Genomic DNA, 59,604 nt, shown 5'->3' on the forward strand with positions numbered 1-59,604 from the left:
TGCTTCCCCCACCCCCAGTTTTGTGTGTGTGTGTGTGTGTGTGTGTGTGTGTGTGTGTGTGAATTATTTATTTATTTTTAGCTCCCACCAATAAGTGAGAACATGTGGTATTTCTCTTTCTGTGACTGACTTGTTTCACTTAATATAATTCTCTCAAGGTCCATCCATGTTGTTGCAAATGGCAGTATTTCATTCTTTTTTATAGCTGAGTAGTATTCCATTGTGTAGATGTACCACATTTTCCGTATCCACTCATCCAATGATGGACATTTGGGCTGGTTCCAACTCTTGGCTATTGTAAAGAGTGCTGTGATGAACATTGGGGAACAGGTATACCTTCGACTTGATGATTTCCATTCCTCTGGGTGTATTCCCAGCAGTGGGATAGCTGGGTCATATGGTAGATCTATCTGCAATTGTTTGAGGAACCTCCATACCGTTTTCCATAGAGGCTGCACCATTTTGCAGTCCCACCAACAATGTATGAGAGTTCCTTTTTCTCTGCAACCTCGCCAGCATTTATCATTCAGAGTCTTTTGGATTTTAGCCATTCTAACTGGGGTGAGATGGTATCTCAGTGTGGTTTTGATTTGCATTTCCCGGATGCTGAGTGATGTTGAGCATTTTTTCATATGTCTGTTGGCCATTTGTATATCTTCCTTAGAGAAATGCCTACTAAGCTCTTTTGCCCATTTTTTAATTGGGTTGCTTGTTTTTTTCTTGTAAAGTTGTTTGAATTCCTTGTATATTCTGGATATTAATCCTTTGTCAGATGTATATTTTGCAAATATTTTCTCCCACTCTGTTGGTTGTCTTTTAACTCTGTTAATTGTTTCTTATGCTGTGCAGAAGCTCTTTAGTTTGATATAATCCCATTTGTTTATTTTTCCTTTGGTTGCCCGTGCTTTTGGGGTCATATTCATGAAGTCTGTGTCCAGTCCTATTTCCTGAAGTGTCTCTCCTATGTTTTCTTTAAGAAGTTTTATTGTTTCAGGTTGTATATTTAATTCTTTAATCCATTTTGAGTTGACTTTAGTGTATGGTGAAAGGTATGGGTCTATTTTCATTCTCTTGCATATGGATATCCAGTTATCCCAGCACCATTTGCTAAAGAGGCAGTCTCTTCCTTAGTGTATAGGCTTGGTGCCTTTGTCAAAGATCAGATGGCTGTAGGTGTGTGAGTTGATTTCTGGATTCTCTATTCTATTCCATTGATCAGTGTGTCTGTTTTTATGCCAGTACCATACTGTTTTGGTTATTATAGCTTTATAGTATAGTTTAAAGTCAGGTAGTGTTATGCCTGCAGCTTTATTTATTTATTTTTTTGTCATGATTGCTTTGGCTATGCGTGGTCTTTTGTTATTCCATGTAAATGTCTGGATAGTTCTTTCCATTTCTGAGAAAAATGTCATTGGACTTTTGATAGGGATTGCATTGAATTTGTATATCACTTTGGGTAATATGGACATTTTCACTATGTTGATTCTTCCAATCCAAGAGCATGGGATATCTTTCCATCTTCTTGTATCCTCTCTAATTTCTCTCAGCAGTGGTTTGTAGTTCTCATTATAGAGATTTTTCACATCCTTGGTTAACTCAATTCTTACGTATTTTATTTTTTTGGTGGCTATTGTAAATGGGCAGGGTTTCTTGATTTCTCTTTCTGCATGTTCACTATTGAAGACTAGAAATGCTACTGATTTTTGTGTGTTGATTTTGTATCCTGCTACTGTGCTGAAATCTTTTATCAACTCTAAGAGTTTTTTTGTAGAGGCTTTAGGCTGTTCGATATATAGGATCATGTCATCTGCAAACAGGGACAGTTTGACTTCATCTTTTCCAATCTGGTTGCCCTTTATTTTCTTCTCTTCTCTGATTGCTCTGGCTAGTACTTCCAACACTATGTTGAATAGGAGTGGTGAGAGTGGGCATCCTTGTCTAGTTCCTGTTCTTAAAGGAAAAGCTTTCAGCTTTTCCCCATTCAGGATGATATTGGCAGTGGGTTTATCATATTTGGCTTTAATTATGTTGAGATACTTTCTGATAGCTTGAGATTTCCAAGCATTAGCACAGGACCTGGTGCACATGCTGTTGCCTTAGGCTATTCTGCAGAGAAAGTCAAAGGGCCCTCTCTATTTATGGGGTCAATGATGTTGTTCTGACCAATAAATATCAAGAGAGACCAGCTTTCAGGGACTGGGCTGCCCACCAATCCTGTAAAAATACAGGGCAAAAGTCAATTCCACTCTTACAATTCAAGCATAACATTGGGGCCTAAATTTTAGCTACTATTATTTTTTCCAGTTGCAAGCTTTTTAACTTTATTTTTTAGAAGAGTGTTTATTTATATTTGATAGACAAACATTGTATTATTATATAAACTTATTGTGTACATGATGTTTTGAAATATGTGTATATTGTGGAATATCTAAATTGAGTTAACAATTACCTCACATACCATTTTTTGTGGTGAGAACACTTAAAATCTATTCTCTCGGCAATTTGCAAGAATACAATACATTGTTATTAACTACGGTCACCGTGTTGCGCAATAGATCTCTTGAACTTACTCCACTTACCTAACTGACATTTTGTATCCTTTGACCAATATCTTCCCACCCCCACGCCCACGTACAGCTCCTGATAACCACCATCGTCCTCTCCACTTGTATGAGTTCGACTTTCTTAGATTCCACATATAAGTGAGACCATGTGGTATTTCTCTTTCTCTGCCTGGCTTATTTCACTTAAAGAAAGAAATCTTGTCCTCCATGTTCATCATGTTGTCACAAAGACAGGATTTCTTTCTTTTTTAAGGCTGAATAGTGTGCCGTTGTGTATACATACCATAGTTTCTTTATCTATTTACCTGTTGTTGGACACAGGTTGATTCCATATCTTGGCTATTGTGAACAATGCTGCACTTAACATGGAATGCTGATATCTCTTCAACATACTGATTTCATAACCTTTGAATATATAACCAGGAGTGGGATTGCTAGATCATGTGGTAGTTCTATTTTTAATTTTTTGAAGAACCTTCATACTGTTTTCCATAGTGGCTGTATTAATTTACTTTACTGTAAGTTCCCTTTTTCCTACATCCTCTCCAATGCTTGTTAGTTATCTTTTGCTTTTTGATAATAGCCATTCTAACAGGTGTGAGGTGATATCCCATTGTGGTTTTAATTTGCATTTCTCTGATGATTAGTGATATTGAGGCTTTTTTCTTATACTTGTTGGCCATTTGTATGTCTTCTTTTGAGAAATGTCTATTCAGATCCTTTGCCCATTTTTAAATAGGTCTATTTGTTTTCTTGCTACTGAGTTGTTTGGCTTCCTTATATATTTTGGGTATTAACCTCTTATTGAATATATGGTTTGCAAATATTTTCTCCCATTCCATAGGTTGTTTCTGCATTCTGTTGATTGTTTCCTTTGCTGTGCAGAAGCTTTTTAGTTTGGAGTTATCTCATTTGTCTATTTTTGCTTTTGTTGCCTGTACTTTTGGGTTCATATCCAAAAAATCACTGCCCAGACCAGCATCATGGAGATTTTCCCCTGTTTTCTTCTAGTAGTTTTACAGTTTCAGGTATTATGTTTAAGTTCTTAATCCATTTTGAGTTGATTTATGTATATAGTGTGAAATAAGAGTCTAATTTCATTCTTCTTCAATTGGAAATCCAGTTGTCCCAATATTGAAGAGGCTATTTTTTCCCCATTGTATGTTCTTGGCACCTTTGTTGAAAATCACTTGACAGCAAAGGCATGGGTTTATTTCTGAGTTTTCTATTCTGTCCCATTGATCTATATGTCTGTTTTTATGCCAGTACCATGCTGTTTTGATTACTATATACTTGTAGTATATTTTGAAGGTAGGTAGTGTGATACCTCCAGCTTAGTTCTTTTTGCTCAAGATTCCTTTAGCTATTTGGGGTTTTTTTGTTTGTCTGTTTTTGTGATTCCATGTGAAGTTTAGGATTTTTTTTCTATTTCTGTGAAAAATATCATTGGAATTTTGATAGGGATTGCATTGAATCTGTAGATTGCTTTGAATAATATGGGTATTTTGATGATGTTAATTCTTCTAATCCATGAACAGAGGATATTTTTCCATTTTTTTGTGTCTTATTCAGTTTCTATCGGCAATGTTTTATAGTTTTCATTGTAAAGATTATGTGGTAAGCTGCTATTTACCAAACAGATTTCACCCATGTTTTGTCTCAATAAAGTTTGGAGGATGACTAAAGAAAGCAGGTCAAAGTCTTGTTATAAGATGGCACTCTTAGGGAAGGGGTTAGCTCCCAAAGGAGATTATCCAATGGCTTCTACCAAAACACAGCCATGTCAGAAAAATGAAGTAGTAGAAGACAGAATGAAATAAAGGCTATAAAGAAATATAAGATATGGGGCCGACCCCGTGGCGCACTCGGGAGAGTGTGGCACTGGGAGCACAGTGGCGCTCCCGCCGCGGGTTCGGATCCTATATAGGGATGGCCGGTGCGCCCACTGGCTGAGCGCAGTGCCGGTGACACCACGCCGAGGGTTGCGATCCCCTTACCGGTCACAAAAAAGGCCAAAAAAAAAAAAAAAAAAAAAAAATAAGATATGTGTCTGGATAGCACAGAAAGAGAAATGAGGAAAGTTGATTCTGGAACAATTGGGAGAGGCTTCACAAAGAAGGGAGCATCTTTTGAGCTGGGTCTTGAAGAGTGGGTGGGATATGCACAGGCACGTAATGTAGAAACATGATTCCTGGGCACAGGAATAGCAAGAATTCCAAATAGTAAATGTAATAAAATGATTCCAGGAGGAAGCAATCAGCCAAATCCACAATGTAGGTCACTCTGCAGGACAATTTACCATGTGTCTTTTGCAAGTCAGTGGCATGGAAGGAGGTGGTGGTGGACCAAGGATTAATCTAGGATTAATCTAAATTTAAAAAGACCTACTGTACTTTCTTGTAGCTGGATTTTCTCCCCTCCTTGCCTTTCTTCCTCCCTCCCTTCTTTCTTTCCTTCATCCATGTATTTGACAAGTACTTATTCAGCACTCACTGTGTGACAGACACTGGGACAGTCAGTTAGCCATGTGGATTCTACCCTTATAATGTCTCTCACATTAGTCCTTTCATTCTGATGTCCCAACCCTTGCCACTGCACTGGCTCACACCTTCATTAACTAATGCCCAAATTAGAGCCTTGGTGTCCACAGTAGCACCGCTTCCTCCAAACTCATACCTCTTCTACAGTCCTTAAAGCTAATGTAAAAACTGGTCCGGAATCAACAGATTGCATAAAGCCTGAGCAGAGGCAACCTGGTAACTGCCCAGTGCAGGAGACCTACAAGGTCGAGGGCATGCACAGAATGCCATGGAAAGGGACTCTGTGGAAGACAGCTCACAGACAAAAATGACGAAATACGTGGTGAAGTCACGTGGCAAGGAAGACAAATAGAGGATTACACACCCTGGACTACTGTAAGCTCCTTTTTGAGGAAAATAAGAAAGAAAAAAATTAGTCTCTTTAAGAGAGAAATATGTCTTAATCAGAAGGAACTATAAGGCAAAAATCTCTTGCACCTAAATGTACATTTGTTTAATCAGGCATTATCTATGATGCCCAATTGCATATATGTATATCATATATATGTAAAATATATGTAATATGTTGTTACAAAAATGTAAACAATATCTCTTTGTTGAAAAGAGATGATGCAACTAAGTGCATATTTGTTAAATAATAGGGTTGAGACAAGGCCTCAGGTAAGAGTACGCATGACTACTCTGTCTCCAGTAACAATTCTTTTTGTCTGTGTTTTCCAGGCATTCATTGTAAAGCCATCAAAACTCTCTTGTTAATAAGTGATTTTATGTTAAAAGCCTCTTTTTACTCACATGAACTGTAAACCTTTTTTATTTGTTTGAATGTCAGTAATCATGAAACAGACTTTAGAGAAATTTAAAAAGTCACAAAACACAACTAAGGCGAGAGAGTAATAGATAATAAATGAAACTTGTTAATTCCTGCAAATGTATATAATCTTAAAACAAGTTCCATTTTCTCTCTGCCTTATTAAAAGCTGTTTCTGGTTTTACCAATACTTTAGAAAGTACTTTATAATTTCTGGTATTTGAAAGAGTAGCTTGGCAATGGTAGAAATAACAAGGCTTTTGACAGCCTCAAAACCCAAACACCACAAGAAGCTTTGTTTATATTTCAGCCCCAGTAAATCTAAACAAAGAAATTTGAGTGGCAACTAGTAATGGAATGTTTTCTTTTTCTTTTTCTTTTTAAAGATGACCGGTAAGGGGATCTTAATCCTTGACTTGGTGTTGTCAGCACCACGCTCTCCCAAGTGAGCTAACCGGCCATCCCTGTATTGAGATCCAAACCATTGGCCTTGGTGTTAGCACCACATTCTCCCAAGTGAGCCACAGGCTGGCCCTCCTAATGGAATGTTTTCAAATATGGCTGCCAATCACGGTAATGATAAATCTTATTTATCCAGGAGTTTCATTATGTGTGTCAGTACTAATATTTTTACCTTGGATTTATTCAGTATGGAAAGATGAAACAAGTAGGTTTTTTTAAAAAAAATTTTCAGTTATAAAAATTTTATGGCTTGGCAAATTATGAAAGAAAAAGAGTTAAAGTTAAAGCTTGGAATAGGAACTAAAATTTTTAGTAGGTATGTCATAGGGCAAATCTAAAACTAAACTTAAAAGTATTAATGAGAATGCACATATACAAAAGAGACCTTTTCTAGCTCCACCCCAGCAATAATTACCCAAGCTCAAGCGAATCTATTATGCTTCCCTATGACTAATTTTTATACACTAGTACAGTATATTACTCTATCTTCTGGTCAACTATGTGTAAATAAACCACCCTAAAACTTATTGGCTTAAAACAATTTATTATCTGTCACAGTTCTGAAGGTTGATGGGTTTGGCTGAGTTGTTTTTGCTTTGGGTCTTATAGCATTGCATTCAGGTAGTGGCTGTGACTAAAGTCATCTTCTTTATTCAAATGTCTGGCATCCAGGCTGGATGTCTGCAACAATTGGGAGCCAGTTGGGCATCTCTCTTTCTATGTAGCTTCTCCATGTGGCTAGCTCAGGCTTCTTTAAAGTATGGTGGTCTTAAGGTTTTTGGACTTCTTACATGGTGCTGGTTTCATCCAGAGGAAGCATTCTAAAGCAGAAACTGCAAAGCTTCTTATGACAATCTCAGAAGTCCTGCAGTGTCACTTCCACTGTATTCTATTGGTTAAAACAGTCACAGGTCAGCTCAGATTCAAGAAGGTGGAAGAACAGCCTCTATCTCTCAATGTACCTTGCATGGTCAAGGAGGGAAGAAACTGCTGTTTCACAAAGTGTGCTTCTATAACATGGTTAGTTCATATGCAATTAGAGAATGATGCCCGTCTAACCTAGAAGTCACGTTGGATCATATCAGATTTTTCCTAGGCAAGGAGAGCTGGAAGAGCAGGAGTAGAACCTTCAGCAGGAAAGGAAAACTCCCGCAACTCAGCTGTTGTACTGGGAGCAGGATTCCTTTAGCCACATTTTAAGAAAATTGAAAACGAACTCCTGCGCCAGGCTGTCTGGAGAGGCCCGCAGAGTTGCATCCCAGTCTTGTGCCCCTCTTGACTCCTGTCCTGGGGAGCTCCTGGCTCGGAGCTCCTTCAGTGTGTGTTGTCCCAGCACCCCCAGCTCTGCTCTAACTCAACTGTAGCAGCGTTGCCACTCAATGGTGTATGTGAATTTGTCGTCTACTGTTGTCGCCTCTAGCTACCTGCCCGAGCCATCCAAGCTGATTTCCAAGACACCAATGAATATTTTTCTTAAAGTTCTGGTTATGAGGTTGCCTACATTGGAGTGGTCTCCCCAACTTTATTTACTCCATAAGCCCCATGGCTTTTTGTGTGTGATTTTTCAGAATGAGAGTCTTTTCAGTAGTGTAAATTTCACATTACAGCAGAAAAACCTGAACTATTTATTCTCCAGTAAAAGAAACCAAGGCTCCTTGGAGAGAAGTTGATTCCATGCTTGGGGTGATATTCTAGATTGGCTTAGCACATTTATTGCCAAAAAGCAATGATGCTTTAGAAATTCTGAAGAAGGACACAGAAACCAGCTCAAAGGGGGGTTCTACTGGCCAATTTATAATAATTTGAACATCAAAAATAAAAAAAATATATGGTTAATTAATATACGTTGAGTCATGAAAAACCAGCCAATAATGATATTCAAAGAGAAAAAATCAGAATTTTCTTTTGAAATAAGAAGTGTTATATTTAGGTTGGATTTATTCAAATGAGCAAAGATGTTATTTATGTTTAATCATATCAGTAGCTTCAGGATTGTAGACACACACACATACAAAGGCAGGTGACATACATGTCATCCAAAGACTGAAAAGATTTCATGCCTAGGTTTGGGATGTCCTTGTGCATTATGGCAACTGAGGTAAATTCATTATATGCTAAATTATTAAGACAGTCTGCAAAACCTTAAAATTGAATGATGTTTTCATTGCCCATATCACCTAGAATTTGCAGGTGGTAGTGAATCATGAAAATGGAATTGAGAAAAATAAACTGGCTAAGGTACATGCAGAAACTAGATTCAGATAGCCAGAGGTCTTGTCCTCAAGCTCTCATTAATATGAGATTTTTCAGGTGACAGAAGATGGAACTCTCTCTTACTTGATAGTGGACAGGCTCGTGAGACCTCTTGCTATAGTCTGTGGCTTGTACATTTATTTGATGGCATATTAATCTAGTGTAAAACACTAATGAAATTCACCAGAAGTTCCCGTTCATATGATTTAAGAACCCCTTCTCTCCCTTCCGCCTCCATCTCCCTTGGGGTTTGAAGGTACTTCAAAGAAAACCTGTAGCCTTGAGTAAGATGGATTTTGTCTTTTAACTAGACTAGGAATATGTGGACATCTGCTTGCTTGCATTTATTTGCTATTTGGTGGTTCTAGAAGTTATTCCTGATAACTCTTGGTTACTCCCTTGATTTTTTCCCCTGCCCTATGTGATCAATGAAAAGAACTGGATAAGCCTCCTCAAGGAGAGAGAGAGAGTCACAGGCCTCACACCCTGGACTATTCTAGAAGGTTAGGGGAAAAGTTTTGTCAATCTGATACCAAAATGACTTTATGGAGCCTGAAGGGTTTTTAGGATGCAACACTGAAAAGACAATTCATTTATGGCGCTGTTGCTCTTCTGGGAGAGTAAGATTTTGTTTCATATTTTGAGTTTGCAGCCATTGGTCCAAGACTTATGTAATGGTTTTAGAAATATGTAAAGATAAATTATACCAGAGATTTAAAAAAATGTTTCTTAGGCTAAAAACTGCTGATGTGGAATTGTTAGGCTGGAAAAATTTGAGTTACTCTGTTAAAGAAATGCAAAAAGGATTATCAAGGAAAAGTAAGACATGCTTTAAAGATCATTTATGTAAGAACAGAATTAAAGACATAATTGAAATGAGTGAAACTAAAACAGAGGGAAAAACTGGGATAAAGGGTCTCTATAGAATTTAGATCAAAGTTTAAGGCAATTTGGGGACAAACCCCAAAGGTGAGACACTTCGAAAATCTAGAAGTGGCAGGCCTCAAATCTCACTCACATCAAGCACGTTAGTCAGGCTTACAGCAGGCATATTGAGAGGAGGGGTTTTTAAAATTTGTTTTTATAAGAAACAGGGGGCTTGCTGAGAAATAGAGCTGCTTAACTGCAACACCTGTGGTGGAAGCTGTTTTTGGAAGTCTGAACCAAACCAAACAAACAGAAATAGTCAAAACTGTGTATACTTTTTTCTCTGTGCTGCTGGAATAGAAAGTAATTTTTCACTTATGAAATAACTGCCAGCTCTAAGATGACTTACGTCTTCATAGACCCCATGGGAACTGCATTGCACGCCAGAGTTGGAAGTTGGCCAATAGAAGAGTCTCTAGTAGATCTTAGTCAAGCCACGTGGAGACTTATTTCTTCCACAACACACAAATGGTACAGTGGAGGCCCAAGGGAGGGAAAAAATGGTGGATTCTACTTGGGCGGAATGAGGCGAGAAAAGCTCATGGAGTGGGTAACCCTTAAACAGAGTCTTGAAAGAAGAGTAGATATTTGCCAGGCAGATGAAGCAGGACTCTGTGGAGAGGCCAGATGTGCAACCCAGAAAGCAGACAGCAATGTGGGCCAAGGCACGGTGTAGTGATGTAGGCCAGTGTGTTTGCAACTGCAAGCTGTTTGGTACAGCTGCTTTGAACTTTGGATGTCAGGAACGGGGCAGGGCACAATGAAATACACGCTGGTTGGTAAGCAGGGCCAGATCATGGAGGTCCTCACATACTGTACTAAATAATTTGTTCATTCATTCATTTAATAAATGCATATACTGAGTACCTACTAAATGCCAGGTCTTAGGGAGACAGACACATTTTTTTGTTGCTGTTTGCATGGAGCTTATAGTATAAAAGGGGCAGACAGACATTAAACCCATAATCACACAAATAATTATTTAATTTTATTTGTGATAAGCTCTCGTATGTGAAGGGCGATTCTTTCTAATGAGAGAGTTTATAATTGAGAAATCTAAATTAATCCGGGGCCCAAGAAGTTTTCCCTGAGAAACTGACAAAACAGCTGAGACCTAAGTAGGACCTCGTCTGATACAGGAGGACTTGTTGGGTGCAGTTGGAAAGAGCATTTCAGACAGATGCCATATGGGCAAAGGTCTGGAGACAGGCAATTATGTGGAACTTTAGAGAAGCAGAAAAACCAAAAGCCTATGGATGGACTCTGATCAGGGAAGCCACATGACCATATTTTCATTTTAGAAACCACCCCCTGTCTGTAGTGTAGGAAATAATAAAGGGATGTGGGATGGGAGGTGTGATGGTTAATTTTATGTGTCAATTTGACTGGGCTAAGGAATGCCCATATAGCTGGTAAAACATTATTTTTGAATGTGTCTGTGGGGTTGTTTCCAGGAGAGGTTAGCATTTGAGTCAGTAGACTGAGTAAAGGAAATTACCCTCACCAATGTGGGTGGGCACCATCTAATCCATTGAGAGCCCAAATAGAACAAAAAGGTAGAGGAAGGAAGGATTTGCTTTCTTTTCTTGAGCTGGGACATCCACTTTCTCCTTCCCTCAGAGGATATCGGCTCTCCTGGTTCTCAAGTCTTCGGGCTTGGACTGGAACCACACCACCAGCTTTCCTGGGCTTGCATCTTGCAGACAACAGATTGTGGGACTTCTCAGCCTCCATAATCATTTGGCCCAATTTGTTATAATATATCTTTTTCTGTATATCTCTATGTATCCTATTGGTTCTGTTTCTCTGGAGAACCCTAATACAGGAGGTATAAAAGGCAGTTGGTGTGCTGTTATGATAGATCTGGTTGGAGTGCAAGGTGAAAGCTAAAGCTGTGGCAGTGTGGACAGAGGATGGAACAAATTGACAGATATTTAGGGGCTGGAATTGGCTATACTTAATGACCAATGAGTTAAACATGGGAAGGGAGGAGAGAGACATCAAAAGAATAACTCTTAGGTTTCTGGATGGAGCAACCAGGTGGATAGTGAGAAGAGACTACCAAAGATCAGATTTGGTGGGTGGGGAGGATTAGGGGCAGCTAATGAGTTTCATCTTGGACATACTTGGCTTGAAGTGTCTATGGAGGTGTGCAATAGGCAATAGGATGTGAGTGTGAAGTTCCAGAAAGGTTTCAAAGCTGGAGTTACAGAAATAGGAAATATGAGCAATTAGTTGATGGATGGAGTCATTATGATTGATAGCTTACACAGAGAAAGTGAATTGAGTGAGAAGACAAGAGGGTTGAGGACCAAGCCCTGGGAAACATACATACATATTTAAGAGGCGAACATAGTAAAAGGAGCCAGAAAAGGAGCCTGAGAAAGAATGATCAGAGTAGAAGAATTAGGAGCAAGTATGTGCTGGACATTCTCTTGCTCCTCCAACTCTACTTTTTGTCCTCCATCCTGCTCTAGCCTGGAAGGCTGACTGCTGTGGACCACATCAACTGGCTCTCTACCCTTCTGGCTTCCAGAGGCCAGCCCCTGGGAGGCAGTCAGGAGGGCAAGGGAGAGAGGCTGGGGTGATTATGCCTCTATCTTCCTCCTGCTGGACTGTGGATTGTTAGTGGACATAGTCTACCAAAGAACACAGCTCCTGTTGGGCAACCTCAAAGCTGCAAACCAAACCCCGCCCCCTTGTCTCTTTAGGCCTAATAGTGGTAAAGGCTTTCCCCTGCTGCTAGCCCATAGGTCCTTCACCTTTGCTTGCTAGTTTCCCTTAATCCTGCCTAGATCTTTGCAAATGGTCCCTTCATTAAACTCTCGTCAGTCATCTCTGCTTCTTGCCACCTGTGTCCTTCTGAGATCCTTACCTTTACAGAGTCATATCACAAAGCCACAGAAAGTTTTCAAGGTGGGAGTGATTAACAGTGTCAAATGCTGCAGAGGTTTTCCTTGGCAAAGATTGGAGTCCATTGTATGTGGCAACTGGAGATTGTTGGTGACCTACACTGCACAGGATAAAAGAATAGTGAGCTGAATAGTGCACTCTGACCACAGTGCACCAAGAGTCAAGGGGGAGTCCTTGACCATTGCTTTGAGAAGCCCAGCTATGACGGAAAGAAAAAGGTGGTATTTTGAGAGAGCTGCAGGGTGACATTTTCTCTACTTAATTTTTTTATTTTTTATTTTATTTTATCAATATACAATGTGGTTGGTTTCCGTGTCCCTTCACTGAATCCTCCCTCCCTCCTCCCTCTCCCCTTTCCCTGCCATCAACATCATATCTGTTCTCTTGTCTTAACAAGTTCAAGGAATTGTGACTGTTGTGTCTTCTTCCCTGCATGCCCCCTTTTTTTTGTGCATTTATTTATTTATTTTTAGCTCCCACAAATAGGTGAGAACATGTGGTATTTCTCTTTCTGTGCCTGACTTATTTCACTTATAATTTTTTCTAAGTCCATCCATGTTACTGTGAATGGTAGTATTTTATACTTTTTTATAGCAGAGTAGCGTTCCATTGTGTTGATATACCACATTTTCCATATCCACATATCTGATGATGGACATTTGGGCTGGTTCCTACTCTTGGCTATCGTAAATACTTCTGCAATAAACACTGGGGTACAGGTATCCCTTTGACATGATGATTTCTATTCCTCTGGGTATATTCCCAGCAGTGGGATAGCTGGGTCATATGGTAGATCTATCTGCAATTAATTGAGGAACCTCCAAACCATTTTCCATAAAGGCTGCACCATTTTGCAGTCCCACAAACAGTGTATGAGAGTTCCTTTTTCTCTGCAATCTTGCCAGCATTTATCATTCTCAGTCTTTTGGATATTAGCCATCCTGACTGGAGTGAGATGGTATCTCAGTGTGGTTTTGATTTGCATTTCCCGAATGCTGAGTGATATTGAGCACTTTTTCATGTGTCTGTTGGCTATTCATGTATCTTCCTTTGAGAAATGCCTATTTAGCTCCTTTGTCCATTTTTTAATTGGGTTACTTGTTTTTTTTTGCTGTAAAGTTGTTTGAGTTTCTTGTATATTCTGGATATTAATCCTTTGTCAGATGTATATTTTGCAAATATTTTCTCCCACTCTGTTGGTTGTCTTTTAACTCTGTTAATTGTTTCTTTTGCTGGGCAGAAGCTTTTTAGTTTCATATAATCCCACTTATTTATTTTTCCTTTGGTTGCCCGTGCTTTTGGGGTCATATTCATGAAGTCTTTGCCCAACCTATTTTCAGGAGTGTTTCCCCTATGTTTTCTTTAAGGAATTTTATTGTTTCAGGGTGTATATTTAATTCTTTAATCCATTTAGAGTTGATTTTGGTATATGGAGAGAGGTATGGGTCTAGTTTCATTCTCCTGCATATGGATATACAGTTTTCCCAGCATCATTTGCTGAAGAGGCAGTCTCTTCCCCAGTGTGTAGACTTGGTGCCTTTGTCAAAGTTCAGATGGTGTATGTTTACGGGTTGATTTCCAGATTCTCTATTCTAGTCCATTGATCCATGTGTCTGTTTTTATGCCAGGACCATGCTGTTTTGGTTATTATAGCTTTGTAGTATAGTTTAAAGTCAGGTAGTATTTTGCCTCCAGCTTTATTTTTTTTGCTCAGAATTGCTTTGACTATTTGTGGTCTTTTGTTATTCCATATAAATATTAGGACAGTTTATTTCCAATTCAGAGAAAAATGTCATTGGAATTTTGATGGGGATTGCATTGAATTTGTAGTTCACTTTGGGTGGTATGGACATTTTCACAATGTTAATTCTTCCAATCCAAGAGCATGGGATATCTTTCCATCTTCTTCTGTCTTCTTTAATTTCTCTCAACAGTGGTTTGTGGTTCTCTTTCTAGAGATTTTTCATATCCTTGGTTAACTTTATTCCTAAGTATTATAATTTTTAGTGGCTATTGTAAATGGACTAGTTTTCCTGATTTCTTTTTCTACATGTTCACTGTTGGAGTATAGCAATGCTACTGATTTTTTTGTGTTGATTTTGTATCCTGCAACTTTGCTGAAATCATTTATCAACTCCAAGGGGTTTTTTGTAGAGGCTTTATGCTGTTCAATATATAGGATCATGTCATCTGCAAATAGGGATTTCATCTTTTCCAATCTGGATGCCCTTTATTTCCTTCTCTTCTCTGATTGCTCTGGCTAGTACTTCCAACACTATGTTGAATAGGAGTGGTGAGAGTGGGCATCCTTGTCTAGTTCCTGTTCTTAAAGGAAAAGCTTTCACCTTTTCCCCATTCAAGATGATATTGGCGGTGGGTTTACCATATATGGCTTTAATTGTGTTGAGATACTTTCCATCAATACCTAACTTGTAGAGAGTCTTTATCATGAATGAATATTGAATTTTGTCAAATGCTTTTCAGCCATCTATAGAAATGATCATATGGTATTTGTCTTTGATTTTATTGATGTGGTGTATCACATTTATTGATTTGCATATGTTGAACCAACCTTGCATCCCTGGGATGAATCCCACTTGATCATGGTGTATAATTTTGTGTATGTGTTGCTGTATTCTGTTAGCTACTATTTTATTGAGGATTTTTGCATCTATATATTCATCAAGGATATTCGCCTATAGTTTTCTTTTTTGGTTGTATCTTTGTCTGGTTTTGGTATCAGGGTGATGTTTGCTTCATAGAATGAGTTTGGGAGAATGGCCTCTGTTTCATCTTTTGGAATAGTTTGTAGAGAATTGGTATCAATTCCTCTTTGAAGGTTTGGTAGAATTTTGTAGTGAACCCATCTTGTCCTGGGCTTTTCTTTGTTGGGAGCCTTCTGATAACAGATTCAATCTGTTTTATTGTTATTTGTCTGTTCAGATTTTCAACATCTTCCTGGCTCAGTTTTGGTAGTTTGTATGTGTCCAGAAATTTATCGATTTCCTCCAGATTTTCAAATTTGTTGGCATAGAGTTGCTTATAGTAGTCTCTAAAGTTTCCTTGTATTTCTGAGCTATCAGTTGTAATATCACCTCTTTCATTTCTAATTTTTGTTATTTGGGTCTGCTCTTTTCTTTTTTTAGTTAGCCTTGCTAATGGTTTGTCAACTTTATTTATCTTTTCAAAAAAATAACTTTTTGATTCATTGATCTTTTGTATCATTTTTGGGGTTTCTACTTTTTTAAGTTCTGCTCTGATCTTAATTATTTCTTTCCATATGCTAACTTTGGGTTTGGATTATTCTTGTTTTTCCAGTTCTTTAAGGTGAAGTGTTAGGTTGTTTACTTGCCATCTTTCCATTCTTCTGAAGTAAGCATTTAATGCAATAAATTTCCCCCTTAGTACTCCTTTTGCAGTATCCCACAGGTTTTGGTATGACGTATCATTGTTTTCATTAGTTTCAATAAATTTTTTGATTTCCTTTTTAGTTTCTTCTTGGACCCATATGTCATTAAGTAGAATGCTGTTTAATTTCCATGTGTTTGTATAGTTTCCAGAGTTTTGTTTTTTATTGATTTCTAATTTTAATCCATTGTGACCTGAAAAAATACATGGAATAATTCCAATTTTTTTGAACTTGTTGAGACTTGATTTGTGACCTAACATGGGATATATCTTGGAGAATGTTCCATGTGCTGATGAGAAGAATAAATATTCTGAGGCTGTTGGATGGAATGTTCTGTAGATATCTGCCAAGTCCAATTGGTCTAAAGGGTTGTTTAGATCTTGTGTTTCTCTGCTGATTCTTTGCCTAGATGATCTATCCAATATTGAGAGTGGGGTGTTCAGGTCCCCTGTTATTATGATATTAGTGTCTATCTCATTCTTTAGTTCTAATAGTGTTTGCTTTATAAATCTGACTGCTCCAACATTGGGTGCATATATATTTATGATTGGTATGTCTTCTTGATGTATTATTCCTTTTATCATTATATAGTGGCCTTCTTTATCATTTTATGGTTTTTGGTTTAAAGTCTATTTTATCAGATATAAAAATAGCTATTCCAGCTCATTTTTCATTTCTTTTTGCATGGTATATCTTCTTCCATCCTGTCACCCTTTGTCTATGTGTGCCTTTACAAGTGAGGTGAGTCTCTTGAAGGCAGCATATAGTTGGGTCCGTCTTTTTAGTCCAGTCAGTCTGTCTGTGTGTTTTGAGTGGGGAATTTAATCCTTTTACATTAACAGTTGTTTGAAAAGTGTTGATTTACTCCTAGCATTTTATTGATTTTTGTTTGGATGTCTTAAGTATCTTTTGTTCCTTTCTTTCTGATTTACTGTTTGTCTTCTGTATTTGTTGGTTTCTTGGGGTGGTAAACTTTTTTTTTCTCTTTATTGTTAGCATTTTTATTTTACTAGTGGGTTTTGTTTTTTCTTGAGTATTTATGGCAGTGGTGGTTGTTTTTCAGGTACCAAACCCAGTACTCCCTTGAGAATTTCTTGTAAACCTGGTTGTGTGGTAGTGAACTCCTGCAGTTTTTGTTTGTCTGAGAAATATACTATTTGGCCTTCATTTCAGAAGAATAGCTTTGCTGGGTAAATTATTCTTGGCTGGCAATTTTTGTCCTTTAGTATTTTGAATATATTATCCCATTCTTTTCTGGCTTTTAGGGTTTCTGATGAAAAGTCTAATGTTAGTCTGATTGGGGCTCCCTTATAGGTGACTTGCTGCTTCTCTCTTGCAGCTTTTAAGATTCTCTCTTTGTCTTTGAGTTTTGCCAGTTTCACTATAACATGTCTTGGAGAGGACCTTTTTGGGTTGAATATGTTTGGGGATCTTTGGGCCTCCTGAATCTGAAGATCTGTGACTTTCCCTAGACCTGGGAAGTTTTCTGCTATTATTTCATTGAATATGTTTTCAATGCCATTTCTTTTTTCCTCCCCTTCTGGAATACCCATGATTCTGATATTTGAGTGCTTAAGATTGTCTGTTATTTCTGTTAGATTTTCTTCAATTTTTTAAATTCTTTTTTCTTTGTTCTGGTCTGCCTATGTTAATTCAAACAGCCTGTCTCCAAGGTCAGAAATTCTCTCTTCTGCTTGTTCAGGCCTGCTGGTTAGACTCTCTGTTGTGTTTTTTATTTCTTTGAATGAATCCTTCAGCTCCACAAGCTCTGCTACAGTCTTTTTCAGGGCATTGATTTCTTTGTACATTTCTTCTTTCAGGTCCTGTATATTTTTTCTCATTTCATTGAGTTGTCTGAGTTTTCTTATATCTCATTGTTTCCTTAGAATTATTGCTCAAAATTCCTTGTCAGTCATTTCAAGGACTTCCTGTTCTATAGGATCTAGAGTTTGAGAGTTATTATTACCTTTTGGTGGTGTACATTCTTGATTTTTCACATTTCTGGTATCATTCCTTTGGTGTTTAGTCATTGTGACAGAGGATTTAACGGTTCACTCCTTCGACCCTAATGTCTGGCTAGGATTCTGCCGGGACTGCCAATTTGGCATGGCTGCCTCCATGCCTGTGGGCAGGAGGCTTGGGCCTCTCTGGGCTGTGGGGACTGGCCTGGGCTGGGAGTCCCACAGTGGTGCCTACCTGTTCCAATGTGGGAGGCCTGGGGCCCTGTGGGCCTGGTGGCTTTAGGCCCTCTCTGGGCTGTGCGCACTGGCCTGGGCTGGGGGTCCTGCAGCAGCACCTACCTGCTCTGGCACGGGTGTCTTGGGATGCATGGGCCCGGCAACCCTCTGTGCCTCTCTGGGGGCCTCCTTGGGCAGTGCACACTGGCCTCTTCTGTCTTTAGTTTTGATGTTAAAACTGATAGCCTGCTGATAGCTTGTGAAAAGAATCTAATAGACAGGGAGAGCTTGGAATTATGGGAATAAGAAACGTGAGTGGATCCAGATCCAGGACTGCATCAAGAGTGGACTGGAAGGATTAGCCTTGACCAGAAGATGCTGACTTCTTAGACTGAGGAAAGGAGTGAGAATAAATATAGATATAAAAATGTTTACACTTATTTACTCCCCTATTACGAGGCAGGGGAGTGAGGGAACCTCTTCCTGATAGCCTAAATTTTTTCAGTGCAAGATCAAAATAGCGACTGTGAACAATGGGAGAGAAGCTAATCAGGGACCCAGTAAAGTCCTCAAGAGTTTGCTGAAGGGCGGAGCCCATGGCGCACTCGGTAGCGTGCTGCGCTAGGAGCGCGGCGACGCTCCCGCCGCGGGTTCGGATCCTATAGAGGAATGACCGGTGCACTCACTGGCTGAGTGCCGGTCACGAAAAAAAAAAAAAAAAAAAAAGAGTTTGCTGAACAATTGATGTAAATTGATGTATATGATATAAACCAGAATATAGAGTGTATGCTCAAGTGATAATGTCATGATGGAATTGGAAAGGTAGGATGTGTTTAGATTACGGAATTTAGTCTTTATATAGACAATGGCAGCCATCAAAGGTTTTTGAGCAGTGGAGTGAATTGTGTATAAGATTATCTGGGAGTGACTGGGGGCAAGGAGAAGTACTAAATGTCACAATAATCTAGGTGATAGACAAGGGATGTGCCTTGTTTGGGGATTGAAAGAAGAAAAAAGTTAAGTGCTATTGAGGAGTCAGATCCCATAGGACTAGTGATGATGCCACCAACTGGATTGGGGGGCCCTTAGGGTCCTTCCCCCAAACTACACCACCTTTCCTCTTAGTCTATGCTAAGCAAATATACACTCTAAGTAAAAACCGGGTGCTTTCCATGCCAACACTGGTTTCACACATATTGCCTAGCTCCCATCTGGAATGCCACGCCTAAATGTCTCCCTGTGCAAACACTCGGGAACTTCCTCTGCAGAGTTTAGAGGCTACTCACATGAAAGAAGAGTCAGAAGGAAGTCAAAATTTTAACTGGCTTTACTGGGTGGATGTCATAATACTGTTGACCAAGAAAGGGAGTAAGAGAGATCATATTTGTAAAAGACAATGATGGATTTTAGAGGCCAGAATGATGTATGTGCATTGAGGCAACCAGGGGTGAGAATGGGAGTCTGGAGCTTGGGAGGGAGCCTGGGCCTTGTCATGCAGATCTGGCATCACCTTTGCAGCATTACTTGTTGAGGCAGTGGGGTCCAGGAGGGTGTAAAGGGGTCGTAAAGAAAGACCAGGAACAAATCCTTGAGGAATGCTGTCTTTAAGAGGGCAAGCAGAAGAGGAGTGTCAGGAAGGAAAATGAGAAAAGGTCAGAGAAACAGGAGGATAAACAGAACACAGCTCATGAGAGCCCCGACTGGAGATAATCACTCCAAGGAAGGGCTAGTTAGGGATAATGGCAGAGTACCTTTTTCTTTTACAGAAATCATCACTTCTTCTTTGAAAATTGAGTTTTAATTTACATTTTATTCTAGAAAATGGTCCCTCTTCTCTTTTAATATAACTTATTAAAAAATATTTGGGATTACTCTGAATCTTTCCAATTTTGCAGTTTCATGATCGACCTCCAAAAAGTTGTGCTAGTGTTTGTGCAGAATTCATTAAAATCTGTTCAGCATTTCCGTCTAAGTGCTTCGATATGTACTAAAAATGTCACTTGAATTCCCTTTGATTATCGAGTTGAGTGTCCTTGTCTTTGTCATTGTAGAGCTGCTCCTGCTACTCACGGGGAGAGCTGACTCCCATCAGATGGCTCTGGGTTTGCATGTGGGAATAAAAGTTAGAATAACCTTTTTCTAACTGCAATAGATCCTCCCCTAAATATTTACCCAGTCTCTGTCACTGAAGTGCTCTCATGTTCTTAGTGAACTGTTTTATTTGGAAGCTCTTGTAATAACTGTATATAGTTTTTAAAACTCTCTTCAAAATATTCCCCTCCTCTTCTTTCACACTGAAGAGCATGTTCATCACCACAGGATTGTTAACAACTGTGTTTGGCTTATAACCTTTCTGGAATCATAGTCCTCAAGTGGACATACAAACCCCTCATTTGCATCAATGTCGCTCTGGTTGGAATTCATGTTGTCCCTTTCAGAATCTTGTGAGGGTCTTAAGTTTTCCCTCGTAGTGATCTTGACAGGAACACCTTTTTGAGCTGTGTCTGTTCCCTGAATGAAAGGCTCACAAATATCTGAGTCTCTTTCATGTCAGGGACTGTTATCAGGATCTAAGGGGACTTCAGCAGGACATGTAGGTGTTTGTAGCAAAATGTCCACCGAATTAGTCCTTTTCTGTTGCTTATAACAAAACACATGGAACTGGGTAATTTGTAAGAAAATTAAATTTATTGCTAATAGTTTCGGAGGCTGGGAAGTACAAAGTCCAGGGAACACAGTCTTGGTGGCAGAGACAGGGACCCAAGGGCCTCACATGGCAGAAATGGCAGACAGAAAGAGAGTTCCTCATGCACTCTCCTTTTAAAGCCCTCAGAACTACACCCATAAACACCATTTTTAATCCATTCACTAGGGCATGGTCCTGCAATCTAATCAACTCTTCGAGGCCCCACCTTTCAATTACCATAACAGGATTCCCCCCCCCCAACAGTTACAGTGGGGATTTAAGCTTCAGTGAGGTTGGGGGGCATCTAATCTACAGCATCCACATTTAAAAATTCTAAGTCTCTGAGTGAGCAATGCCATTCTGCTGCTTCAGATGGAGGAGCTATGTCATAATCATAAATGAACATGCCCGGAATCTCATCACTTAAAGGCCTGTGGCCCAGCGATCTGGGCAAGGTTAATGGGCCCTCACATTTGTTGTCGTTAGGGGCACTTTCCAGATGAGTCTCGTACAAACCAGAGTCTGGACCAGAGAAAAGAGGTTTTTCAAACCCATCTTCCTGATTCTCACATTTCCCCAGGATCTTTTGGAAGGCGATGTTGCCCTCAAGACTTTCTACTGACATAATGCTGTCCTTGCTTAGCCCTGGGCTCTCGTCCTGCGGGGGCTCCCTGGCCCCACAGCTCTCCTTGCCCTGTGCCTCTTCGCCAGTCACATCCCCTGCACCCTCTGAACTCACTGAACTCAGAGTAAATAGAGACCCTTCATCAGAATCACAGTCGATGTCCACCTCGTACTGAGTGTCAGAAGGAACACATTCCTGCACTGGTTTCTCCTTAGCAGGAGTGACATCCAGGACACTACCCCATCCTGGAGGAAGGACCGCTGGGCCCGTGTCTCCCAGGTCACTGTGTGTGATGGTGCTGCAGCAGACTGATGGCTTTTCCTCCACACGGGCCCCCTGGAGCCTATGGTGCTGTGTGCTCAGCAAATGAATGTCAGCGCTCACTCGCGCTTCCTTAGGAAATCCCATCTGTGAGCCTGTAATTTCCCAGGGTAACTGTTCAGTGCCCCCTCTTTCCCTATTCTCTCCAGTCCTCTGTGCATTTGTGCGTGTTGGCATCTTAGAGAGAGAAGCTGTCATTTCCCTCGAGAGTGACAGGTCTAATTCATTCGAGGTGCCAGCTACTGAGGAGACGCCCCTTGCATGCTCATGCAGATCATCTTCTGGGGCCACAGTTTCATAACTGGATTCTCTGAGAACATTATTCTTGTAGATGTGGCCCTGGGCTGCTGAAATTAGTCCATCCTTATCTGCATTTGGATGTCCACGGAGAATGGCACGAGCTGTGCTGCCATTTGGAAGCACGTTAGTGGTTCTACTTCCTGCCCCGGGGTTGTGTCTGTATCGTTCTGAGCTCTGCTGACTGCCAGGCTCCTTTCCCAGAGTTCGTTCAGGAATGACAGCAGTGTGTGGGCTTGGCTCTGTCACCAAGAAACCGTCCTGATTCTCATAGAGGTTCAGATCATGGAAGGCTGGGTGCGGGTCTGTCCTTGGTCGCTGTATGTTCCCTGCAGCCTCAATGTCATCGTAGAAGCCCTCGTTTGAATGGGCATTATTTGAACCAGGGCTTTTGTTCCGGCATCTGTGTCGCCACAGTCTATCAACATAAGGCCTGGCGAAAGCCCCCAGGCAGAAAGCCACAAAGAATGTGATGAACACCGAGAGGCAGACGGCCAGGGCGAGGTCCTGGGAATCGTCTTTCTTTCTGCCAGTAGTATGCACGTCCCGGGCATTCCTAACCCTTCTTGGCCGTGGGCTCTGCTTCTCCCTGAGATCAGAGACCATACGTGTCTTCCTCCCCAAAGTGGAAAAGCGCATGTACCTTCCTTCCCAGTGCCTCTCTGCTTTGCTCCTCATGAGGCTTTTCATTTGATTCAGGTTAAAGCGAGGAAGGTGGGCCTCCTTGGAAATTCTGCTTTTGGAAGTCCCCCAGTAGGCTTCCTCATTGCCTGAAAGTGGGAGATAAAAAACATGCACTGAGCAGACGATAAAATATGATTTCTAGGGTTTTAAAAGCTTCTGTGAGTCCTCCTCTCTCCCTATCTAGCTGTATTTCAAAATGTATATTATATGATAAGCAGTTTCTTTTTCTTTCATTCATTCATTCTTGTCTAATGCCAACAGTATGTATCTGGCTCTATGAATATTGACTTGGCCACCAGGCTTAGGTCTGCTGCACATAGGCCCAGGAAGTTGTACGTTTCTTAGGCTTCCTGCCTCATTGCTGCCCGTGGAAGGAAGAAGCCAGACTGGAGGGACAGCCACATTGCTTCTCCTTCCTCCAGACTCTCAACCACTCCATGTTTGCCAGAACATTTCATCAGTCCACTGCAAAATCTGTCTTGGCCCTACTGAGGTTTGCAGTATTCTCACTGTTCCTCGGTGCTGGTAAACAGCAAAAATATTCACTTTTCTTTAGTGGTTCCTGACATTCTGTGCCCTACACGTTCAAAATGCCAGTTGTGGCTTTTAGAAAGGAGTGAAACCACTGTGGCTGACAACATTAAGACTTCTCTGCTCTTCGTGGATTTCTTCTAAACTTCATAAGCATGGCCATGTTTCTACTTTGATGGCAGTCCTGACAAGGACACAGTCCAGGACTCATAAAACAAAATCTGACTTTTCCCCCCTAGTTTGGAGTTTGAGATTTAGCCAAGATAGTTAATAGAGGGGAAAAAAAATTCCCAGAATATTCAACCCCAGTAACAAACCAAAGGATAATATGCTTTTGAAATATGTGTTTGTTTTATGTACGTATAGAATCACACTTTCAGAGTGTTATCAAGCATTTAATTTAATGATGTTTTAAATTTTTTAAGTTCTTTCTTTAATGAATTATTTGTTAAAATTTGGATAAAATTGCTGTAGTGGATTGAATTATGTCCCCCAAAACTCATTGAACCTTGAATTGTGTCCCCCAAGTCTTATGTATTAGAAACTTAACCCACACTGTGACTGTTAAGAGTGTGGGAAATTCTATTATGGTAATTGAAAGGTGGAGCCTTGAAGAGGTGATTTGATTGTAGGACAGTGCAGTAGTGAATGGATTAAAAATGGTGATGGGGCATGGTTCTGAGGGCTTTAAAAGAAGAGGAGAGTCTGTCTGTCTGTCTCTCTCTCTGTTCTCTCTGCTTCCACCATCTTGCAATGTGAGACCCCTAGGTCACTGTCACCACCACCAGATGGACTTTGGACTTCTCAGCCTCAGAGACTGTAAGCAATAAATTTCATTTTTCTTTATCGTCCAGTTTCAGGTATTTTGTTATAAGGAACAAAAACAGACTAATACAATTGTGATATTTTGGAACTTCAGGGGAAAATTCTCTTCTAGTGAAATTTTTACTTTTGACCAAATCCAGTAGATTCTGAGTGATTTGAACTAGGTTTCTTTGACCATGTGGAAAAAATCATTCATGAACTGAGAAAAACAGCTACTGCTATGATTAAATATGTCCTTCCAAAGTTCATGTATTGGAAACTTAATTTCCATTGTAACAATGTTAAGAGGGTGAGAAATCCAATTATGGTATTTGAAAGGTGGGGCCTTTAAGAGGTGATTAGATTGTGGGGACTGTGCCTTTGTGAATGGATTGATTCATTCATGGAATAAAGGAGAGCTAGTGAGAAAGTCAGCTCTCTTTTGCTCAGCCCATTCTCACCATGTGATATCCTGAGTTGCTGAAGAGTTCCCACCAAGAAGGCCCTCACTGGATGTGTTCCCTGAACCTTGGACTTCCCAGCCTCTACAAGTGTAAGAAATAAATTTCATTTGTTTATAAATTACCCAGTTTCAGGTATTCTGTTATAAGCAACAGAAATAATAATAATGCAGGTATCAATGATTATTCTGTAACATAGCCCAAGACTAACTAATGCCAGAGATCAGCACTCTTGATTTTAGAGGGACTGTCATTGTGTCAAATTACACTACATTTTTTGATGTGCATTTTTCAGTTCAAATGGTACCATTTCAGAGAGAAGAGGTACTATTGATTTACCTGTAGATTTGTTGCAAATTACATTCCACTTTTTCCTCCAGGATTTAGAAATGACATTTTGGAAGACTGCCATGCTATTGTCACCCTGCCATTGGTTATTAGCCAAGTCAACCTCCAGATGGGGAAGTTCTAGAGCAAGGATCATCAGCGGTAGTATAGTGGCCAGAGCATGGTTGCTGAGGTCTACAACCTGCTTGAGAAGAAACAAATTTAGGACAGTCTGTGAATAAAGACATTCAGAAATAAAATAAGTTACAGAAAGATATTGTCCATGTCTCTCTGGAGGCATATGAATATAGCACTGGTTTGAGAGTCAGAGAATACTGGGTTTAAATCTCTTCTTTGCCTCTAAAAATTCTGGGTGTCTTGGCAAATTGTTTACTCTCTCTGAGCCTATCCCACAGTGTTGTTGTAAGGACTAATACATGTTAAAGCTTTAAGTATAATGCCTATATTTGATGCCCAATCATTTCCCCTTCCTTCTTTCCTATGAGTTGTAATTTGTACTGTTAAATAAAACTTAGACTCTCATGTTATCAAGGTCTGAAATTGGACACCAGGTCTAGAATTTCTAGAAGCACTGCAGTCTTGAAAGTGGCAAAAGGTACTGGATGATAAGGACATAAAACAGAAGAATTGTGGTTGACCAGAAGTACCAAAGAGAGATCTTTTGCATCAAATATTATCTCAGGGGTAGTAGAACATTTCTCTGCATCCATGGCTATTCAGTACACACAAGATGACTAACTTTTTCTAGTCTAATCAGAAATGAAGGGGAAACTGGGGAACAAAAAGGATTTAGTGGCTCTAGAAACACAGAGCAGGATCTGTTGTTGTCCATGGTAGTAGCATGATATAGCAGAGAAAGCATAGTTTGGTGCAGCTCTAGATACCATATGCAGAGCACTGCTATGTACCGGGCATGCTACTGTGTGCTTTACATATATCATCTCTAATCCTCCCCAAAACTTCCTCATTTTCCCCTTTTTTACAGAGGAGTATATCCCACATAAGACTTTGGCACAGGGGCCTGGTACACAGCAGATGCTCAGCCAGTAAATAATGGAAAAGAATGAATGAATGAAATGGAAGAGGTGAGATGTGACCTGACTTCACAGCTGTGTGCCTTCCACTACAGAACACACCTCAGAGCCTGAGCCTCACCATGCTAGAGTGAGGTAAGGGCCTGGTGGAGGAGGCCTGAGCAGGAGGCATGAGTGTGGGGTCATGGGGAGGGGCGGTGGTTATTAGGCGAAGAGAAAACCATAAAGGAGAAAGTGCAACCCTTGCTTTCAAAAAAGAGGACCATGAATGAAAACCAGAAAGGCTGAATGTTATCAAGGTCAATTGTTTTATAAACATCAAAGGAAAATCAGCATTTAAATCTCGTGTTATACAAATTCCTAAGAAGACCTTATTCAGAGAATCAACAGCAAGATAAACAAGACCACTACATGTAGAATAAGTTTTTGTGAACTTAGATAACGAGGGTGACTTTTCTACTGTTGAGTAGCCAAGCAGTCTTGACTCTCAGAGTTGCCAAAAATAGGAAGTAAGAGACTGGGATGGGGAAGGAAAAACACTTTGCTTTGGCCTCGCTTTTCCTAGGATCAGCAGCTTTCTTATGCACCCCTCCTCAACAACAGATTAAAACATTCTGATGTTTTTCGGGTAGTTATTTTCTTTTTAGTGCATGTCTGCATTTTCCTCATCCTAGCATCTTGTTATATTACGGAACTGAAAGCAAAACTGGAGGGAGGACAGAAAATTAATAAAATAAATCTGGAAGAATAATTTCTGAGAAAAGATGAAAACAGAACAGTCCAATTTGGCTAAACAAATATCCATCCACCATCATTTGAAAGGATTGTACATCATAGAAAGATTGTGGGAAGCATATAATATTGCTTCACAAATCACTGCATCTAAGAAGAATGGAATAAGATTAAAAAAGAAATGCTAATTTGAAATGTCAATGAAACTTATTTCATTCCATTTAAACATGGTGATGAATTTATGCTTTGAAAAATCTATCTGGCTTCTGGAAATATTCTCACATGGGAAGACATATAGAATAGTAGAAATTATTAAATTCCTCTCCTAGAAGAAAAACAACATCCATTTTTGATATTCAGCTTTCTGGTACCAAATATGTTCATCATGTTCCAAAACCAACTTTTAGAGCTATTGCCAAACATGTACAAGGAATAATAGAAAAGAAGAAATTGTATAATTCTAGGCAGTTCTAGTGAATTGAGAAGTATAGCTGTATTTAAAACATTCCCAGAGTTGATTCCTAGTTTGCCTGTGGCATCTGTACTACCTGTGAGCTGCAGAAGACTCATAAACAATAAAAATGCAGAGGAAATGAAAAAGACGTAGGGTAAATTACATATACAAATATAATCAGCATGCAATATACTAGATGAGGTTCCCAGGCAATCTGACAACTTATTTGAGGTGAGTGGGGAGCGATGCCGAGTTAAGTGGACTTTTTCATCTGTTCTTTTATTTATTTATTAATTATTTATTTATTTATTTATTTATTTATTCATTCATTCATTCATTTATTCATTCATTTATTTATTTATTTATTTATTGCATATTTTTAAAAAAATGTTTATTAAATCAAAAGTGATTGTACGTATTTTGGGGCTTCTATGTTGACATATGTTGATCAAATCAATACTACTAGCATACATATTGTTACAAATCATACTTATTCTTTACGCCCCTTGTCCAATCTCAACCCCTCCCCGTCCCCCGTCTAATTACCCTAGATTTCTTCTCTCCCTCTGAAAGAATAATGGTTACTCTGTTGATTTGTTGCTTTGATGAGCTGTCCAATGCTGAGAGGTGTCATCATGTCCCCCAATATTATTGTAGAGCAGATGCTTCTGTCACTCTGGAATGGGCTTTGTGGAGAGAGACATCCTCTTCTTTATCTCTGCTGGTGACTCTCCTTGTGTCAATGCACTCCAGTGGCTGGCGGACCATCTGCATGGTGGTTGTGGTGTCTAGCTGCTTTCGTGGCAGCCATGGTTACTGTGGTGGCTGTGGTGGGCCACTCACATGGAGGTGATTTTTTGGCATGCTCCTTGGCTCAGGCAGTGTGCCTGGTTGTGGGAGGGAAGTCCAGTTCCTGGCTCCATATCTTGGTTCCCTGGGTGGGCCCTGGGGCACTGGTGCGGTGTACCAGGTTGTGAGAGAGGGGTCCAGTCCCTGGCTCCATCCCTTAGGTCCTCACGTGGTCCTTGAGGCACTGGAGCAGTGTGCCTGGTTGTGGGAGGGGGACCCCATCCCCGTCTCCATGCCTCAGGCCCTGGGCAGGCCCAAGGTGCTTGCGTGGTGTGCCTGGTTGTGCGATGGGTGTCCAGTCCCCTTTTCTATGCCTTGGGACCCAGGCAGGCCAGAGGTGCTGGCGCAGTGTGCCGGGTTGGGGGAGGGGTGTCTGGTCCCCAGATCCAAGCTTTGGGTCCCCAGGTGGCCCCCGAGGCACTGGTGCAGTGTGCCTGGTTGTGGGAGGGGTGTCCAGTCCCCAGATCCAAGCTTTGGGTCCCCTGGTGGCCTCCAAGGCACTGGTGCAGTGTGCCTGGTTGTGGGAGGGGGTCCAGTACCTGGCTCCATGCCTCATGTCCCAGGATGCACCAAGGTGCTGGCAGTGTCTCTGAGCCGGAACTAATTTTTTTGTCTTTTGCTTTCTTCTAAAGTGGGGAACTTCCTGTTGGGACCAGAACTTGAGCTCTGTAGTTTAGCTAAATTGCTGCTTTACTGCTGCTTCCCTAGTGAAGGCTTTTTGTGCAGCTCAGGATACAATTGACTTTATTTGTACTTCTGGCTCTCCAGACACTCAGTGCACCTGGGTTGTGTAGTAACTCTGATCTGGGCCTGAGTCTTTTCATCAAACTGCACCCCATGCAATTCTATGTTCCTGACCTGTCTCTTCTCAGTGGTCCTATGCTGATTGGGGTGCCGATTAGCTGTCCTTGCTGTGCCCCAGTGTTCTCCCAGTGGGCCTGTCTCTCCCACTGCCTGAGCTGCAAACACTTCCCATGGGACGGGCCATACACCAGTCTCTTGCAATGGCTCACCAGCCTCCGAGTGGCTCCATTTTCTCAGTTGTTGTGGCTCCTTGCTCCTATGTGGGTCCATGGGAACCCTATTAGTGGTCTTGCTGGCCTGAGGGCCCTCTTCTCCCCTGCCACCTCCAAGCAACTTCATCTGAAGGGCACAGCTGTGGCTTTTGCTGGCTCCTGCTCCACGCGCTCAGAAACTCCAGCCTTAAAGCAGCCATGGCACGAAACACTCAGAGCAGTTTTTTTCTTTCTCTCATTGTGGCTTCTCCCACCTTCATGAACTCCGTAAGTCTCTCCTCCTCTTTCCCTAAGCTCTAGTGGCCCCAGCTTGGCTGATGTTGATTTTTTATATTGTTGTAAATTGGTTGATATCTTTTTTTTTTTTTTTTTCAAATAATGCCAGTAAACATTTATCTTTCAGAAAACGTTAACTTCCATGAAACAAAACAAGTCTCAAAGTGTTCTGTCGCAGCTCCAATGTCAAAGGGTCATGGAAAAATAATTGGCACTTAAAAACAGCTGTTAACAGTTCAGGAAGAAATAGTGACAACGTCTTCAAAAACAGTCATTTCCTATGACTAACGTAACTTTTCATTCAAGAACAGAGTGTGGTTCTGCGGTGTCATCTTCATCCTTCAACTTCAGAATAGCTGATAAATTCCCTGGTAAGAGCTACCAAGAGGAGTGGCCTGGTTTAGTTGCACATTGTAATTAGTAAATGTAGGTCCTAAATCACGGGTTCCATACTTATATCCAACAAAATAATCTCCAAAATAGTCATTACACACTGGCTGATTACTGTAGGAATTATGGTAATTGTCATATCTTTGGTCAGAGAAAGTAAAGCCTTCATTGCAGACTGGGAAGCCAAAAGGAACAAGCACAGAAGAGCTTCCATCACCTCCAACTGCCCCATAAACATTTTGGTTTGCTCCCCAAGCATCTCGGTTTGCTCTCCAAACATCTCGGTATGCTCCCCAGTCATCTCAATATGCTCCCAAAGAATCTTGGTATGCTCCTCAAACATCTTGCCGTGCTCCTGAAGGATCTCGGTATGCTCCCCAAACATCTCGCCGTGCTACCGAAGGATCTCAGTATGCTCCCCAAACATCTCGCTGTGCTCCCGAGGAATCTCGGTATGCTCCCCAAACGTCTCGCTGTGCTCCCAAAGGATCTCAGTATGCTTCCCAAGCATCTCGCTGTGCTCCCGAAGGATCTTGGTATGCTCCCCAAACATCTCGCTGTGCTCCCAAAGGATCTCGGTATGCTGCGCAAGCATCTCGCCATGCTCCCGAAGGATCTCGGTATGTTCCCCAAACATCTCGCTGTGCTCCCGAGGAATCTCAGTATGATCCCCAAACGTCTCGCTGTGCTCCCGAAGGATCTCGGTATGCTTCCCAAGCATCTCGCCATGCTCCTGAAGGATCTTGGTATGCTCCCCAAACATCTCACCGTGCTCCCGAAGGATCTTGGTATGCTCCCCAAACATCTCACCGTGCTCCCGAAGGATCTTGGTATGCTCCCCAAACATCTCACCGTGCTCCCGAAGGATCTCGGTATGCTCCCCAAACATCTCACCGTGCTCCCGAAGGATCTTGGTATGCTCCCCAAACATCTCACCGTGCTCCCGAAGGATCTTGGTATGCTCCCCAAACATCTCACCGTGCTCCCGAAGGATCTCGGTATGCTCCCCACACGTCTCGCTGTGCTCCTGAAGGATCTCGGTATGCTGCCCAAGCATCTCGCCGTGCTCCCAAGGGTTCTCGGTATGCTCCCCAAACATCTCGCTGTGCTCCCAACGGATCTCGGTATGCTGCCCAAACATTTAGCTGTGCTCCCCAAGCAACTCAGTTTGCTCTCCAAGCATATTGGCATGCTCTCCAAGCATATAGGGGTGCTTCCCACACATCTCGGTTTTCTCCAAGAGCATCCCAGTTTGCACCGGCAATATGTTGGATGCCGCCAAGAACATGTCCGTTTGCTTCCCAAGCATTTAGGTTTGCTCGGAAGCCTTCTCTTCCTCCCAGCGGTTGCCTACCGCAGCAAATGGAACATTTGTTACCCACTTGCGTTATGACCGCATAAGTAATGTGGGGAAGGCAATTTTAATTTCACACCGCCTGGAGCCAATTACATGGTATCTGGTTTCTAACAGCTTCCTCACTGATGTGTCATTAGTGTAGGTGATAAAACAGAAAGCTCGCCTTTCTTTTGTTCTTGGACACACTGGAAACACAATATCCTCAATCTCTCCAAATGCCCCAAAGTACGCTCTGACTTTTTCTTCAGAGGCATGAGGGTTCAGCCCGCCCACAAAAACTTTTCTCGGAGGGAATATGGGATCATGGCTTTAGCCTTTTTAAAATCTATTTTCTTGCCATCCAGTTTCTGCTGTTCTATTTGGAGCACCTTTTCAGCGGTGGCACTATCTTTGAAAAGCACGAACCCAAACCCTCTGGAGAGGCCAGTGTCTGGGTCAGTTTTAATCGTAAAGTCTATGATGTCGCCGAACTGATACAAATATTCAAGAAGAACTCGCTTACTGATTTCGCGGGAGAGTCCCCCGATGAACAGTTTGCAGGGGTCCTGATGTCTCCTGCTGGCCTCGATCCTGAAACCTTCATATAATGGTTGGATTTTGTTAGGTCGGCTCACAAAGGTGGCTTTTGTTAGGTCGGCAAAGCTGGCGGCCTCCATGGTAGCGAGGCTGGCGGCGGCGGCGATAATGGCGGCAGCATGGCTGAGGCTCAGCTGGCAGAGAGCTCTCATCTGTTCTAATAACTACTATGGTAGATGGACTCTAAGATGGTCTCCAATGATCTTGCCTCCTGGTATTCATGCCCTTGAGAGATCTCCTCTTGACTGTGGGCAGGACCTGTGATTTGTTTCTGACCAATAAACTATGGCAAAGGCAATGGGATGCCACTTCCATGATTACATTACATAAAATCGTAATGCTCTTCTTGCTAGCAGGTTCCCTCCCTTGCCAGTTCTGAAGCAAGCTGCCATGTTTTGAACTGCTGCATGGAGAGGCCCACATGGCACAGAAGTGAGGGCAGGCTTAGGCCAACAGCCAGGAGGGAACTGAGCCCTGTGTCCAACAGCCAACAAAGAACTGAATCCTGCCAACAACCACATGAGATTGAAGGAAATCCTTTTCCAGGTGGGCGTTTCAGCTGAGATTTCAGCCTTGGCCAATGCTTTGATTGCAACCTCTCAAGAGATCCTGAAGCAGAGGACCCAGGTAAGGCATGTCTGACTTCCTGACTCATAGAAATTGTGAGATAATACATGTGTGTGGTTTTAAGCTGCTAAATTTTGTAGGACTTTGTCATGCAGCAATAGGTAACACCTATCCATGATCATCACACATTCATTCATTCCTTAGTTTATTCAACAAGTATTTAAAAATATGTGTTAGGTACCAGGCATATACTAAGCACTGGAAAACAAAACAGTCATGATGTATAACCTCAAAGAGCTTACCATCTAGTAGAAGGGTTATGGGGGCATAGGCATTAACAACTAATCACACCTAAAACTAAATAATTTCAGTTGGGATAGGTGCAACAAGGAAAAATACAGCATGCTATACGTATGTGTAAAAGGGGGCCTAGTTCAATCTGGAGGTCAGGGAAAGTCTCTTGAGGAAGTGACATTTAAGTGAAAACTGGAAGGATTATTAAGAGTTAGCTCTTCCAGGCAAGGGATCAGCAAGTGGGGAGGGCTTGAGGTGAAGACAGAGGCAGGGATACAGTGAGCAAGGGGTAGTGGTTTGAAATGAGGCTGGAAAGACAGGGGCCAGGCCCTTGTTGTGAAATCTTAGAAGGGTTTTAACCAAGAAGTGGCATGATCAGTTTAGTATGTTGTATAAGTACCGCGCGTTAACCGATTGCGCCACTGGAGCTCCTCAGTTTAGTATGTTAAAAGAGGAGAGTACTGTGTCCACTTTAAAATTTCTACATATAGTCTACATTTATAAAGAGCTTCCTGTATTCCAAGTACAGTCCTAAGCACTTAAGTGTGCTAAAACACTTAATTTTTATAACACTCTACAAGAAAGGAACTAAGTTATCTCCATTTTACAAATGAGGAAACCAAGGCGTAGAGAGCTTTGATAACTTGCCCAAGATAGTGTGGCTGGAAAGTGGCAGAGCCTAGGTTTTAAACCCAGGCAGCTGGCTCGGAGTCTACCCACCTCACCACTCCTTCACAGAACTTCCTTCCAAAGTGGGGTGTGGGAAGTGGGGACGACTCACAGGAGCCTTTCTGGTTGAAAGGAGGGGGAATTGGAGATGTCTTGCAGCGATGCTTGAATAGTGCTTTACATAACACTGGGAAAACATCAGGTGTCTATGTTAATGCTGCCTAATATGACAGCTACCAGCCACATGTGGCTATTGAGCAATTAAAATGTGGGTAGTCCAAAGTGGGACATGAGGGAAGTATAAAATACAGAGCAGGTTTTAAAGACTTAGTATGAAAAAGAGAATGTAAAATATGTCATTAATAATTTCCATATTGATTACTTGTGTAAAAGATAATATTAAAGTATATTAAGTTAAATAATATGTATTACCAAAAAGAAATTCACCTGGTTTACTTTTTAAATCTGGGTACTAAAACACTTTAAATTGCATGTGTGGCTCACATTATGTTTCTGTTCAATGACACTGGCCTACATAAAGAATGGGGATGTATGATGGAGGTTATGAAGATGGGAGACTAATGACTCTCCCAAACCACCTCTGAGTGCCACACTGGAGGCCAATCTGGTGTTTCTAAAGGACCACTGAGGGGAGATTTTGTAATATCCTCCAAAAGGGGGAAGGGCATGGAGGAAAGTGCTTGGAGGAGAAGGGGCTTAAGGTGCCAAACCTAGAGCAGGGCTTTAGGGGTTCCTTACCATAACAGCTGTCAGGACTTCTAGGAGATTAACTGCAACATGCCTGAGAAATAGGAACTATGCTCCAAAATGTGACATAGATCTCACCAATACGGGTCTGAGATCTAGGAGATTAACTGCAACATGCCTGAGAAATAGGAACTATGCTCCAAAATGTGACATAGATCTCACCAATACGGGTCTGATGTTTAGAACAGTATGTGGCATGTGGTAAGTGCTATACAAGTATGAGCTATTATCATTATCATTTTTATTATCCTGTGCCTAATTTCGGCAGGGAAACAACAGGGCCACTGGCCTTCAAAGGGTTGTTGATATCTCAGCTTTGGCAAGGGTAGTTCAGAGGGACCTCCCCAAGTGTTCCAGATTGCATAAGACACCTAGGATCTTGAAGCTTAGGGAGGCAGCTTCACTAATAACTAAGATTTAATTTCTTGCCAACTGGTAAGTAGAAACTTGGAGTTGGATTTAGTTTGTTTAGAAAAATAATGTGCCAATGTTTGCTGCTGAGTATTAAGTTCAATTAAAATTCATGTTCATTACCACAGCCTTTGATTTTTGAAGCAAGAAGGAGACCAGCTCTTTTACCGGATCTTAAAATTGACTTATATTTTTGATTAATAGCCAGTACAACTGGGTGTGAAGAAACTATTCGATGAAAATATTTTTCTAATGTAATTGCCCATATGTCTGCATATTCAAAATGTTATAAAAATGATTTTACAACCTGTAATTTTTTGAGATCCTTGAAGGCTTCTGGGTGAATTTTGAATATCTTCTTGCTCTTTAAATAGAGGTGTTCCAGTTTCAGGCAGTTATGAAAATCAGACAACCCAATTTGCAATATCCCATTGAATAACAGATCCAAACTCTGCAATGACTTCAGTTTCCATAGTCCTGTTAAAATTAAAAAGTAAATTAAAATCTAAACTGGTGGTATTTACTGCAGCATTGTTTGCAATGGTGAAAAATATTAATGGTTCTCAATTGAGAAATTATTAAAGTATGGTATTATTAATACTGTGAAATACTATGTAGTCTTACAAGAGAATGGGGTAGATCAACATGTGAACTGACTGAGGAAGAAGGGAAATGTTAAGGTGCAGACAGTACAGAGTATAATTCTTGAAAGAAAAAAGAGTCATAAACATATACCAGGGTACTTTAAAAAGTTCATGGAAAGATTCGTATTATCTTTTAATTCTATTTTCCATGAACTTTTGGAAGTACCCTTGTACATATATTTTGAGTGAACAGAAAAAAGGCCTGGGGGAAGATGAACAAAACTATTAGTAGTAGTTACACTTAGAAGTAGGGTGGTTGAGGGAGCTGAGGAGGGAAACAGAAGGAAACTTTGTTTTTATTTTATATGTACTTGAATTCTTTCTTTTAATGAGCATGTGCTACTTTTAAAGTAAAAGCATCAATTAAAAATCTAACCTTGATTAAAGGAGGTGATAAGTAAATGTTTATTTGATTAACTATGGGCAAAACTGAATAATCTTGCTATGGTAACAGAAGAAAAAGTTGTTTTGATGGTTTATTTACATAGATGAATTCTTTCAGTTTTGAGATTTTCTTATTCTATTTTGTAGCCATATCCTTTCTTGCCAATAATTATTGTTGATATTATGACTATTTTCTAGGCTTTCTTGTATTTTTTAAACGTAAGAATTATAGCTAGATTTTGTTTTCCAGCAAAATAACTGAATTGCATTTTGGTCTCTGCATTTGTATTTCACTTGATTCCACAGAGTAAGCAGGAGGACCATTCAGCACTGAAAATAAATAAAGGTTGAGTAAGAGGTGCCAGTCACAGCAGTCTCCCAAATTTGACTTTCCATATGGGTCTGGAAAAGAAGTGCCTGCATCTTTCCATTTCCTTCTGCTCTGTTCTCCCATGCAGGCTGTGCCTTTAACCAACCACAGTACTACATAACAGATCAGGTTGGTACAATTCCAGAGGGGTTTGTTTATTCCTTGCCTGCTGTCTGCAAGGTACTTATTGTACCTTAAGATTGATTAAGCAGAGAGATGATGACTTAATTGAAATGGCTGTACCATCTGGGTTGTCAAATGCCCATTTTAGTTGTATAGAGTAAGCAAGAGACCATTAGGACAACAAATCAACCAAAACATTATAGGCAAGGCACTTGGTGCTGAGGACAAGTATAGCACAGAATCCTCACCCTTCAAGAGTTTAGTCTGGGCAAAAAAGACACACACACACACACACACACAAGAAAAAGCTACTGATGATACAAAGTAGTTCATCACATGCACATCCACCTATAAAATTAACTGTCATTTGTCTGTCCACCTATCCATCAGATGATCAAGCTCCTTCAGGGCAGAATTCCCATCTTTGAGCTCTTATAATGCCTGGCATACATTCATTAGAGTATACAGTCAATAGGCCATAGATTTAAAAATCATTTTAAATAGATTTAAAAGTTGTTGAGCTGACATTAAAAAGTCAACATAAAAATTTGCATTTTCTCTTGAAAAATTGGAAGTTCCAACTGGTACAAGATGACATTTGGCTGGAGCTAAATGAGGGCTGCCTGCTTTAGATGGGGAAATGAGCTTATAGAAGAGTATCATATCTTTGTACTCATGTTTCTACCCAAAATAGGAAAACAAAGCATAGGTCAAGAAGACTACGTGTTTAAAAAAATGTGGGAGAAGACCAAGGCTGATATTCAACTGACATATGCTAGTAAGAAATACTTTCTCACTGGTTTGTAAATAGCCATTGCCTGAGCTCCTGCATGCTGCACATAGCCCCAGGCACTTTGGTCTACCCTCCCACCAACCTCCTCCCAATCCAGTAGGACTCTGCACTAGCACTGCAGCCAGGAGACATCTAACTAGGGAGCCCAGGCTGAAGGCTAGTTGTTAAATATTTTGATTATAACCATTGGAGAAAATGTTTCTTTGTGCAAAGAAGAATATTCCTACATATTTTAATATGCTTACATATGGGTTTGTAAGAAAAAATGCAACATAACATACTAGTAGGAAAGAAGATATAGTTTCCTTAACATTTTCATGTTACCTGCCTGGCCTATATAGGAATGTGAACTCATGGTTCTGAAAATATCTCAGCACTTAATTGAATTAAATTAAGTACCAGGAGCTCAGGCGGAGGGAGAGATCATGCCTAGCTCTGAAGTAGAGGGAAGAAATTATTTTTAAACTCCTGTTTAAGTGTGAATTCTTATATGCTAGGTATTTCACAAACATCTCCTTTTAATCTTCACAAAGCTCTGGGGTTATCACCATTTTACAAATAAAAAAACCTAGGCTCAGCGAAGTTAAGAACTTGCCGAATGTCGTAGTAGGTGGTACTGGGATCAACCATTACCCTTAACCATGCCCATCTTTTTAATTAAAAACAAAACAAAACAAAACATTAACAGGGCCCCAAAGAACAACTCATATTTAGAAAAGGGAAGAGAACGCTGAGGGCAGGGCTCTATAGACAGAAGAATGGTCTGAGCCATGGAAGACATGATGACTATATAATGAATATATGGAATACATAATTGCCAAATGGCACTTTCATTATGTGTTCCATGGCTGGCTCAGACCGTTCTTTTGCCTAGAGAGCCCTGTATTGGGGGTTAAGTTACCCTGCTTGTGTCATGGAGTCAGTAGGGTCCTAGAGAGGGACTTAAGAGACTGAGTTTTATTTTATCTTTGTTTATGACTTTTGATGTGAGTCAAGAAACATCACTTAAGGTCTCCATGCCTCAGTTACCTTCCTTTAAAATTGCTTTTCACAGATGGAATTGAGATCTGTCTTTGATTACTAAGATATAGGCCAGTGGAAGCCAGGTCCAACAGTTTGGATTATTATTCAGCAAATATTCACTCTTCTGTGGGCAGCATTTACTTCCCCATTCCACTGAGCTGAGTTTGGCCATGTGATTTGCTTTGGCCAATGGAATGTTAGCAGAGGTGGAGTGAGCCAATATATGAAATATGCTGATCTGGTGGGATTTGCTCTCTTGGCTTTGGCCAGTGTCATAAAAAGAACATGGCCTGGCTGGCCTGCTGGTTCAAAAGAGGTAAATGTGGAACAGACTTGGACCCAATATGTAGCTTTCAAGATAAAACGTGCAATCTCTTGAGGAATAACACTGTGTAAAAGTAGGGTTAGAGCTGCTCTTGGCTACCAAAATATTTTTCTTATTTATAGAATCAAAGTTGTTCAGTGAGATCTGGCACATTAGTTCCACCAGCCTCTGGTGACTGCAGGTGGATTATGCTGGACTGTTTTGTAAATGCTGACATACTATCTTGTGAATAGGTTGATGCTGGGAGGAAGATGAGGACAGAAGCTTTTACTAGGCTAGCATCACATATGATTTGCCAATACTGGCTGCAGAAAGCCCAGGGCATGATATCCAGCTGGCCCTAAGAGGGGTGGGTGTGAGGTGTTCTGAGATCCAGGCTTCAGGAGAAGAGCTCCTGATAAAATAATCTGACCTAGGTGAATTCCAGAGATCAACTGCAGGCAATATTCTGATCCCCACACAACAGAATAAATTCCAGGTGAGTTAAAAGTATAACCTGCCTGAAAAATCTTTTCTGACAATTTTGCCATTGATGGAGTGTGAGGCACATTTACATAAGAGCTTGGTGAAATTGAACTTGGGGGAAGCCGTTTTTGAGAATAAAAGCAAAGGAAGAAATTGTGATGGAAAATATTAACGCATTTTACTATAAAAATTTTAAATAGAGTGCACGTCAGGAACATTACAAAAAGAATAAAGAAAAGGAAGAGAGCAGATTTCTTATTGGAAACAATACAAATTGAAGACAGTACAGCAACATTTTAAAAATATCAAAACATTTTTAAATGTCAGCATAGAATTCTTTATTGAGTGAAAAAATATTTTTAAAATGAAGGCAAATAAAGACTTTTCATATATGCATGATTTGAAAGAATTCATCAGCAGTAGACCTTCACTAGAAGAAATGTTAAAGGAAGTCCTTTAACTAGAAGAAAAATGAAGCCAGATGGAAACCTGGATCTACACAAAGGAACAAAGAGCTCCAGAAATGGTAACTATGTGCGTTAATAAAAATATTTTTTTCTTATTATTTAAATCTCTTTAAAAGATAATAAACTATTCAAAGCAAAAATAGTAAAAATGTTTTGTGGAATTTAGAACATATATAGGGGTAAAATGTATGACAGCACTTGCACAAAGGCCAGGAGAGAAAAAATGGAAGAATACTGTTCTAAGGTTCTTATGTTTTAGGCAAGTAGTATAATGCCATATAAAAATAGACTGTGATATTAAGATGTCTATTGCAAACCCCAGAGCAACCACTAAAACAACAAATAACAAAGAATTATGGCTAGCAAGCCTGAAAAAAAAGATAAAGTAGATTAATAAAAAAAATACACAATTAATGCAAAAGAGGCAGAAAAAGGAAGAAACAGAGAACAGAGGGAACAGGAGAAAAAATATTAAGATGGTAGATTTAAATAATGGCTTAAAAACCTAAATTCAAAGGCAAAGATCCTCAGATTGGATAAAAAAGCAAGTGCCAACTATATAATGCCAACTATATAAGGAGCCTATTTTAAATATAAAATCACAAATAGGATAATTGGAAAAGGTCAGAAAAAGATAGCCTTTTAACAAATAGTGCTGGAACAATTAGATAGCCATATGCAAAAAAAAAAAAAAAAAGTAATAATAAAAAGAAAAAAATGAACTTGGATCCACACCACACATTATATACAAAATTAACTCAAAATGGATAGATCTAAATGCAATGCCTAAAACTACGACACTTCTAGAAGAAAACATAAAATTTTTGAGTCCTTGAGTTGGACAAAAGTTTTTAGATATGACACCAAAACATAATCAATGAAAGAACAAATAGATATATTAGACTTCATCAAAACTTAAAACTTCTGTTCTTCAAAAGACTCTGTTAAGAGAATGAAAAGACAAGCCACAGAGTGGGAGAAAAATCTTTGCAAATGATATATATCCTGTATCCAGGACATATTTTTAAACATTCTCAAAACTCAAAACAAACAATCCTGTTTTAAAAATAAGCAAAGATTTAAAGACACTTCAGCAAAGAAGATATTTGGATAGCAAATAATCACATGAAAAGATGCTCAACATCATTAGATGTTAGGGAAATGCAAATTAAAAGCATAATGAGATAGCACTACCCCCCCCAGTAGATTAGTTTAAATTAAAAGGACTAGCCACACCAGTTGTTAGTGAGGATGAGGAGGAGCTGCTGATGGGAATGTAAAATGCTGATGGGAATGTAAAATGGTGCAATAACTTTGGAAAACAGTTTGGCAGATCAACAGATCAGTGATTGCTTGGGAATGGGGGGTGGGGGATGGTAAGGGACAGGAGGGGGCAATTAGAAACAGGCATGAGAAAACTTTGGGAGTGATGAACGTTTGTTATTTTGAGTGTGGTGATGATTTCGCAGGTGTGAAATCATATGCCAAAACATGTCAAACTGTACATGTGTGTATATGCAATTTATTGTACATCAATTATACCTTAAAGCTGTTTTTAAAGATTAAATACATGGAGAGTAATGGCTAATGTTTATGGGTTGGTGTCGGTTTTTTTTGAAGATGAAAATGTTCTAAAATTAGAAAGTGGTGATAATTGAACAACTCGTTGAATATACTAAAAACCGCACATTGAATCACACACTTTAAAAGGACAAATTTTATGGTATATAAATTATATCTCCACAAAGTTGTTTTAAAAAGAAGTAGAAGGAAGTAGAAGTATGCTAACATTAATCTAAAGGGAACTGAATTGGCTTTATTAATATAAAAATATATTTCAGAGCAAAGTACATTACCAGGGATAAAAAGGATCATTTCATAATGATAAAGAAGTTTATTCATCAGGAGGACATAATAATCCTAAACATTTATGCAACTAACAACAGAATTTCCAAATATCTGAAAAAAAAAGTGCTGATAGAACTGCAAGGAGAAATAGAAAAACCTACAGTTCCAGTAAAAAATTTTAATGCTCCTCTGTCAAAAACTGATAGAACAAGTAAACAGAAAATCAAGTAGGCAAAAGAAGATATAAACTATAGTATCAACCTTCTTCACCTACTTGATGTAAAACACTCCACCCAACAACAGTAGAATACATTGTTTTCAAGTACACATGGGTACACAGACCACATTTTGGGCCATAAAACTAAAAATAAATAGTAAATTTAAAAGCATTCAAGAAACAAAAAATATATTCTTGGGCCAGGATGGCATTAAATTAGAAATCAATAACAGAAAGATTTCTGGGAAACCTGTCAGTAATTGGGAACTAACTAATAGCATGCCTCTACATAACCCATGAAACAAAGAAGAAATTGAAAGGGGAACAAAGTATTTTGACTTGAATGAAAATGAAAACACCACATATTAAAATTTGTGGGATGCAGATAATGCAGTTTTTAGGGGGAAATTTATTGCACTAAATACCTATAAAAAATAAAAAAGTTCTCAAATTGATGACCTCTGCTTTTCCCTTAAGAAACTTGTAAAAGTGAATGAAATGGAAAGTAACCAGAAGAAAGGAAATAAAGTTCAGAGAAGAAATAAATGAAATAGAAAATTTAAAAAGAGAGAAAAAAATAAATGACACCAAAAGCTGGTTCACTGACAACAATAATAAAATTCATAAAAAAAATTTTTTTTAGCCAGGCTGATTAGAAAAGAAAAAGATATAAATGATCAGTATATCAAGAAAGAGGTGGCATTACTACAGAGTCTATAGATATTAAAAGGATAGTGAAATATTGTGAACAACCTTATGCCTATAAATCTGATAGCTTAGATGAAATGATCAAATTCCTTGAAAGATACAAACTATCAATACTCACTTAAGAAGCAACTGATAATCTGAATACCCCTACATCTATTAAAGAAATTGAACTTGTAGTTAAATATATTCCCACAAAGAAAACTCCAGGTTCAGATGGCTTCACTGGGGAATTATACCAAATATTTATGGAAAAAATAAAACCAAATGTAAACAAACTCTTCTAGAAAACTGAAGAAGAAGTATCTCCCAATTCATTTTATGAGAACTGCATTACTCTGGTGCCCAAACCAGACACTGACATTACAAAAAAAGAAGACAACCACCCAATAGTCAATAGTCCTCATGAACACAGAGGTAAAATTTCTTGACAAAATTTTAGCAAATTGACTCCAACAATATATAAAAAGGATAATACATCATTACCAAGTAAAATTCATTCCAGGGATGCAAGGGTGGTTTAATATTAGAAAATTTATATAATTCTCCATTTTAACAGAGTAAAAACAATATTATCTCAATAAATCCAGAAAAAACAGCTGACAAAATCCAACATCTGTGCTTGATAAAAATTCTCAGTAAACTAGGGATAGAGAATTTAATCCACCCGATTAAGAGCATCTATAAAAAAAACCCCATAGCTATTATTACACTTAATGGTGAAAGACTGAATGAATGCTTTCCTTCTGAAATTAGGAATAAGACAGGGATACCCACTCTCAATCAACATCATACTGGAGGTTCTAGCCAGTGCAATAAAGTAAGAGAAAGGCATCCAGAATGGAAAGAAAGAAGTAAACTGTCTTTATTTGTAGATGTCACAATAATCTTTGTAGAAAATCTGTAGAATCTACAAAAAAAGACCAGAACTAAGAAGTGAGTTTGGAAAGGTTGCAGGATAAAAGATAAGTACGCAAAGTCAACTATATTTTTCTATACCAGGAATGAACAATCTGAAATTAAAATTTTAAAAATAATTTCATTTGAAATGGCATCAAAAATATAAAATACATAGAGATGAATCTGACAAAGTACATGTAAGACATATCCACTGAAAACTACAAGACATCGTTGAGAGAAATTAGAGACCTAAATAAATGGAGAGATTTCATATATTAGAAGACTATTATTAAAATGTTATTTTTTCCCAAATTGATTTACAGATTCAACACAATCCCAATAAAAATTTGAGCAGGATTTTCTTCAGAAATTGATAAGCTAACTGTAAAATTCATATGAAAATGAAAACGACCTAAGAATAGTCAAAACAACTTTGAAAAAGAACAAAGGTGGAGGGTTTACATTATCTGACTTCAAAACTTATCACAAATCTACAGAGATCGAGATATTGTAGTATTGGTGCTTGTGGTCTGAATGTGTCTCCCAAAGTTCGTGTGTTAGAAACTTAATCCCCAATACAACAGTGCTGAGAGGCAGGACCTTTAAGGGGTGATTAAGTCATGAGGGCTCTGCCTTCATGAATGGATTAATGCTGATATCATGGGGGTGGGTGAGTTACAGCAGGAGAGGGTTACTGATAAAAGAATGAGTTCAGCCTCCTTCCCTTCTCTCTCACGTGTGTGCTCTCTCAGCCTTCCGCCTTCTGCCATGGTATGATGCAGCCAGACAGAAGACCCTTGCTAGTTGCAGGCCTCTCTAACTTGGACTTCCCAGCCTCCAGAATTGTAACATATAAATTTATTTTCTTTATAAATTACCCAGTCTGTGGTATTCTGTTACAGCAGCACAAAACAGATTAGGACAATCAGGTCAAGTTAGACAAAGGTCAATGGAAGAGAATAGAGAGTTCAGAAATAGTCCTACCCATATTGATCTTTGACAAAAGCAAAAAGGCAATTCAGTGGAGAAAGGATAGTCTTTTCAACAAATGGTCCTGGAACAGCTGAATATCTGTAAAACTTCTACATGTTACTAGCACTAGATATAAAAACTAACTCAAAATGGATAACAAACTTAAAACTAAAACCTAAAGCTATAAAACTTCTATATGAAAATATAGGAGAAAATCTTTGTGACCTTGGGTTAGGCAAAGATTTCTTCGATATGACACCAAAATGCAATTCATAAAATAACAAATTAATAAATTGTACTTCATAAAAATTTTAAAATTCTGCTCTTCAAAAGACATTGTTAAGATTGTGAAACTCAAGAAAAATTTGAAAATCACATTCCGTTGAAAGACTTGCATCTAGAATATGTAAAGAACCCTCAAAATTTAATAATTTAAAAAAGGTTAAAAATGGGCCAAAGATTTGTAAACATCAGATATACAGTTGACAAATAAGCACAAAGAAATATGTTCTGTAACAACCCAAATGTCCCAAGGGATCACACCGAGGAATGTAAGAACCCAAATGCCCCAAGAGATCACACTCTGATCCAATCAGCCTTCCCTAAAAGCCTAATAAATAAGCCCTCTCCAGTGGATCGTCAACTGGTGTCGACTTGTCCTTTCATTTGGTGCCGAAACCCGGGATGGAGCTTCTCTTGCGCGGCGACACTTTTCGGATCGCAGTGGCAACATCTTCCAAGTCGTTCCTCAGGGCTCCCTCAAGCTGTAACACTTTTCGAATCGCAGCGGCAGCACTTTCCAAGTCGCCCCTCGGGAACTCTGTCCTGCCAGGACCGGCCTCCCTTCCACCTCTCACCATTGATGGTCCACCCTCGTCCATTCTTTACGGCACTGGCTCCTTCCACTCACCACCGGCTCATCATTAGGTAAGCCCCCTTTCCTAAAGGGCACCAGCCCTTTTTCAGGCTACCACAGGGAGTCTAGATCGTCCGGTAGCCCCTAACACCCATACCCCACCCCACCACGGTCTTCACGACCACCATAAATTCCCAAACTATAACAGGTTCCAAAGCCCTGGTAAACTTTTACTTTCATTTTTGGAGGTTAAAAGCCCCATTCTCCTTCACCCTCCTGTCCACCACTCTCTTCTCTCCACTTCCCGGGTCCGGGACCCGACCAGAAATTCCTAGCGCTAGGTTCCTTCAGGCACCGGGCTTTTGCCCTAGAGAAGTGGAGGTCTGAGTGATGACCCACACCTCCCTTCTCTCCTCCTGGTTCGTACCTGAACCTGCCGGGACTGATGTGACCTACTGGGGATGCCGTCTAGGATCCCGCCTTTCCCAACCGGCCGAAGGATCTGTCCTATCACTAAATCTCTGTCCGATTTCTGTCTAAATTCCCATTAAGAGACCAGAATGGGTGCTTCCTCCTCCTCCCTAGGGGACTCTCCACTTCAGTGCCTTCTGAAAAACCTCACCAACCATTATATTGAGCCCAAACTCCTCACCAAATTCTGTACACAAGATTGGCCTTATTATCCTTCAGATAATCAAAACACATGGCCCCTTGAGGGCACACTAGATCCTAACATTCTACGAGACCTCTTTAACTACTGCCAGCACCTAAAAAAATGGAAGGAGATCCCCTACATCGAGGCTTTTCGCCTCTTGGCTCAGAACCCCGCCCTCTGCTCCTCCTGTGCTCCCTCTCAAGTCCTTTTAGCCTGTAAACCCTCTTCACAGTCACCCCTCGATTCTTCCACCTTCGACCCTGCTGATGAATCCCCACCCTACCAACCTCCTCCTCCCCCAGCACCTCCGGCACCTGCTCCTCCTCCCCCGTCATCCGCGTCACCTTCTGCACCTCCTGCGCCATCCACTCCCCCGTCTTTACCCTCCCCTAATCCTGACCCACTAAGCCCCCCTTTCACCCGTTCCCGAGGACCTCCCCCCGCCCCTTTAACAATCGCCCCACTACGTGAGGTAGCTGGGGCTGAAGGAGTCGTTAGGGTCCATGTTCCCTTTTTCCTAGCTGACCTTACAGAATTAGAAAAAAGACTAGGCTCTTTCTCTACCGACCCTACCACCTACATTACCCTCCTCCCCAAGGAACGCCGCAGGGTCTGGGATACAGCCCAAACCCATGCCACTGATACCCATCGTACCAATCCGAATCACCCGCCAGGCCCCCAAGCAGTCCCAGAACAGGAACCTAATTGAGATTATAACACAGCCCAGGGAATCCAGGCTCGAGACCATTTTGCCTCTTGCTTAATAATTGGCCTCAAAAAATCGGCTCGCAAGGTCGTCAATTTCCAAAAAATTCAAGAAATTGTCCAAAAAAGGAGGAAACTCCCTCCGAGTTCCTCAATAGATTAACTCAGGCCTTTCAACAATACACTAACTTAGACCCCAACTCAGAAGACGGCCCGCATGTCCTTATGACCTATTTCCTGGCCCAATCCTACCCCGACATTAAAACTAAACTTAAAAAATTAGAGCAGGGTCCTGCAACCCCTCAGACTGAAATCCTGTCAGTGGCCTTTAAGGTTTTTCATAATCGGGAGGAGGAAAAAGAACGTCGAAAACAAAAGGCCGACCACGCCAACTTCCAGATGTTGGCCCGGCTTATCAAACCCCCTGGGTGCCCTCCCACAGCCTCCACCTCTAAGCCTCCACCTGGAGCCTGCTTTAAATGTGGAAAGGAAGGGCATTGGGCAAAGGCTTGCCCCACCCCCAGGCTACCTACCACTCCTTGTCCAAATGCAAAAAGAAGGGACATTGGGGATCTGATTGCCCCCTCGCCCAAAGGGGTGAGGGACCAACTGCCCCACAGTCCCCCGAACCGTGGACACCACCTATGGTGGGCCTTGTTGAGGAGGACTGACAGAGCCTTGGGCCCTTCCCAACCATCTCTATAACAAAGCAGGAGCCCAGGGTATCCATGGTTGTGGACGGCCACCCAATATCTTTCCTCCTGGACACTGGAGCCACCTTTTCGGTCTTAAGGGAATATAAAGGCCCCACCACCTCCAGCAGCTCTCCTATAGTCGGGGTAGGAGGTAAACAAATCTTTCCCCAAAAAACCCCTCTTTTAACCTGCTGCCTTCAAGGCACTCAATCCGTTTTCTCCCATTCCTTTCTAGTCATGCCACAATGCCCCGTCCCCTTGTTGGGTCGGGACATTCTATCACGGCTTCAAGTCTCCATTACTTTGCCCCTGTCCTCTTCCTCTTCCCCCGTTTCCTTCCTCCTAGCGCTAGTTCAAGCCCAAGATCCTACTAATTCCACCCCTCCAAAGAAGTCCTTACCCATGCTAACGCACTCTGTTAACCCCACAGTTTGGGACACTGCCAGCCCCGCTCTGGCCCAGTGTTCCCCCGTACACATAGAACTAAAAGACCCCTCCAAATATATTTGTCAGGCTCAGTATCCATTAACCACAACAGCCCTCCTCGCGTTAAGCCCCATCATTCAGGACCTATTAAAAAACGGGTATCTCCATCCCACTCGCTCCCCTTTCAATACTCCCATACTCGCTGTAAAAAAACCTAACAGCGCCTTTCGTCTTGTCCAAGATCTCCGCCTTGTTAACGCCGCTGTCATTCCCATTCACCCCCTTGTATAAAATACGGGACAAGCTCTGGGCGTTCTAGGACAGAATTATGGCCCCTGCTTTGCCCCCGTAGCATACCTATCAAAACAATTGGACCCCACTGTGCAAGGCTGGGCACCCTGTTTAAGAGCCCTGGCAGTGGGGCAGTTACTGCATAAGGAGGCATCCAAATTAACATTTGGGGCACCTCTCACTATTCTCTCACCACATCACCTAAAAGACCTCCTTACCTATAAGGCTCTCCAATCCCTCCCACCTTCCAGAATCCTAACCCTCCTATCCTCGTTTCTGGAAAATCCTGCACCCTATCCTTCACTACCTGCCCACCCCTAAATCCGGCCACCCTACTGCCTATACCAGATTCCCCCAACACCCCTTTGCACAGCTGCGTAGAAAGCCTTCAAAATTCTATACCTTACCGCTCTTCCATCACCGAGGGACCCCTATCTCACGCTGATCTCACATGGTTCACGGATGGGTCCTCATTCAAGGAAGGAAACACTCATTACGCAGGGTATGCCATAGTCTCCCTTGATTCGGTTATAGAAGCCCAACCTTTACCCAAGGGTACTACCAACCAGTAGGCCGAACTTATCGCCGCCACGCGAGCCTGCGTTCTAGCTGAAGGAAGAACTCTTAACTTATACACTGACTCCAAATATGTCTTTCATATACTTCTCTCTCATGCCGCCATATAAAGAACGCGGTCTGCTTACACAATCACCAACTCAGCTTTAATCTATGATAAGTCCTCTCTCTTTTGCTTGCCCCATGACCTGTTTCACTCTAGCCCCCAAGCTTTATCCCAGTTTTTACAAGCCTTCTTCTCAATCACCCCATCTGACAAAGCCCTCTTGCAAAAAATCTCCTCCTCATGCACAATCTGCCAGCGTACCAATCCTAACACCCCTCTCAAACCTGGGCCATACCCCTCCCACCAGGCCAGAGGTCTCACACCCGCGGCTGACTGGCAAGTCGATTTTACGCACATGCCTTCTGTCCGGCGCCTCAAATACCTCTTGGTGTTTGTTGATACCTTTTCAGGATGGGTAGAGGCATTCCCAACATCCAATAAAAAGGCCTCCACCGTAGCCCAGACCCTCCTTTCCCAAATCATCCCATGATTTGGGATGCTCACTTCCATTCAATCTGACAATGGACCTGAATTTACCACCCAGGTAATACAGAAACTCTCCCAGTCACTCTCTCTCCCCTGGCACTTACATTGCCCTTACCGACCTCAGGCATCCGGAAGGGTAGAGAGAACCAACAGAACCTTAAAGGACATACTAACTAAATTGTCTCTGGAATTACACCTTGATTGGGTCCGTCTTCTACCTCTCGCTCTATTCATTCTACACTTCCCCGGAACCCCAAACCCCCCTAACCCCTAAGTGGGAAGGCCCATGTCCTGTCATCCTTTGCACTCCAACTGCTGCTAAACTTGCCCTGCCAGGTAATCGTGTTACTCCATGGAATCATATCTCCAGGCTGAAGCCTTACACTCAGGATCTGCCCTCGGCCACCGAGAACTCCAATAACAAGCTGCAAAAGAACTTAACACACCATTCTTTTAAGTGTATCCCTCATCCTACCGACCCTTTCAAACTCCGCCTATCCCGGACCTCAGCCTTACCCCCAATTCCGGAGACATGAACCTTCTCCTTGGCCTTCTCCTGTTCTTTTCATTTCACCCAGGGAGCTTTCAGGCCCCTCTGCTAGCTCCCCAGGGTCACCCATTTACACCTGGCAACAGATCATTTCTGAAACACTCATCTTTCTCTCTCTCTCCCGGAAATTGTTTTCTCTCATGCGACCGCTCCTGGCAGCCGTCCTCTTAAACGTTTCCCTTCCTCAACCATTTATAACCACACCGTCACCCCACCAGGCTCTTTCGTCTGGTGCAATGGAACCCTCTCTACCTCCATCCAGTCTAATCTTACTGCCCCATGCCTTCTTGTCACCATCGTCCCTCAACTCACTCTGTACACCAGTTCAGAACTGTTCCATCTTCTTCATCTACCCTCAAGGCAAAAAAGGGCCGCCTTCCTCCTGATCATGGTTGGTATTTCCCTAACAACATCAGCGGTCAGAGCCGGCCTGTTGGGAGGAGCCTTAGGACACAGTTTATGGGCGGTCGAAGACATAAATGCTAAACTTGAAGGGGTTCTGACCTCCACTGCCGAATCTCTTTCCTCTCTACAGAGACAAATTACCTCTTTAGCTCAGGTCACCCTCCAAAACTGTAGAGCACTAGACCTCCTCACTGCAGAAAAAGGAGGTACTTGCATCTTCCTTGGGGAAGAATGCTGCTATTATATCAATGAATCCAGTCTAGTAGAAACAAACATCATCAAACTCACCGACTTAGCTTCCAGCCTACGAACCACATCCAGTTCTTAACCCCTTTTCTTCTTTTATCTTAAACCCTATCCTAACTTGGATTTGGCCCATTTTGGGACCTCTAATCATTATCCTCATAACCTGCCTTTTCTTGCCCTGCATCATTAGGTTTTTTCAAACCCAAGTGGGAAAAATCTCTAATCAGGCCTTTAACCAGCTTTTGCTTAGAAACTACCAGCTTCTAGGTACCAATGAACCCCCCGCCTCATCTCGTGAGCGCCTCAGCCGATGCTGAAGAGACACCACCTTACAGAGGAAATGCATCCTACACGCCCTTGCCACCGAGGCCTGGCTGCTCCCTCCAGTCTCCAACTACGAACAATGGAACCGTTGCATATTTGACTTGTAGCTTCAAGGAACGTTTATGGACTTTTCCCCTTTTGAAATTACTTGTTTCTCCACCCTCCTTTGGGGTTTCATAATGGGTATTTATGTACCTTCCTCCCTTTGCCCCCCCCACAGCGCCCCAGTTCAGCAGGAAGTAGCTCCAAGACTTCAACATCCCCTTTCCTAAAACAAGACAAAGGGAGGAATGTAAGAACCCAAATGCCCCAAGGGATCACACCGAGGAATGTAAGAACCCAAATGCCCCAAGGGATCACACCCTGATCCAATCAGCCTTCCCTAAAAGCCCTATACATATGTGTGTGTGCTGCCTAATAAACGAGCTCTCTCCGGTGGATCATCAACTGGTGTCGATTCTTCCTTTCATGTTCAATATCAATCATTCAGGGAAATCCAAATTACACAGTGACATACCACTGTACACCAGTTAGTATGTCTATAATTAAAAAGGCTGACCATGCCTGGTGTGGATGAGATGTAGAACTGAAATTCTCATATAATACTGGTGGGAATTTAGAATGGTACAACACTTTACAAAACAATTTGGCAATTTCTTAAAAAGTTAAACATATACCCAACATATGAGCCAGCCATTCTACTCTTAGGTCATTTACCCAAGAGAAATGAAAGCATATGTTGCAACAAAGACTTCACTATTTTTAGAATGTTAATGCAACAGTAGTGACAACCACTCTTTCATCTCTCATATTGTTCTAATTTGTGTCTTCTCTTTTTTTACTGAGGGTGGGAGTTAGTAGGTCTAGAAGTTTATCACTTTTATTTATCTTTTCAAAAAATGATATTTTGGGTTTTTTGATTTTCTCTTTTTCCTGTTTTTAATTTCATTGACATCTGACTTAATTTTTATTGTTTCTTTTCTTGTTTGCTTTAGGCCTGAATTGCTCTTTCTCTAATTCCCTAAAGTAGAAGCTTAGGTTACCAATTTTAGATCTTTCTTCTCTTCTAATGTATCCATTTGATGCTGTAAGTTTCCTTCTAAGCACTGCTTTTGCTGCATCCCACAAATTTTAATAATTTGCATTCTCATTTTCATTTAACTCAAAATATTTTTAAATTCCTCTTCAGACTTCTTCTTTGACCCATGTGTTATTTAGAAATGTGTTGTTTAGTTTCCAGAGATTTGAGGGTTTTCCAGTTATCTTTATGTTACTGATTTCTAGTTTAATTCCATTGTAATTTGAAAACTTACTTTGCGTGATTTCTATTCTTCCAAGTTTATTTAGATATGTCTTATGGCTCAGAATGTGGTCTATGCTGGTGAGTGTTCCATGTGCACTTGAGAAGAATGTGTATCTACTGTTGTTGGCTGAAGCATTCTATACACCTCAATTAGATCAAGTTGATTGACAGTGCTATTTAAGACAACTATATCCTTATTGATTACCTGCCTACTTAATCTATCATTGACATGGAGGTTGAAGTCTCCAATTATAATAGTGGATTTATCTATTTCTCTTTTCAGTTCTTTCACTTTTTCCTCACTTATTCTGATACTCTGTTGGTAGGTTCATTCACATTTAGGATTATTGTGTCTTCTTGAAGAACTGACATCATTTTGTAGTGCTCTTCTTTATCCCCGATAATTTTCCTTATTCTGAAATCTACTTTGTCTGAAATTAATATAACTATTCCACCTTTCTTTTGACTAGTGTTTATCTAATGGTTTATCTTTCTCCATCCCTTTAGGTAACAGCTTTATTTGTAATAGCCAAAAAAGACAGTCTAAGTGTTCATCAACAGGTAAATGAATATCCACACAGTGGAATTCTACTCAGCAATAAAAAGGAATGAACTTTTAATACATACAACAAGGATAAATCTCAAAATAATTATGCTGAAAGAAGCTAGATCAAAAATAAAAGTATATACTGTATGATTCCATTTATATAAAATTATAAAAAATGCATTGACTTTATAGTGACAGAAAGGAGATCACTGGTTATTTGAGTTGGGGAGAGGGCATGGGTAGGAAAGATAGATTGCAAAGGGGCAGAAATAAACTTTTTGTGGGTGATGGATAGTTCATTATCTTGATGGTGGTGACAGTTTTACAAGTCAGTGTGGTTCAGAGAGTCAAAAGGACAGACTGGAGAGTCTGGAAAAAGGAAGAGCAGGAGCCTCCAACAGTACACAGATCTACATAAGTATGAACACTAGCAACAAGACTGTCGATGAATATTCTTTTTTTTTTTTGTCCTTTTCGTGACCGGCACTCAGCCAGTGAGCGCACCGGCCATCCCTATATAGGATCCGAACCCGCGGTGGGAGCGTCGCTGCGCTCCCAGCGCCGCCCTTTCCCGAGTGCGCCATGGGCTCAGCCCTGTTGATGAGTATTCTGAACTTCATATAAACTGAACATTTGCAGATGGAATGAGAATCACCTTTAATTAGCTATTGTACCTGAAATCAAGGAGTGACCATTATAGCAAAGACTGGGATGGGAGACACAGTATTAGCTCAGGATGATCAAATGACACTAAAGGGGAACTAACATTTTTTGAGCATCTGCTATGTACCAGGAACTGAGAGATGTTTCACACATATTATCACTTTAAGTGTTATAATCTTTACATAAATTCTCTAACGCTCACATCAACCCTGTATATATAATTATCCCCAGTGAAAGATAAGGACCAGGAGACATTTTTAGGTTAAGTGACTTGTTTAAGGTCAATAAACAAGTAAGTAGAGTAATATAAGAAGTAAAAAAGAAGTATAAGAGTAAATAAGAAGTATGAGGCTGGAACATGCCTGTGTTTTAGCGTGGTTTGAATGTAGAGAGTTATAAGAAAATCCTTTTCTTCAACTCCCCTCATAATATCAAGCTAAGAGCCCAAAGAAGAAGGTAAATTTCTTCTGGAAATGGGAATTAAGACCATAAAGTGCAGTTACCCCTTCCACATAAAATTTTTTTCCTCTATTCCAATTTTAGAGAATTAAGGTTTTATTTTATTAAGGAAACTGGCGTGGTCCTTACAAATGACCTTGTTTAGAGTCTCTCAAGACGGAATTGGGAAATTTGAGTAACTCTTCCATGATACTTGGCTGCATTTCCCATTGGGGAAAAATGTATTCTTTAAAAAATTTTGCTTGGTGAATCAATGTTTGGAGGGTCTTCAAGGGAGTAAAAGAGTTTGTAAGGTGCATGAATGACTGGGGCTTGGACATCAAGGGTAAGTTCCATGTTTCAAGAGAGGAGAGTCGAATGTTGGGAGGAAACTGTGGAGGTACCTTTGTGAAAATGGAATTATTTGTTGCACTGCTGTCTGATGATTACATAGGCCTTGGGGTGGGGGGCAGGAATTAGATTATCCTTTGCATTTAAGTGACCAGAGGCAGTTTTGTTATTTCCAATAAATTATCTCAGTGTCTATTAGAAAGAAACTCTCCAGAGGGGATGTGCAGACATTATGCCACCCTAGAAATACTCCGTTTGGTCCATGAACTTAAGTGCTCTCCCAAATGTGATAACCTGATAACATAAAACAGTGATATTTAGGGTTTATGGCTTCTAGTTCAAAGAGTGTTAAGAATTGGAATAGAGTCTAGAATGGTCCAGGATAAGATATTTGATTCATAAGGTCAGCCCTTATTGTGGCCAAATTATATAGGTTAGCCAAAGGCCTTTTCTTAGCTCAATGTTATATACATTTTGTTTCTTTAAAACCTGAATTGTTTTGAAACCACTGGTTATTGGTATTTCCATAATCCAATAGCAATCAAGATAAAATTAAAGAACTAAAAGGATAAAATTAAGGTATAAAGAATTCCCTACAAATAAAGAATACAACATAATTCATTTTTATAATACACTGGTTATGTTTTTCTTTTTTGTTTTTGTTTTTGTAATTCCATAAGTTTCAAATGTCAGGTCTTATTTCACCTCATTTCTAACATATTTATCTCTTGGGCTCTGGAACTTAGTGGGTTGATGTGAGGCTGCCACATCTAACTAGAATCCCAGTAAGATGTTTTTCCTGGTACTTTTCCAGGTATTCTGTGGGCATTCCAAAAATACTGCTAGACGAAGGTGAGACAATTTAACCAGAGACTAATGCCATTGTTTAAAATTTCTTTTAAACTGATTATTCAGTTATTACTTCACTGTACTTCAAAAATATGGGAGAAAGGTGGAACCAACGGTAAGATTAAATTCGGGGCTGGCTTTTGTTTTGTAGATTGCACTGGCCAGCACCTCCTCTGGGTGTTTCCCCAACACAAAGCTTACTGGTGACACCACAGCTGACTCTGAAGATGGAAGATTAACTAACATTGGTTAGTCAGTGTGATATTTCACCCTCACAAAAGTGGGCTTTCCTGAGTAAAAGCAACTATTTGTTGGTTCTAGAAACAGTCACCATTTTAAAACATGGTACATGAGTTATGAAGGTTGCTTGATTGCTGCTTTCTGAGATATCTCTAATTTATCGTTATTTTAGATGAGTGCAAGCACCTGTGTAAATAGACATAAATGATTCTCTGCTCGGGAATCACAGTGAGCTATAATTCCCATGAGTCTCATCTACTGTAATAGTTATTTAACATTTTAAAAGATATCTTGAGATTTAGACAAAACAAATTAATTACTTGTTTCTAAATATACTCTTATTCTCAATTTGTGCCAAGAGAGTAGTAAAAACTAATATTTGTAATGTACTTTACAAGTTTACAAAGAACTTTTCACATATTGAAATTGCTACCATTTATTATGCCAAATACAATGTTAAGTTAGATTCTTCAGATACATTTTTCATTTAATCATCACAATTTTATGAGTAAATCTTACATTATCTAGTTGCTCCCTTTAAACAGACTTAAAGGAATCAAAAAAGAACAAAGGAAAGGCCAGATATAGGGTGGTGTCCTAGGCAGCACTCTTCTTTTACTAGATATTTTCCTCCAAAAGGGACTTCAAAGTCAGAGCTACCCAGCCATAGTCACAGAATTATAAAACAGAAAGGGATGTTAGGGGGGACTCAACCTAATAAAAACTAAAAGTGATGATGATTATGAGAAGATAATTCAAATCACAAAATGTTATGGATAAAAGGACTCAATTATATGCAATTAGATTCATGGCTGACATCGGACTTCCATTCATCTCTCTATGGTGTCGTTTACTAGAATTCCAGCAGAATTTCAGACATAGGATTTGCTCATTTCACTTCGTTTTCTTTATTCTCCTTTGAAAGTTTAACATTTTCCCTGATATTACAGGAGGCAGAAGTTTAACTCAAAAAAGGAAGGTGGGTCTGTGTCTGCATTCATAGGGATAGTTGGTCCTTAAGCAGAATTGTATTATCCCTAGCCACCAATTAGCTCTGGGGAATTCATCTGTCTTAAGGAGAGAGGTTCAGTACTTCTCTATTTACTTTTGCGGTGGAATAATATTTTTGCATATTAATCTCTTACCTCCCTATAGTTTCCTCTTTTCCTTTCTTTCCACTTAAGCAGAAAGTAGGCTCTGTGTTCACTGTCCCAGGGAAGGCATATGGCAAGGTAGAAAGCAAAGGAGTCTACAAGTTTTTCTGGCTTTTGTTTTCCACAAGCCTAAGCCTTTAGAGGAAAGGAATTTCTAGACATAAAGGGTTTTGAAGAAACAAAAAGGGGGAAAGAAGTTTCTTCAAACTGAAAAGACTGAAAAAAAAATGTTCTCTGGGTAGCGGGGGTAAGACAGACAGACACACACACACATGCACACACACATTTTGATGCCTTGAGAGTATAAGATTCTAGAGCTGTGGTACAAATCTGGGAAAGGGAAGAAGCTGATGAAAGATTGATGTTAAGTATCCCTACAAACTGCCCCCTCAATGGAGGCTCAAAATTACTTGTATGTATATATGAAAATTATTCAACTATTTAAAATATTATTTATGCTTAATTATATAAAGATGTTCAAAATACTCTGATATAAAAGTACAAATTATGAAATATTAACAGAATGATCCAATTTTGAAGAAAAAGGTACATATAGGCATAAAGAAAAACTTGAAGAGTTCATATTACGAGTGACTTTAATTTTTCCCTTTTAATTTTTTTTCAATTCCTAAATGTTCTATAAATAATAGGTGTTCCTTTTGTAATAAAAACAATACAATAAGCATTATAAAATAAAATGCAACTAGTTTACACTTTACACTGAGAATACTACACATTGCTTTTATGGAAAAGGTCAGGGAGAGAAGATTCCCACCCTTCTCTCACAATTCTGCTGGTGTGATGACTGCAATAGTCATGGGCTGAATAAAGAACAACACACACACACACACACACACACACAGTAAGAACTGAAAGATGAGGAAAACCAAATATGCAAAATTTGGGATGGGGAAAGAGGACAATACCTTTTTTTTTTTTTTAGCATAGTGTCTCATATAAAGCAGGCGCTTAGTGAATAGTGAACAAGACTAAAAACAAATAAGGAAAGGAAATTGTATAGCACTCTGTAATATAAAAAGGGCAAAGTCAGTTTTGCCTTATAAACCTGATACATTTTCTGAATAAAACATTCTTGTATTAGTTAAGGAACTCCAACATGTAGACTACTGAATGCCAGATGAGAATTTATTATAATAGTAGGATATACAGAATATCCTGTTAGAAACTGGGATAAGGAATTCTGATTTTGATTTGATAATAAGAAAGTTCACACACTGATATCTAATATTAGTGCATTTTGGTCTACATTTGGATAACTAGGTAAGTAGAGACAAAATGTATTCTAAGAAGACAAAAATTATAAATATGTCATCATATTTAATTTGAATTGTGTTACATATTAAAAGTATCTGAACTAGTTATTTCTCAGTGTTTTTCTATATTAACAAATACATGATAATCAAAGTAGGTAACTTAAAATCATGCATTATTATTTAGCATCTAAATACTTCCTAGTGTCTCTCAACAAATCCAGATATCATTAATGTAAATTATACTAATGCGAGATTAAACTGCATTGACTATGAATTCCACATATAACTTCCAATTCCATTAAGAAACTCCTTTCATTATATTTGCTTTGGTCAAATTGCTTTACTTTCAGCTGTTTCCTTGAAACTGAAAACAAACATGGAATTTTTACTGACATAAAACATTAACTCTCCGCATCACTGTTTCTCCATCTAGTCTGTATTTTAAAATTGTACTCACCCTTGGGAGTGTAACTGAGTTTATTTCTTTGAAGAATTAGCACCCTTAGAAACGGAAGCCCACTTCTGAAGCTGCTTCTGTGGCATTTCACAAATGAGAACTTAGGCCTGGGTAGATCCAACAAGATGGAGTGAATGGCATTGTTGCTGAGGTTTAATATTTCCAAAGCATGTAAATATGTGAGAGGGCTCAAAGTTATTTTTGATATGAGATTGTTACTGAGGTCCAAACGTTTTATTTTCCAGTCTTCTTTTTTCATGTGAGACTGTAAAAGAAGTCTAAAGAAACTGAAACTTATATCCACTGTAGCTGCTGTCTGTGCTATGTCCACAGGTATATCATGTTTTGCAGTGAAAGAACAATTTGCCAGAAGATATTCATTCCATTGGCACTCAGAATTGAATAAAATACTGCTTTTTCTTGATGGATTTGCCATTGTTCCAGTAAAATAAAGACCTATAACAATGATTCTGAAATAGAAGTTTGTCATAACGCCTGAAAAAAGGAAAATGAATTGACTTACTCAAAATAACTTACATAAAAATTAACAGCAAATAAGAAGCAGAAAATTTAATGTTCAATTTAAGATTTAGGAAAGTTGTCTTGCCTTACCAATTTAAGTGAATGTTTGATTTCTTAGAAACTGGGGCATTTAAAATGTAGCTACCAAAATGGTATAGCTATAGTATAAAATTACACTTATGTCACATTTTAGAGAAAGGACTCCCCTGATTTTTCAGAAAATACATATTCACTTAGGCCTTACCTCTGCATCTGCTTTTCCAGTATCATTCACCCTGCAGTCTGCTTTGGAATGAGTGAAATCTTACCAAGATTAAAGACTCCTCTGTTTCTTTGCTGGTCATTAGTATCGAGCAAAGTCTGTTATGCTTATCTACAACATTATAATTAGTCATGTGGTTTATCACACGAATGACATCCAGTTACACTAAACTGTGAACCTTCCATAACTATATGAGTATAAAGTTCAACTCACAGAAGAGAATGTTGATTTTATGATTAGAAGAACTACAAGCTTTATGTGGCTTTTGTGACTTTTCAAATCATTTTGAAGTCATTCAGATATATACAACATAAATAAAATGGGTTATAGAAAGGATGCTCTGCCTCAGAACCATCAAGATATAAGCTATAGAAACATCACGCCTATTTTTCACCAAAAATTATTGAGAAGCAATTGAGTTTAAAACAAGTACTATATATGCAAACTACAATGGCTAAATGTATACATGAAAAAAATTTTAAAAGAAAATAAATGGATATTTTTGTGATTTGTTTCATGAAACTACATTCCATTAAAAAACCCGTGTGTGTACAAATAATCATATTATTCAGTACATAAGTTTACAACAAATCACTCCTTCCTTTCTGTTCTCATGGCACCCATGCTAGTTTTCATCACTAATATGAACTGCTACAATAGCTCTGTTCTTCCTGCCTCTGCCTCTTGACTTTCCTTCTTGATCCATCCTAGGTGATCCCAAAGGATTTCAGATTAATATTGTTTTCCCTCATATTATTCCCTCATTCAAAATCTTCAAAGGGCTAATAAGGAGCCTATAGTCCAAATCTCCCAAGTTGGCATTTAAAGCTTTCTGTTATCTAGCTAACCTTATGAACTAGTTTGAGTACATGTGGTGTAACTGCAAGATGTGGCTTGTGCAAAGAACTGTAAATGTGTACATCATGCTGAAATTAGCTTTTAGTCTATTCCCAATTCCAAGTTCAATGCCTTTTCCTCTCCTCAGTCCAAATCCTGCATATCTTTTCAGACTCAAGCCCCTTTTTCCTGCTTTAGCCTCTATTTTGTCTTTGTTTTCAGAAATCTTTCAGTAAATATTTATTGAATGAATGCATGTTAGTAGCATCCAGTTTGACAGAATGTTAATATTATCCTGCATTATTGCTTTGCTTTGTGTTTGTTTTGTACTCCCCAAAAGAAGTTATATATACTACTTCTTCCCATGTTTTGTATTTTTAATTGTCTGCAGTCTGCCACTGAGCTATGCTCTGTTTACATGAATGAATGAGTGGAGTGAATGAAATTTACAATGTAACTTTCAAACTTTTGTTTCATACAAGGTCAATTCTCCCATAATTTAAGGGCATCTAAATTCAGGTACACATGGCCATGAACTGCAAAGGTGCCCTACAGCACGGAGTGATTTATTTTTATAGTGTGCCTCTTATGCAATACAAGAAATTGAGTTAATTTGCCCAGTCAGAAGGATATTTGTTTCTACATTCAAAGCTGCAGTCATTATATATACAATTGTACACCAAGCTAACACAACATCAGCAACAAAAAAATATAGTCACCATTCATAGGCACATTACTTTGAAGTACTGAAGAGAAAGATGTGGTTGAAAAATAGTTTTTCTTAAGGGGACATAAGGATTTTTATTGTCCTGATTCTTTTTAAGATGAAGAGATTTATATATTAACTAATAGATTTGAGTTCAAAACAACTAGATAAGGATAATCTTGCATCTGAAAGTGAAAGGCATTAATTTGTAAAGAAAAATTATACTACATACAAATTTACATGTACTAGGTAAGGAACCACTGAGAACTCCAAAAAAAGTTGCTGAGGAAATGAGAAACAG

General features: G+C 39.9%; 1 protein-coding gene across 1 annotated transcript; it reads right to left on the reverse strand.

The window, feature by feature from the left end:
* Positions 1-20,766: 20,766 nt before the first annotated feature.
* Positions 20,767-57,466, reverse strand: LRRC66 (leucine rich repeat containing 66). Its single transcript, XM_063108538.1, has 4 exons — positions 56,977-57,466; positions 34,511-34,680; positions 24,802-24,991; positions 20,767-22,752 (listed from the first exon to the last, which is right to left on the reverse strand). The coding sequence occupies exons 1-4, from the start codon at positions 57,464-57,466 to the stop codon at positions 21,044-21,046; spliced, it is 2,559 nt and encodes an 852-aa protein (XP_062964608.1). The 3' UTR covers positions 20,767-21,043.
* Positions 57,467-59,604: the final 2,138 nt, after the last annotated feature.

The sequence above is a fragment of the Cynocephalus volans genome, chromosome 9 (assembly GCF_027409185.1).
Source record: "Cynocephalus volans isolate mCynVol1 chromosome 9, mCynVol1.pri, whole genome shotgun sequence".
Lineage (NCBI taxonomy): Eukaryota > Metazoa > Chordata > Mammalia > Dermoptera > Cynocephalidae > Cynocephalus > Cynocephalus volans.

Bases quoted from the DNA above. Each gene is read 5' to 3' on its own strand.
- LRRC66 (XM_063108538.1), bottom strand. From the start codon at position 57,466: ATGACAAACTTCTATTTCAGAATCATTGTTATAGGTCTTTATTTTACT. The intron at 34,681-56,976 runs GTGAGTACAATT...TAATTTTAACAG, and splicing joins ACTCAGTTACACTCCCAAGG to GACTATGGAAACTGAAGTCA. The intron at 22,753-24,801 runs GTAAATCAATAG...TCCCACTTTCAG, and splicing joins AATTTGCAACAAATCTACAG to GCAATGAGGAAGCCTACTGG.